This window comes from Chrysoperla carnea, chromosome 3 (genome assembly GCF_905475395.1).
Source record: "Chrysoperla carnea chromosome 3, inChrCarn1.1, whole genome shotgun sequence".
Classification (NCBI taxonomy): domain Eukaryota; kingdom Metazoa; phylum Arthropoda; class Insecta; order Neuroptera; family Chrysopidae; genus Chrysoperla; species Chrysoperla carnea.
The window spans coordinates 74,035,248-74,107,336 of record NC_058339.1 but is presented as its reverse complement, the minus strand read 5'-3'; the positions used below and the strand labels follow the sequence as shown (position 1 = coordinate 74,107,336).

At 29.4% G+C, this 72,089-nt stretch overlaps 9 protein-coding genes across 9 annotated transcripts; all 9 read right to left on the bottom strand.

Moving 5' to 3' along the window:
* Positions 1-20,014: 20,014 nt before the first annotated feature.
* LOC123296250 (facilitated trehalose transporter Tret1-like) lies at positions 20,015-22,415 on the bottom strand. The gene is made up of 2 exons (XM_044877712.1): positions 22,193-22,415; positions 20,015-21,345 (listed from the first exon to the last, which is right to left on the bottom strand). Exons 1-2 carry the CDS (start codon positions 22,323-22,325, stop codon positions 20,015-20,017), a joined length of 1,464 nt encoding a protein of 487 aa, XP_044733647.1. The 5' UTR covers positions 22,326-22,415.
* Positions 22,416-30,085: 7,670 nt separating this feature from the next.
* Positions 30,086-32,639, bottom strand: LOC123296249 (facilitated trehalose transporter Tret1-like). Its single transcript, XM_044877711.1, has 3 exons — positions 32,507-32,639; positions 30,751-31,960; positions 30,086-30,095 (listed from the first exon to the last, which is right to left on the bottom strand). Exons 1-3 carry the CDS (start codon positions 32,637-32,639, stop codon positions 30,086-30,088), a joined length of 1,353 nt encoding a protein of 450 aa, XP_044733646.1.
* A 790-nt stretch (positions 32,640-33,429) lies between these two features.
* LOC123296248 (facilitated trehalose transporter Tret1-2 homolog) lies at positions 33,430-37,566 on the bottom strand. Its single transcript, XM_044877710.1, has 3 exons — positions 37,434-37,566; positions 35,822-37,130; positions 33,430-33,448 (listed from the first exon to the last, which is right to left on the bottom strand). The coding sequence occupies exons 1-3, from the start codon at positions 37,564-37,566 to the stop codon at positions 33,430-33,432; spliced, it is 1,461 nt and encodes a 486-aa protein (XP_044733645.1).
* A 1,044-nt stretch (positions 37,567-38,610) lies between these two features.
* LOC123296247 (facilitated trehalose transporter Tret1-like) lies at positions 38,611-40,389 on the bottom strand. Its single transcript, XM_044877709.1, has 3 exons — positions 39,605-40,389; positions 39,191-39,529; positions 38,611-38,648 (listed from the first exon to the last, which is right to left on the bottom strand). The coding sequence occupies exons 1-3, from the start codon at positions 40,299-40,301 to the stop codon at positions 38,611-38,613; spliced, it is 1,074 nt and encodes a 357-aa protein (XP_044733644.1). The 5' UTR covers positions 40,302-40,389.
* Positions 40,390-43,326: 2,937 nt separating this feature from the next.
* Positions 43,327-45,633, bottom strand: LOC123295216 (facilitated trehalose transporter Tret1-like). Its single transcript, XM_044876468.1, has 2 exons — positions 45,446-45,633; positions 43,327-45,373 (listed from the first exon to the last, which is right to left on the bottom strand). The coding sequence occupies exons 1-2, from the start codon at positions 45,576-45,578 to the stop codon at positions 44,028-44,030; spliced, it is 1,479 nt and encodes a 492-aa protein (XP_044732403.1). The 5' UTR covers positions 45,579-45,633; the 3' UTR covers positions 43,327-44,027.
* Positions 45,634-48,616: 2,983 nt separating this feature from the next.
* Positions 48,617-50,356, bottom strand: LOC123296246 (facilitated trehalose transporter Tret1-like). Its single transcript, XM_044877707.1, has 2 exons — positions 50,224-50,356; positions 48,617-50,162 (listed from the first exon to the last, which is right to left on the bottom strand). Exons 1-2 carry the CDS (start codon positions 50,354-50,356, stop codon positions 48,838-48,840), a joined length of 1,458 nt encoding a protein of 485 aa, XP_044733642.1. The 3' UTR covers positions 48,617-48,837.
* A 3,058-nt stretch (positions 50,357-53,414) lies between these two features.
* On the bottom strand, positions 53,415-55,052 carry LOC123295799 (facilitated trehalose transporter Tret1-like). Its single transcript, XM_044877257.1, has 2 exons — positions 54,897-55,052; positions 53,415-54,836 (listed from the first exon to the last, which is right to left on the bottom strand). Exons 1-2 carry the CDS (start codon positions 55,030-55,032, stop codon positions 53,512-53,514), a joined length of 1,461 nt encoding a protein of 486 aa, XP_044733192.1. The 5' UTR covers positions 55,033-55,052; the 3' UTR covers positions 53,415-53,511.
* A 1,427-nt stretch (positions 55,053-56,479) lies between these two features.
* LOC123296245 (facilitated trehalose transporter Tret1-like) lies at positions 56,480-57,826 on the bottom strand. Its single transcript, XM_044877706.1, has one exon. The coding sequence runs from the start codon at positions 57,824-57,826 to the stop codon at positions 56,480-56,482; it is 1,347 nt and encodes a 448-aa protein (XP_044733641.1).
* Positions 57,827-59,944: 2,118 nt separating this feature from the next.
* Positions 59,945-62,013, bottom strand: LOC123295777 (facilitated trehalose transporter Tret1-2 homolog). The gene is made up of 2 exons (XM_044877224.1): positions 61,836-62,013; positions 59,945-61,773 (listed from the first exon to the last, which is right to left on the bottom strand). The coding sequence occupies exons 1-2, from the start codon at positions 61,969-61,971 to the stop codon at positions 60,401-60,403; spliced, it is 1,509 nt and encodes a 502-aa protein (XP_044733159.1). The 5' UTR covers positions 61,972-62,013; the 3' UTR covers positions 59,945-60,400.
* Between the last annotated feature and the right edge of the window lie 10,076 nt (positions 62,014-72,089).

Genomic DNA, 72,089 nt, shown 5'->3' with positions numbered 1-72,089 from the left:
GCCACCATTTCATTATAACGGTTTTTTAGGAGGGGGTAAAAATTCTAATTTGGTGGTCGGTTTGTCTTGGATGAAGCATATCGTGGTAATAATCCTTATAAGAATTATTAAATTTGTTTTTGTTGAAAGAAAAAATTTTCTTAGACGTTTGAGAACATTGTGTGCTTTTGTCTTTTTATTATTTATAATAGTTTTTGATACCCATCTTATGTAAAAAAAATTTAGCCCCGTAAGTTTTGACAGCTCGTTGCATTTATAGTCAAGAGTGCTTATACATGCATTCCATGTTTAGTAAGTATTGTTCGAAACATTCTTTCCCATACCTAGCTGGGTGTGACACCTTTTGTAAGAACCAAAATCATAAATAACAAGTGAAAACAAACAATTGAGTGTGTAAATTGTTAAAATGCCATGTATGTGTTGATTCCTCTATCACATTACACATATACCTATACATGTCAGACATACATAACTGATATTCCCATGTAATACATACCATACAATTTGCATTTAATGTGTGCCCTCGTGAGTAAACAGTGATGATATATACAATTAAACTTAGATCGAAAATGGACTAATTAGATGATTCAATGAACATCTATACCAATATTTTGTTCGTAGCATCAATATTTTTAAGAGTTACAAACTTGGGACTAAACTTAATATACTATGTATATTTCGTATATACATGGTATAACAATTGGATGAAACAGCCTTTGACATTGTGAGATAAAATTATTAATTTTAGGAGTCATAAAGCTTTGCTATTAAAGCCAAATGAGAATTTGTTGGATACACTTCAATGAGTAACTATAATCTATAAAGGTGTCTAGTCATCATTCATAGAATGTTCGACATATTTCTGTCAGCAAACTTAATAATAATTTCATTATCAAATTATAAAATCTGTTGCAGAAGTGCTTAGTCACCTTTCAGGAATTTTGACTGCTAGAAAATTTTAAATTCTGTTTGATTACAGTAGATTTTTTTTTTTCAAAATTGTTATCAAAAAAACTGAAATTGGTTGGCAGTAGCCAAAATTGAAATTTCTGGATGAGCGAACGCATTTGAGATATTTGAAGTCAAAGATGAAATAGACCATCTTTCACTGATGTTAAATTTTCTCTGACTAGACCAGTAAAGAGTTGTCTATTTAGATTCTCCCAGGAAGTGTAGTTACAGCAACAAATTGAAATTAGTATTAATTTGTGTGAAAGACATTTTATCTTTCATAAATATTAGGTGACTACCTCTGGCATTCCAGGGAATGTCTGACTGTTCCAGGATATATCTAGCATACCTTGCAAAAACTGTATAATTCTAGTTTGTAATATTCCGACAAGTTTCCAAAAAGCTTTCTTTCCACCTTTACATACGCACCCATATTATCTCTCTGTTCTTAAATGGTAGGTATATTTCATACCAGTAGCACATATTTGCTTCCTCATGGAAGAGTTTAAAAGCTATGAATAACACCAGTATTCAGTAAAACTGTTATCTCGTTTACGTTTTCAAGGCAACAACAAATTGAAATTAGTATTAATTTTTGTGAAAGACATTAATATTAGATTACTTCCTCTGGCATTTCCGGAAATGTCTGAATGTTCCAGGAAATATCTAGCATACCTTGCAAAAACTGTTTAATTCTAGTTTGTAATATTCCGGTAAGGTTCCAAAAAGCTTTCCTGCCTACATACGCACCCATATCATCTCATCTGCTCTTAAATGGTTTATTTCATACCAGTAGCACATATTTGCTTCCTCAGGGAAGAGTTTAAAAACTATGTAAACACCAGTATTCAGTAAAACTGTTATCTCGTTTAAATTTATAACGATTAAAGAGAAAATTTCAATGTATGTATGTAGAATATTTACACTGTACTGTAAACACATGACAACACAATATGTTTACAGTTCAGTGAGTTTAATAATCAAAATGAATTTATCTAGCTAAAGTAAGGTTAAATATTATCTGGGTTGGTTGAACTATCTACTAGAAGTTGGGTGTACGTTTTATTCTGTACTGTACTCTGATTTATAATTTGTAATAGATTGAGAGCCGACCGTAAATTTAGGTGAGTATAAATGACCCGCTTGGACAAAGAATCGATTGATGTCAATTTTCCCTGCGAACACCCGCACGTAAATACGGGAAAACGCGTTGAGGTGTGATAAATAGAGATACGTTTTCGGTTAAACGCGACCCAGTACTTGCCCAGTCAAAATAAGGTAAAAAAGACGCCAGCCCTTAAAATCTTTGACAATGATTGTTGACAGGAAGGCTGATTTTGGATCGTACATGATCTATTATGCATCAGCCGGTAATTGATAATATCGCTAACGTGTAGCAGTTTCGTTTATACTCACGTAGAGTAGTCGGTAATATCTCTCAAGTATAACGGCTATACTTAAACTATAATAGCGAAACACTTAAATATTTACTTAAAAATCGAAATACAAGGCTATAATTATTTGTTTTGCATTTCCCAAGAAATGAAAATATGATCATACCGGATACTGCAACGTAGAACATGCGCGATCCAAAATGGCCACCTTACTGTCAACAACGGTATTTATCAAACGTTAGTAAATACTTCAAGTACAATAAAAATTATATCCAACGCACATAGACAAATCTGCAAAAAGTGTCTCCTTTAACCACAATTCAATAATTTTTCCCGTATTTACGGGCGAATTTTCGCAAGACAAGTTAACATTAATTGATTCTTTGGTTATTCGTCTATTGTTTACATATATTTTTAAGCGAATCGGTTATATTCACCTACATTTACGGTCGGCTCTTGGACTATAATGTCACAATGACATTTTCATACAGAGATTATGTAAAATATTTATTGGGAAAATCACCAATGATATCAATCAGCCAATATGATGGTCATAAAAAGGCTTAAATCTTTTTAAAAAATCAACAGTGATAAATGGTATGAGTAAACCCTTAAAAAAGGGGCTATTTTTTATAAGGCAGTTGTAAATTACTATGAATTCTTAATATATTTATTCAACGTGTCTGCTGCAACACAGTTTGGGTCTGATATGGTAGTTATATTCTGGACTACCAGATGTCGCATGGTAAAATGATTTTCCCAATAGTTAAAATTTTCTTCTAGTCAGTACCCACCCTGTAAAAACTACCAATATATTGTTCGCAGGAGCCCTTTAAAATTGAATAAAACTTTCCTTACGAAAAACAATATTTTATGCTTATTTATAGCTATGAAGCTGCGACTCGATATTTGTACGTAAATAATGTGACCCAACAACTTTTTTTTCGTTACTTGTATCGATTTCATCATGATAATTTTAAAGCATCAAAAAAGAGGCCATCGAAAAAGTAGACATCTCTGTATTAAATATTGAAGCGTCACGACGCTACTCAGGAGATTCAATTATTATTGTTTATTTAATGCATTTGTGCTACTTCCGAATGCAAGGACGATGCTTTTCCTGAAATAGTACTGCCATTAAATTAGCATAATAGATGTGTGCATTATGTCGCTAACGGATTTCGGGTCATATTTTGTTCAAATATTATCTTTAAACTTGTATGATGGCAAACTGTAAAAAAAAATGGACCTTGCCCAGCTTAGAACACACTATCTAAAATGGTGAACGCTATTTTTATAATCATGCCAATCCTTTACGTTATCTATTTTTTCTAACAGCAGGAAAAAAAACAAGTGAAATTTTAAAAAAACTCTAAACTTGAAGCTGAAAAGTATCTAAGAACACACTCCATTAAATTAACTTTTGCCTTAGAGCCTTCTCCAAACTAAACCGATTTTGAGGATCATCGCCTAGTTTTTAGTTGATCCGGGTACGGAACCCTAAACTCGCACTTGAAACATATATAAGAATACTCCTCATGAAATAACATTCAAGCAAAACAAAAAATCAGATTTCAGAAATTCTCAAGTGTAGCTCGAGTGCAGGGTAAAGCTTATAATAAAAATACAACAACTTTTTACATAATCGAACAAATTGATAACTCCTTCTAATTACTAAAAATTCGAAATTTAATAAATTATATTCGGAAAAATGGCAAATTAAATGTTAGTTAATTATTGAGAGCCAACTGATGATGAAAATTTACTTTTTTACACTTGTCAAAACTTTTTTAATTTAGTTAAGAGAAAACTTAATAATGTTTATTTTATTACAACTAAAAGTAATTTATGTTGTTTATTTAAAAAATTTTCATAAAACAGGGCAGTATTTATAGAAAACAGTTTTCCTCTTTAGTGCAATCAAATGAGTTTTAAATTTTAAATAATTATCCCATCCGGTTTTTCAACGGGATAATTATGATAAAAATAGTAGTTTTTAAGAAAACATACTTTGGAAAAAAACGGAGTGTAGGAAAATGTTTAAAAACCATCGAAAAGCTACGAAAAACAGGTTTTTTTCAAATAAAAACCGAGAAAATGATTTGGATTCAATTGAACAAGTTCCTGCACTCCATTTTCATCATTATCAAAATTGGATATAATGGATGAACCAAAATTTTTGTTTAGAACAAAAAATATACAAAAATGGCGGTCATGTTACGACTTAGCAATTAGTTTCTAAGATATACCCCGAAATTCTATACAAAGGATAACTTTCAAAAAGAAAATAATTATCAACCAAAAAGAAAGTGGTTCAAAAGCATTCTTACAATAATAACTTTATTTTGTCAACAGGATTTAGAGCGACTGTGAGCATGAAATGATCGTTGCTCCGATTCTGCCTTCAACTGAATGTGTGTAGAAGGGGATTCTTTGATTCAAGGTAATGTAAACTTATACAATAATAGTTTAATACCCACCCGCTTCGCTAAAAAATGTGCAGTTTTCAATTTTTCAAATTGTAAAATAGTCATAATTCAGTGAGTATATCAGAAAGAGTGGCCATGAAAATTGTTTGAGATTAGCTATTTTAAATTTTTACAGAAAGCTTTCAAAGACATCTGTGATCATCATTTTGAACCATAAATTAAAAATTTCTGTAAAAATTTAAAATAGTAAATGTCAGAATTTAATTTTTTTATATTTTTTTTTTTAATATTACTTTAAATCATAGATATAAATCATTATCCCATGTGTTATTCTGATGTATGAGCTATATTATGCAGTACAGATTCATTAAAAACCATTCGATAGTTTTTGCGTGAAAACGTAACAAACAAACATCCTTACTTTCACATTTATAATATACAGAGAAGAGATTCTACGCCCCTGATACAACATCCATCATATTTTTTGTGTAACACTGATTGCATAAGACCATTCATTAAATTCCTTTTGTTTAAAAAAAAAATATTTTCAATTAAAATTTTTCCGTAAAATAAATATAAAAAAAAAAAACATTGTGCAACTTTTTAATTTGATTTTCCAAACGGTACTATAAAAAAAGAGCAGATATGCACACCACAATAATTCATTGTACGCCTGTTAGTTATTCACTGGAAAAAAATTTGGAAATAGCATAGACCAAGAAAAAATTGACCCGGAAATAATTACATTTTTGACGCCATTTTGTTGGTTAGACACCACTCCGGGAAAGTAAAAAATTTAAAAAAATACTTATTTTGATGTGAAAACAAAAACACCAAAGTTTTGCTGCCCGAACTTTTTTCTTTAATTTATTCCAGTAAACTGTCTGCTGTCAAATCGGTTTTCAAACAAAACAAAGATGTTTACCTCCAAAAAAGCACCCTTAACATTCTTAAGCGTGTGAAGCTACAGGTTTTTACAGCTCTAAATCAAAATTGCAACATTCTACGATTAATGGCTTTTGAGATACATACTCAAAATCAAAATGAATTCAGAAATGTTCTAAATGGATATTGCGATTACATTACATCCTTTACTTCGTAAAATAAATGTAAAAATTTATATCCTTATTATACACAAAAAGAGGCCATCAATTTTCTCCTTCCAATTTTTATTTAAAATGGAAAAAATTCAATTAGCTTTTAAAAACTTTTAAGTTTGTTTCGTTGTAATAATTATTTAAAATTGTTACAATATACCTTCGTTACATTCTAACAACCATTCTCCATTGAGTTAGGTAAATGTTTTCGATGCTAGGTTTGTTTCGAATAAAATGTATTTTCTATTTAATTATGCAGAAAAAGTCTTTTCAAGGTATAAAATAATTATTTCATAGCAAGAAATATATTCTTCCTGAGCTCATTGAAATATATATTTTGATGAATTATTTTTAGACGAAGGTAGAAATATATTGTTAAACGAGACAGAAAACTCGCTGGAAAATTTATTATTTACTATAGTGATACCCACCCGCTTCGCTGGGTTTAAAAGTAAAGATTGATAAAGACTCGAAATAATAGTAAGGATTTTTTTACACAGGTAAAATATATGTATGGTTTTCTATTTTTTTAAATGTGTAATACTCGTAATTATTCATTGAGTATATCAGAAAAGATGGCCGTGAAATATTTTATATTGACTAATTTTACAGAAATTTAAGGTAATGTCAAATTAAATAAATTTTTATTTTTTTTTTTATAAATATATCCTTATAAATTATATCTCATGTGTAATTCTAAAGTATGAGCTACATTGCTGTACGGTTCCATTCGCTAGTTTTAGCGTGAAAGCGTAACAAACAAACATGCTTACTTTCGCATTTATAATATATAGAAATTATTCTGAGTAGAAAAGTTAGGTTTGAAAAACAGTGGTTTATTTTGCAGTTTTAATAAAAATAAGGCAGCATTAGCGCATTAAATTTCTAATCGGAAGTAATAACATTTATTTTTTAGAATTTAGTATTACGAAAAAAACGTTCAGTTTTTTAAATATAAATTAACGGATATGACAAAGTATAAAAACGGAAATATAATAATTTTTACATAAAATAAAAATTTCAACGATATACATATATGTACAGAATGTAACAAAGCAATCTTTTAGAAACATAAGTTTCTAGTTTCAATTCATATATAAAATCGTTCAAAAGTTATTCTAATTTTTAACTGAATAGTCAATGAATAGTCAATAGTTTTTCACTTTTCTCTCTGCTCATGATTTATCTAGGTGGAAAACGAATTTGTAAAAATTTTTCTTTTGGGTTAAGTTAAGAATAGCTAGCCCTTATCCCATAAAAAAGCATGATTGCACTTTACCTCATGAATCTATTTTAAATTAATATCAAAACTATCCGGATACATTTAATGCATATTGTACGATGTCTCGAATGTGCACTATTTATAGCTCATAAGAAAATAAATCTTTTTTATTCTTAAAACCAAAATATAAATAACACATAAATTCGAAGTCAAAATCTTATATGGTATTACATCTATGTTTTTACGATTGTAGATACGCCCCTACTCAAAATTATTCGCTTTATAATTTCGAAAAAAATTTCGAAATTTTTACATGGTAAAGCAGAAAATTTGGCTTAAGAAAGGCGAATCAGAGCTAGAAAAAAACACTAAACAAACATTTGGACACGAAATTATACAGTTTTACTAGAATGTGCTCACTGAGTATGCTATTTAAATACTTTCCAAAGTATTTCAGATTTTATTGTTCCGAAGCCCTTATTAACGATAAATAAGTATACTGAGTGGGGCGTGGGACAGAAAGTGTACTTAGTTAAAAGATTCATACATACTTGAAATTTCGTTAGTGGTTTCCTTTTGGCGAGTCAATAAAACTTCTCCCTACGACTTTTTTCGAATGTACTGTGTTCTCAAATGAGCATTATAGCGACATGTTTAAGCTGTCAGTCTGAAAAACGCAGCATGGAATTTGTCGGACACTATGAGCAGATGATAACATTGATAATTATTAAACAATTCAGCAAAAGTTATCCATATATCTATTTAAAAATATAAATATTTAAATACAGCATCTTCAAGGTGGTAGACAAGTTCATCGCGGTGCAGTAGTTGTTTAATAATTATAAATGTTATCAAGTGGTCTTAGTATCCGACAAATTTCGCGCCGCGTTTTTTCAGATAGCTGAAATAAGCCTATATCATGTTGATATGAAAACGCAGCATGTTCGAGAAAAAAGTTTGATATACTCGCCAAAAGGGAATCACTCACAAAGTTTCAAGTATATATTAATCATTTCATAAAGCACTCTTTCTGTCCCACGGTCTATTAGGTGAGTAATTAGGTGGCATAGGTGCCCCTATGTGGTATTAGCTTCGGGTCCCACAAATCTTAGTTTTCCACTATGCTTCACCTAATATATTATTTATATTGCGTACTATTAAATATATACAATTGTCTTATTTATTATTATATTTTAGCAATAAATTTTTATTTTTTAAAATGTTTTCTAAATAATATAAATTGATATAGTTCATTTTATGACATAAGACATGGAGTGAGTTGGAGTTGGAGTTCAACTAGCTTGACCCGTGCGGTATTTCGATCTCGTACTTACCGTAACCCGTGGCTACTCTGTACTCGCGATTAAAAACAACAAACAACAAATTTCGTAGAAAAGTGGTGAAAGGAATCAAAATTTCTTAAATTAATATTAGAAGAACATGTATTAAAAAAAGTAATTATATGTCTAGAGTATTAGGAAAGCTTCTGTAAAAACTAACATGTTTCCCCAATAAACTTATTACTTAGTTAATTGAATTTATATTATTAGGTTTTTGGTAGTACATATTATATATATAAATAAATAATTTAAATAATAAAAAATGATTTATTAGTGTATAACTACATTCTCAACAGATTCCATTTAATTTATTCAAAATTTGTTTATTTGTTTATCATTTTGTTGTATTTATTATAAACAAATTTTGTATAAATTAAATTGAAACTCTTGAGAATGAACGCAAGTTCGGAAAATTAAAATAATAAAACTTGTAGTCATAAACTAAGAATAAAATTATTATTTTTTTATTATTTAAATTAATTATTTAATCTATAAGATATTTTCATTCAAATTATTTGTCTAGCGTGTTTTTCCTAAGCGGAAAATTTTTAGACTGTGAGTATATTTTTCGTCAAACCTAGACATAATAAGCTTGAAAATGAGGTGAATCATGAAATTTGATAAAGAAATAAGGAAGATAAGGGTAGGACAGAAAAAAACTTGCTAAAGTAATAATTTATAAGATAGGAAAAAAAGTAATTGTATGGAAAATAAAGGAAAGTAAATAACTCATCTATGTACATGAAGAAAATATTTTTATTATTTTGATTTTATACCTGTACGGAATACGAAATACAATTGAAACAAGTGAAAACAAACAATTGACTGAGTTAATCGTTGAAATACCATGTATGGATAGTGTTGATTACACTGTCACATTACGCAAACATACATGTCACACATAGGTACATAATTGATATTCTCATATAATATACACTATATAATTTGCGACTTATTTGCGCTCTGACGGGTAAACACTGATGTTTACAAAAAAAGTTTCAAACAAAAGTTGTTAATGTTTAATAAGGAACATTTTTTACACCTAAACTTTTGTTCTATCTCTTACGGTTTATAAGATGGATCTTACGGACCCAAGACCAATTGACCTATGTTGCTTTTTTACGACCTAACTTTTGACCTAACTTTTTACGTCCTCAGCACTCTATAAAAATTTCAGTTTGATATCTCTTTTCGTTTTTGAGTAATCGTGATGACAAACGGACAGACAGACAGATAAACCGGAATGGACTAATTAGGTGATTCTATGAACACCTATACCAAAATTTTGTTCGTAGCATCAATATTTTTAAGCGTTACAAACTTGGGACTAAACTTAATTTACTATGTATATTCCATATATACATGGTATAAAAGAATGTAGTAAAATTCAATTACTTTTGTTTATATTGTACGTAGTTACATATAACTATTATTATTAATATTATATAGGGTGGTTATTGTTTAATACGATTAACAATTTCATTAATCAAAAAACAAAGATAAAAAAATAATGCTGTATCATTTCCTATTTAATTTATTTAAAACTGATATGAAATTATAGATTTTTATTATCAAAATAAGTAATTTGTTTAAGTGCGAGTTGGACTCGCACGAAAGGGAGTCCGTACCATCATATCAGATATAACACTATACGACTTTAATGTGTTTCGATACCAAAACGAAAGTGTTACCAAAAAACTAAAATTTTATATGTCAACTTATGAGTATTTAATAAGCCTTCTGTATAAATTTCCAGTCAATTCTCTGTTTGTTTTACGAGACAGCCTTTTTACACGGTGATATATGAAGGAGTCGTAATAAATTATGGTATTTTAGACAATAAGTGTTTTTAAAAATGTCCATTGTATTTGTATTGTATTTGTATTTGCATAAAAAAACTTTTATCATTATTTCTCAAACCTTAAGCTTTCAAATAATACCAAAAGTAAGAACTGTGAATAAAAACTAATGACTTTTTTTGGTAACAGCGCTGACTTTAATAGTTAATTTCTCCTAAACGAGAATCGATATGAATTTTTCACATAAAAAAAATATAATAGAATTGATATAATTGACAAATAAAATATATAATTTCAAATCGTTGGTATTATTTTCAATTTACGGTATCGAAATACCTCAAAAGGTAAAAATGAAAATGATAACAAACATTGAAAACTTCATTTATCAATTAATAACTTTTGTAAGGGCTTTTGTGAAAAATTCGCCATTCGAAATCGAAGATTTTTTAGTTAATCATAATCTTGAAGATCCTGTTCAGAATAATTGGACAAACTTTTTAAATTATTGTATTGTCATCGGTCTTTGATAAGTATGCGTAGTTTAAATTCAATCCGACGTTTTCAAGTGGGTGAAAATCACTTTCAAAGATTCCGTTACATAGATAGGTACATGCAAATTGCTAATAAAAGCATGTTAAAAATGGGAGAATGTCCGTCCATTGGAAGTGGACCTTCATAAGGCCTTCTATGGTCATTTCAAGATCACATTTATATACTTACTAAATAGATTTTTTTGCAATCGTTGAAGCTTTTATTTGAAATATTATTCAAAAATTGTGCTTCATCGTGAATAATAAAACACTCTATATAATTTTTATGAAGACAATTACCTTGTAATATTATTATAATAATGTTTCATGTTTCATGTTTCATGTGGTTGTTATGTTAGTTAGAATGTTCTTACAAAACATTAATTCTTTTCTACATATACTATCAATTATTATTATTGTTTCTATTTTATTATAAATCGAGGTAACCTGTTGAAAATTCAATTGTAAACTTATATAATAAACTAAAACTTCATAAGTGTGGGGCTAGAAACTACGCAAATCGCATGGGAAATCAATTGTTTTGTAATAAAATCGTTTTATACAAAGAAATAAAGCACTATAAACGGGACATCTGTCGATTTTGTGAGCAGTAACATGGATCGGGATGCGGTTTATTACATTTAACTGGTTAGGAAGTCTACAAATTTTGTGAACAAAAATGACGAGGAAGAAATAAAAAGCTGGAAAATCTTTGAAAATAAATATCGATGGAAATGGGTTTAATTTTGATACTCGGGGATGTTTGTGGCCGCTGAGGTACCTGGTATCCGGGGCATAAACCAGGTACCTCGGTGGCCATTTCGTTCAAGTATTTGAGTTCAGAGGCCACAAAAATGCCCGAATAACTAATTAAGGCTCATTTCCATCGGTATTTAGTTTCCAATGATTCTAGGTTTTCATTTCTCCCTGATCAATTTTTTTCCAAAAGTTTGTATACGCTCTAACCGCATCCTAATCCGTCTTACTGCTCACAAAATCGATAGTTCATTGCTTTATTTCTTCGACTTTGTAATTAATGCCTAAAATAGAACAACGGCTGTAAAGAATGATTTTTTTGAGGACAGTTCGGGGTCCTCGTCAATCATGGGACCTTGAACACTTGCCTAAAGTATTCAGTGGAAAAGAGGGACCTTACGAAGAGAATTTTTTATCACTCTAGGATCGGTGGTAGATAATTCTCAAGACTCTTATAAAATATTTTTTTATATACACGAATGCGAAATGCATCAATGACAGTAAATTTGATGGAAAGTGTTTTATATTACATTGAGTAATGCATCGCACATCGAATTTTTAAGTAAAAAGTAACTTTAAAAAGCATACATCTATGCCTAGCATGGAATCTTAAAAATTTTTATTTCAAGTTAACGCATAGTCAGACATAATGGAGACATTTTGTTCTAGAAACGCATATAAATTATGTTTGACAACAAGGATTTTAATTTTAAATTGATTAATTACTTATTTTGGGCGGTATTAATTTGGAAAATTTATTTTTAAAAGGCGATATTAAGTTTGTAAAATAATATTTTAATAAATTTATTGATAATAAAAAATGAAAATTAAAAAACTTTTTTTAAATTATTAATTAAAATGTAAAAAAATACTTATAATTAAAATACCAATCAATAGACAGATAAACGTTGATTTTAAGAAATGTTTTATTTAATTTTTAATTTTTAATAGAAAATTATTGTTATTGCTACGAAAACTGGAACATTGTGGATATCTACGGTCTAATTGAGTAAAATACGTCAATATGTGCAGTTTTGTACAGCGAACAAGCAAAACTTTGGTCGATGATGAGGTTACGATTTCTCTTTATTTAAAGTCAAGTAAGATTTCAATAGAATGTTTTAAAGAAAATACAACATTTTGAATTTCTTGATTACTAATGAGAGAGCGTTCCTAAGCTACGTGAAACAAATAAGCCACTTTGCAACCTTCTTCTCCTACATGCTGCCTTTAATAATAACCCACTCCCACTGAGATGGACCGTATTTTTTTACCAAGTCAGGAAAAAAAATTGTTTTGCACGACTAATTAATGACCTATGAGCATAGTAGAGGAGACACAAATTAAAAAAAATATATATTTTCAATTTTGACAGTGAATTATTTTATAACTTGACAATATTAGACGAAAAGTAGAAATAAAAATTTTTCGATATCAGGAGTAATTTTCAAAACATCGTTCAAAATTTTATTTAATTATAAAGCTTACAATAATCCGAAAAAAAAGGCAGATATCGAAAATTTGTATTCTTATTTTTCGTCTACATTTATGAAATTTTAACATCATCATCAAAGTTGAAAATAAGGTACAAATAATTTCAACCCAAAGTCTAAAATTGCGTTGGCGCTCGTACTACCTTGAAACATTATTTATATAATCATAAAGCTATTGATCTGTCACTAAAGATCATACCACCAACGGCTTGTTTTATTTTTAATGTGATAGTACAGAATAAAAATTTAGTATTCCAATTTATTTTTATTATAATGTAAATAATGTCTCGACATCGAAAATACATATACTTTTTATGTCGACATATGATATCGAATTGGTTTTTTTTTCGATTACTAGCAGATTATATTCTAATAATTCATATTATCACAAAAAAGGGAAGGCAATGAACTCTCATATTTTGTTTTAATAAGAATTTCTCTCTAAAAGATTGGTACGAAATTAGGTTTAAATAATAATTTCTCGACGAAATTGAATTTGTTTCATAAAGATTGCACTAAAATGTTTTCATATTTTCCGTGTTTAAGAAACGAGTTTTAGAAAACATTCGACACTAAAGTGGTAAAGCCTGGATTTTATCGAATAATTGTAGGAAATTGTGTAAGTATGTAATAAAATTTATTTTCAGCCATAAATCTACTTGCGATGGTTTAATAATAATAATAATAGTAACAAGTGAAAACAAACAATTGACTGAATTAATTGTTGAAATACCATGCATAGTCAGTGTTGATTTCTTTATTACATAACACATACATACATGTGACACATACGTAACTGATATTCAAGTATGGTACATACTACAAAATTTCCGCCTAATTGGCGCCCTCACGGGTAAACAGTGATCTTTATGAAAAAATGTTTCAAGCAAAAGTTGTTTATTTTTTGATAAGGAACATTTTTTACATTTAAGCTTTTGTTCTATCTCTTACGGTTTACAAGATGGATCCTACGGACCCAAGACCCAATTGACCTATGATGCTCATTTACGAACTCGACCTCACTTTTTACGTCCTGAGTACGCAGTAAAAATTTCAGCTCGATATCTTTTTTCGTTTTTGAGTTATCGTGTCCACAGACGGACGGACAACCGGAAATGGACTAATTAGGTGATTCTATGAACACCTATAGCAAAATTTTGGGCGTGGCATCAATATTTTTAAGCGTTACAAACTTGGGACTAAACTTAGTATACCTTGCATATTACATATATGCATGGTATAAAAACTTATTAATCATTTCTATAGAAAAAGGCGTCGGCACATTCAAACCTCTCCTTTTTTATCTGAGACGTTTCAATACCAAAACGAAAGTGTTACCAAAAAACTGAAATTTCAATTGTCAATTAATGAGCATTTAATACGCCTTCTCTATAAATTTCAAATCAATTCTGTACAGTTTACGATAAATTAATTGTTAAAACGGTCCTTTTTGCATGATGGTATATGAAGAAGTCGTAATAAATGTTGGTTTTTTAGCCAAAAAGTGCTTTTAAAAATGTTTTACCATTGACATAAAAACGTTTATTAATATTCCTCAAGTTTTAAGCTTTAGAATCATACCAAAATTAAGAACTGTACATAAAAATGAATAACATTTTTTAGTAAAAGCACTAACTTTGGTATTTCTACTAAAAAGAATTAAACAAGGTAATACGGAAGAAAATGCCTAATATTTGTTTTTCCCATGCCTGTGTAATAATAATTAAGGTTAAAGGGTTTCGGTTTGAATAATTTTGGCACGTGTGGCAAATTGGTTGATACAATGTGACACAGTTCTTTCATATCAAATTAAAGATAGAAGAATATATTTTTATTCTCGGTTAATAATTAATCTTATATTTTCTGTAATATATTGTTTTATATAAACTTCAACAAAACACAATTATAATTTGATACTCTTTTGCTTATAGTGTTTCCAACTATCTCATAAGAAGTGCACACCATTGTTTCTTGTCATTCTTCCCATACAAACAATATTTCATACTTTCTTTAATCAGTCAGCACTCTCTTTATAAGCATTTTGCTCACACTCGTACCTACAGTTTTTATACCATGTATATATGAAATATACATAGTATATTAAGTTTAATCCCAAGTTTGTAACGCTTAAAAATATTGATGCTACCAACAAAATTTTGGTATAGGTGTTCATAGAATCATCTAATTAGTCCATTTTCGGTTTAAAAAAGAAAAAAGATATCAAGTTGAAATTTTTACAGCGCACTCAGGGCGTAAAAAGTGAGGTCGACTTCGTAAATGAGCAACATAGGTCAATTGGGACTTGTAAACCGTTAGAGATAGAACAAAAGTTTAAATATAAAAAATGTTTCTTATCAAAAAATAAACAACTTTTGTTTGAAACATTTTTTTGTAAAGGTTTAATGACGAGGGCACAAATGAAAATTTTATAGTATGTATTAATATGGGATTATCAGTTATGTATGTGTGACATGTATAGGTATATGTGTAATGAGATAGAGTAATCAAAACTGTTTATACATGGTATTTCAACAATTAACTCAGTCAATTTTTTGTCTTCGTTTTAAATAAATTTTTTTATACTCTTCAGAAATGAGAGAATTTCTCTCATCATGTCACTTTAGATGTGAGTAAAAAAATATTACCTTCAGAAATTTTCGGGCCTGTAAGTGTGTCTCATAAGATTACGAATATTTTGTTCTATATGATTAAATCGTTTCGAAACGTATTTGTTCAGAATAATAATATAGTAATGTTAAAATATTTAATTGTATAATAATTTTTGTGATAATATTTGCGATAAAAATTAATAATTATTGATTAAATTAAATAATAATTTTAAAAAATGTTATAATTTTTATTGAAAGTATTCTTATTGGTACATATCCTATAAATATATTTATTTTGTATGTAAAATCGTCATTTTTAATACGCAAAAAATTAATTCAAAAAATATGTACAGTATAATTCAATATACTCAGTCATAAAATATGCGAAATATTGACGCGCGAAATATTTGACGCTTGTGCAGAACGCGTGAGTAAATCTCTCATCACCGTACTAAAGAATATCGAAAGGTTGACGGGAGTGCTGACGGATTCTCTGTAAAATTTCACAGTTTAACCATGTTTAACCATTTTAACCACTTTTAATCACAAAACTTCTTCGTATGTGTGCCTTACACCTTATGACGAAAACTATTGAGTTGAAGAAGGGTAAGATAAATACATTAATACTAAAGATGGAGGAAGATAAATCCAAACATGGCGATTTAAACCAATATGTTCTTTATTTATTGATAAAATTGGTGTGCACCATAAGTGTCATCAATATGAAACGCCATAAAAAAATGTTTGATATTTATTTTTTAAGAATATTACTTTTCTGTGTATAAAAATATCTCAAGAGACATACAACATTTTCACTCACAGGAAAAATATGTCTCGTTTGTGATGTTTTGATTGTATAACTTGAAAGAACGTACGTTCCCACCATTATTCCACTTTACTCACAGATACAAACTGATTTAAAAAAAAGTTTCCACTCGAAAATAGAACTTATGGCATCATTTGGCCTTATACTTTTTTAGTAAGAGGTTGAAATTATAGTTTTTAGTCACCATGGCTTGGATCGTTACATCGAAAGCGACAGGCATACCACGTGACATCAATACCCCGTTGAAAACATCGATCAATTACTGACGTTCGACACCATTGGGCACAGTCAGTAATTCGGTAGTTGGATCAGAAACCGCTAGAGAATATTTTGTGCTGTTGCTTTTTTATTATTTAGAATTGTCTTTTATACCCATATTTGATGTATAAAAATTTAGTTTTCGTGTGTTTATAGACGCTAAAAGTAGTCGAAAGCCTGACTTAAAACATTGACAGGTCGTTGCATTTGTACCCAAGAGTGTTTATAGATACAGTTGCATCCCAAATAATTAAAAATAGCCGCAAAATCTTATGAAAGTCAAAAAAATTTCAAATGTGTTTCTAGGCAATTTTTACTTACTCCCCCTGACAAGATTAATCAGACAAAACCACAGCGAAACGAGGCCGGGCTTAGCTAGTATGTTAATAGTTTCAATTTTCAAATTATAAAATTTAATTTAAAATTCAAAAACAAAAAAACCGCAGTTATTTCAAAGTTTAAAGTTTTAACTTCTGTTAAACCTCAATTTTTGGGCACCTGATTTAAAGTATTTTCAGTTTGAAAAGTTTTTGACCCTGTTTGACCCTGAAGACAAACTAAATGCTTCGTAAAAGCAAAAACTAAATGCTTTATTGTTATTCCCACTTAAAATGACCTAAATATTTTCGGATTTTTCATTTTCGGAAAAGCAATTGTGAAAACTTTTTAAAAAATCACTCTGTATACGCCAGTATTCGTTTTTTTTTTATTATTTACTTCCTTTTTCGTGTATATCAAAAAACTCTTTATACTTCTCTTAACCCTACTATTTTTACCTCGTTGGATTAGCTCGTATCTTCTAAGGAAAATAAAAATTTTTTATTCTTTATTAAATAAAATAAAATAATATAATAAATAATTTTTTTTAAATTCGAAAAAAAAGGGTAATATTCATATTTTTTCTCACATTCTGTATTTCAATTTTTTCTCGAAGTGTAATCTCAAATCGAAGTTATATGTGAGGTTTAATTTAAAATTCATTCTTTTATATTTTTTAAGATTAAGGGTGATCATAAATTAAGCATTTAGCAACTTTTCTGTAATTATATTTGAAGAGCAGAATTTCAAAAGGTATTTCCACACTGCACTTAAAAATTGCTTGCCCGTTATTGGAATTTCTAGAGTGATTAGATCCAGGGACGGAATAAACAATTTTAAACCTTAGACTAACTCTCTGTAAAGGCCACGAAAAATAATTTTTTACGCCATTAAACACAAGTGATTAAAAACAAAATATTTTAGTACTAAATAAATTTTATTCAAAAATAATTTAACAATAATAATTAAATAGTTTTTAGAAATTTTTTTCTGCTTTTTTACACTTCCAAAGTTGGAATTATATCTACTCTACATTTAAATTTTTAGCGAGTTCACTGTTTATAACAAGTACAAACAAAAGTTTTTCATAGTGAAAACGATCTTTCATTCTAACAAGTCACCAAAAGCTCAAACAAACTCTTAAAAATATTTTTAAGGTAGTACGATCACCACGGCAATTTTAGATTTAAGGTTGAAATTCTTTGTAATTTACTTTCAACTTTGATTATACATTTTTTTACGCCTTCCTACATTTAGACGAAAAATTAGAATAAAACTTTTCGATATCTGCCTTGGTTTCCGAAATATCGAAAGGTAAACAATTAAACATAAATTTCAATTGTCGTTATTTTGAAAATTACTCCAGATATCGAATAATTTAAGTCTCATATTGTCAAGCTATAACATAATTCACCATTAAAATTGATAATATCTATTTTTTTAAATTTGTGTTCCCACTACCAAGCTCATACATGTATACCTATATCCTTAATAAGTCGGACACAAATAATTTAAATAGTTTTTTTTTTTTTTTTAATTTCCACCAACTAGTTTTGGAGAAATTTATGAAAACATATTCTCATAAGACCAATGTTAAATATTTCTACTTTTGAAGTCATTTATTTATTAAATTAATCGGGCAACACACCCTACAATTTTCAGAATTGAATTAGACATAGTTCAACTTCATATATCACAGTTTTTATTTAAAATTCCCTTGGTTCTCGTACTTCGTTAAGTAATTAAATAACATCTAAATATTTGTACAATAATTATGTAATTAATTTTTAATTTCTGTCTAAACAAATTTTGAGTAAACTGAAAAATTGCAGTGACGATCAACCTTATCAACTAAATTATAACTGAAACAAACACTGCATTTTAGAAAACATTTATCAAAACATATACAAATTATTATTCAAAAAGAAGAAATGTAGAATCCAGTTTTAAATTTTATCTATTTTTGAATTATAAATTTTTTAGATTTTTTCAATCTATTTATAGTTTTTTTTAATATTGAGGATTTTTAATATGATAATATTTTTCAGGGCCATCAGAAATAGTGAGAATTTCTTCCATCACTAGAGTAAAGGTGTGAGCAAAAAAAATATTTGTTTTGGAAATTTTTGAGTCTGTTTGTTAACTTTCGTTAGTTTTATATAAGCTATTTATCTAATATTTTCACTCTCAAACATCAATAAATTTATATAAAATTATGTAGACGTTGAGATTTACATAGTTAAAGAATATTTTAGGAATAAAATTGTTTTGTTAACAGTTTTATAAAAGATAACACAAAACTTAAAACTAAAACTCAACTATTTTTAAAACACAATTGTATAACACAAAATTTGGAACTTTTAATAGATCACATATTTAAAAAAATAACAAACTATAAAGTTCTGAAATTCAGCCGACCATTAACTTTAAAAACTTTTCAGAAATATTTAAGGCTATCCACAATCAACACACTTTTGAAAAACAAAAAATTTAAGAAATTTTAACACTTAATTATAACAGATTATAATTATAAATTTTAAAGGATTAACAAACTATAATTTATACATTTTAAGTAATCAACAATTCACAGATATGTTAAAAATAAACAATCAACAAATGAACTTTCTTCTATAACACTTAAAAGTTTATATGCTTTTATCAAAAAAAAAAAAAACAAAAAACAAAAAAACAAAACAAAAAAACGATACACTACGACTTTTAATGCCCTTTATACTATCGATAAATGACACAAAACTGATAAATAGCGTCATAACTTTTACATATTTGAGTATGAGACAGACTATTACTCAAAAGTTTGTGTATTTCGACCTGTTTTTAAATGATCGGAACTTTTTTGAATCGGTTTAAAATTCAAACTAAAACTAGCACAAATGCGATTGAAATTTGATATTCTTCAACTTCCAAAAAAAAAAATACAATTCAGAGTAAGAATATTCCGACAGTCTCCATAAAAATTTAAAAAAAAAAAACACTACTTTTTTTGTTTAGTTGATTTTCTCAAATTCATTTGAATTTCTTCTAAAGTTAATCCCTTAGTTTCTGGCACCATAAAATATATAAAAATTAGTGCTAATGTATCTAATACAACAAACATTCCAAAAGTTGGTGGATATCCAAATTCTGTTGAAACCGTTTGATACATTTTATTCGCTGCAACCCCCAAAAATGACATACATATCGTGATAAACGATCCTGCGTGAGCTTTTACACTTGTGGGAAATAGTTCGCCTAACAGTACGAAAGGAAGTGGTGAAATTCCCATGGCGAAGGCAATTTTAAAACTTACTAATGCAATTAATGGTGTTAGTCGTAAATATTCGATATATTCAACTTTGGCAACGTTTTGTAAATAAAAATAAATGGATAATGCAGACAAGGGAATTAACATACCGAAACAAGAAAAACAAAGTAATTTTCGTCGCCCAAGGCGATCTATTAAACTGCCACATATAATAACAGTAGTAAAATTAATGACAGATACAATAATTCCGCAAGATTCCACAGCTATACTTGAATTTCCATCTTTAAATATTACTTGAATATATGAGAGAAATGCTTTTCCGCCAGTCCATTGCTGAGCCAATACAAGTGTAAAAACAATAAGTAATGATTTTCGATTGTAATCGAACTTGAAAAGATCCCAAAACGATTGTTTTACTCGAGCAGTTTCCTCTTTGTATCCTTCAATTAAGCAATCGAGTTCATTTCGAACATTCGATTTTTTTCGCAAAAATTTTAGTGATTTTTCTGCCAATTCTAAATCTTGTTTTACTACATAATAATAAGGAGTTTCTGGTAAGAAAAACGAGAAAACGAACATTAAAATGGGAAAAATTGCACAAAAAATCCCATATTCAACAATTGGTAAATATGCTCCAGAAATATAAACTAAAATTACCGCAAATTTTAATGAAATATGGACTGATGTTGATAAAAGACCTCGAACTTCTGATGAAGAAATTTCACTCACATACATTGGTATCACAGAATACGTTCCACCAACACTCAAACCTGCCAGAAATCGGGCAAGATAATAATGCCAAACATTTTCAGCAAAAATGCTTATTATCGATGAAACAACATAAGGTATTGAAATCAGCACTATCGTTTTTTTTCGTCCACAGTAATTTGATAAAAAAGATGCAAGAATACTACCAGGAATAGCTCCAATTTGTAGCAGTGATATAACCCAAACAGATTGTTCCATTGTTATTTGTACTTTAAATGTACCCGATAAAAGGGTTGGTAAAATTGGTGCAATCCATGAAAAATGTAATCCAACCATAAACATTCCAAACGATGCTGCAAAGAAAATATTCCAATAAATAAAAATTTATCCAAATTTGGCCACGTTCATTATAGCTGGTTGGATTTAATATAAATCTGCCTATTTATGACGGTAGTTTAAGCAGAACTGGCCCACTAAACACCAAATTAACTTATTTTAAATTAATTTTTCGCTGAATATATTTAGTTCAACATTTTTAGTATAATTTTTTGTTAACGTTTTGTTTCGTAAAAGCCTTTTTGCGAGTAATAGCAGAGACTAAAGTTGCATGGGACACAATGTGCACTATTTAGTCTCAGAAACGAAGCAATAAAGTTCGAAAAATTTGAACAGTAAAGCAGATTTGAATGCGGTTTCCGTTATTCAATTCGTTAGAGCGTCAGGAAATTTTCGCAACAGAATGGGGCAGTCACCAGATGCTAGGAGTACCCATGGTACCCGAGGTACCCTTTTCGATATTCCTGCTCTACGACCCCAACTACCCCCGAGTAACAAGTTATAGGAGACCGATTATATAAAGAGTTTACCAAAAACGCCAGGAGGCGACGGGAATACCGTTTACCCTGGACAATACGTACCTCGGAGATTTACCAATTTTTCGTGTTCAGCGACCCGAAAAACCCCCGTGTAGCAAGTTGGGAATCATTGTCACAAAATTTCCTGACGCTCTAACGAATCGAATACCTAAAACCGCATTCCAATCCGACTGACTGTTCAAATTTTTCGAACTTTGACCATTTTGAGTGTTTCGTTTTGTTACAAAAAAAGAAAAAGAAAAGAAAAACAGTACAAAGTTGCTTAATTAAGCGACAATATCGTTAATTATACCGAATTTTATATAAAAAAAATTAATGTACTTACAAATAAATGTTGACAGATATTCTTGCATATAATTTGATTTTTCTTGCACAATTGTGGATTCATTTTCGTCTTTATTTTCTACGTCTGTATATTTGTAGTTCCAATTTTGAGAGTTTTCATTAGTCGACGTCATTCTGCATCACTTTGTGAATTGAAGACACTTAAAGGTTTAATAAACAATTAATTTTATTAACCTTTTTTGATAGATAGATAATTTCTGTATTTAAACCATAGTCGTCAATACAATGATTGGTACAATAATGAAATTAATGAATACTTAATTCTATAATTTCCAATATAATTATCTAAAATTTATTCAATTTATTTAATTATTATTTATTATTCTGATAAGTGTCTAAACGATTTTATAAAAACATAATTAAAAAATTCTTTTTTAATAAGACAAAATTAAAACCTGTTCCATTTCAAAATCAAGGGTGAATTATCATAGTCAACTTATTTTATTACCTTGAATCAATATGTACCTGAAATACAGATATTATTAGCTTTCTGCTAGAAATTATTTGTATTGAAGTGAGATTATTTTATTAGAACAGGTAGGCTGAAGACTAGTTATTTTATAAATCACGGTGAACGTAAATCATTGTTTTATTGGTGATTAAGTAAGTATAATACAGTTAAAGATGTTACAAATAGAGAAAAATGAATGAACCCGCTCGCTTTTTGCTAAAACCTCATGTGTATCTTGTGGTGTCAAATATCATTAGTAACGTATGAGTTAGTGGTGCAAATATTTGTATTTGCTAATAAACAATAAATTGTTAATAGCTTTGTGCACGATTACGCATTGGTCACACTAATCTCAGGCATTCGTTTATAATAAAGAAATTGATCGACCACACTGTCACACATGTCAAGTACCTTTAACAATCCCGCATATACCTACTACTGATAAGCTCCAAATACCACCATCAAAGACCAACAACATCTACCCATCGACATCTGATTCAATACAAAAACTTTACAAATACCTTAAAACCACACAACTCCTCACAAAAATATAAAACTATTTTAATATACTAATTATAATGTAGCCCATATTATATAAGACAAGCTGCACAAATGAAATTCCCTGGCTGTTAAAAAAAAGATCAATGTTAAAGTTGACTTACAAAATTAATAAATAGGCAATTTGAATTACATTTACGTTATAAATGTGTGTATAATAGTTTTTGATTATTTGACAAACGCTTAACATTGACGTCAAACAAATTGCCTAATAACTAATTTTTTGAGGGAACTTTAACATTGATTGTTTCGTTGCATTAAATATTTATTGGTTATTAACAAATAGCAACATTTGCGAACGGTTTCTTTCATTTTACTCTTTTAGCTGATTTTTGTAACATTTGTGTATTACATCATATTCCATTTATTTTTCAATATAACGTTAAATTTTTAGGTAAACTTTTAAATACGCTAGTTTTGTATCTTGAATCCAACAAAAGAACGTGCCCGTGATACATGGTAATATGTATTTAATGAATTTTACAATTACATTCTTACATCATGTACCATAGTTCACACATTTTTATTGATAGTTGTTTAATATTTGAAATTCTCAATAACAAAAATTTGTGTTGAGAAATAACAGTGCTGTTAACAGTGACAATTTCCATTGAGGTATTTTTAAGGAGTAAATTTTGATTCTAGGTACAACAACTTCTCCTGCGTTTATAATAATTCCGAGGTCATCAAATTGTAATTTGGAATTAATTATTAGATGGATAGACAAGAATTAATGAAACTTCATAGCCATTTCCTTAACTGATAAGAAAATACTCCCATGCAATAAGTTGCGAAATTTACTGTTTGTTTAAGTTATGGGTGCAGCAATGTATCCTATGCCAATTTTTATCTATTGACGTGTAGATTAAAAGTTTATTTTATATGCGCAAGTTTTTGAAATTTACTCGAAAACTATGAATTTTAGAGAAAAAATATGCCATTTCCATTAAGTTATTGGGCATAAAATTTTCTATCGATTTATATGAATATGATTTGTATAAACCTGTTCATATCTTCTAAAAAACCTACATCAATAAACAAATTGAACGAAAGGGAAATTGGACTAGGAATATCAAATCAGAACATTACAGTTGGACGTTTCGTCTCGTCAATGAGACTTCTTCAGCATGGGAATATTTAATTTTTTGTTCTCTAACGGTTTACAAGATGGGTCCTACGGACCCAAGACCCAATTGACCTATGATGCTCATTTACGAACTTGACCTCACTTTTTAAGTTCTGAGTACGCTGACGGCCAACCGGAAATGGACTAATTAGGTGATTTTATGAACACCTATGACAAAATTTTTTTCCTTGCATCATTATTTTTAAGCGTTACAAACTTGGGACTAAACTTAATATACAATGTATATTTTATATATACATGGTATAAAAACTTCGGTGATAACCAGTTTTCACGTCAACTTAAAAAAAAAAACGAATAATGTAAAAAATAAAAATTGACGACCACCTCTTTTTAGGTCTAAATCGAAAAATATCGATCTTAAGAAAAAATTGATCACGACCAAAATTGTAGGAAATTTAATTTCCAATAACTTTGGTTCCGACCATTTTTCGTGTAAAATTGAAAATAAACGAGTTATTCAATAAACAAAAATACAAACTATATAAAAACAGTGTTTGAAAATATGTAATTGTTACTAATTGACATCACAGCTAACTAGCCAATCAAAATCGTTTAAAATTATTTCAAATATCGTGACTTTTAAAAATTGTTTTCATGATGTTTTTATTGTTAAAAATGCGTAATTTTCGAGTTACAGGTTCTACTCGACCTATATTTTCATAAAAAAATAACAAAAAGCATTTCATGAAAAAGGGCTATTGGTATATATTTTTATATTATGTACACTGAGTTGTTATGACTGATTGATTGATTTGTTTTTTAAACTCTGTGGTCCATTAGCCCGGAGGTACTTGAATTAGATGGACCAGCTCCTAGGGATTCTAGTATAAATATTTTACTGGATTTTTTTGTGATTATTTTATATGGTTATGTAAGTACAAATAAACTTAATGAAAATTTTTTCTAAATTCCACACTAATTTCACGATGTAAAACTCAAAAAGTTTTTTTCGTCTACTTAAGTAAAGCCACAATTAACAATGACTGCAGCGCCTTTGTGACAGGCTAGCCATCACATGGTTCATGGTGGTTCATCTATCGGAACTTACCCTAATACTTTTATCTATGTCTGGCAGCCTGGCATGGAATCTTAAGAATTTTCCATTTCAAGTTTAATAAAACTGTAATTTACAACCATATCTCATTAACGTACTCACAATCAGACACAATGGAGACGTTTTAATCTCGAAACGCATATAAATTTCGTTTGACGTAGCATGCTAATGTTTCAAAAGATTAATAAAATAATAAATGTTATTGAGTTTGTAAAATAATATTTTAATTAATTTATTGATAATAAAAAATGAAAATTAAAAAACTTTTTTAAAATTATTATTAATTAAAATGTAAATAAATACTTATAATTAAAATACCAATCAATAGACTGATAAACGTTGAAAGTTTTAAGAAATGTTTGACTTAATTTTTAATAGAAAATTATTGTTATTGCTACGAAAACTGGAACATTGTGGATATCTACGGTCTATTTGAGTAAAATACGTCAATATGTGCAGTTTTGTACGGCGAACAAGCAAAAATTTGATCGATGATGAGGTTACGATTTCTCTTTATTTTAAGTCAAGTAATACACAACACAACATTTTGAATTTCTTGATTACTAATAAGAGAGCGCTCCTAAGCTACGTGAAACAAATTAGCAACTTTGTAACCTTCTTCCCTCCCCATGTAACCTTTACTAATATCCCACTCTCACTGGGATGGAACGTATTGTTTTATCAAGTCAATTAAGGATGTATGAGCTTAGTAGTGGAGACACAAATTTAAAAAAATATGTATTTTCAATTTTGACAGCGGATTATTTTATAACTTGACAGTATTAGACGAAAAGTAAAATACAAATTTATCGATATCAGGAGTAATTTTCAAAATATCGTTTAAAGTTTTGTTTAATTATAAAGCTTTCAATATTTCGAAAACCAAGGCAGATATCGAAAAATTTTATTCTTATTTTTCGTAGTTTTAACAAAATTCACAATCAAAGTTGAAAATAAGGTACAAATAAAATTGCCTTGGCGCTCGTACTACCTTAAAACATTATTTATTTAATCATAAAGCTATTGGTCTGTCTCTAAAGATCATACCACCAACGGCTTGTTTTATTTTTTTATGTGATTGTACAGAATATAAATTTAGTATTCCACTTTAAACGGTTAACGGGTGTGTTGGCGGGTTAAGGGCGTACTAAATCCAAACATGGCGATTTTAAACAATATACCCTTTATTTATTGATGAAATTGGTGTGCACTAAAAGTGTATAAAAATGTCTCAAGAGACACACAACATTTTCACTCACAGGAAAAATATGTCTCGTTTGTGATATTTTGATTGTATAACTTGAAAAAACGTACGTTCTCACCATTATTCCACTTTACCCACAGATACAGACTGATTTAAAAAAAGTTTCCACTCGAAAATAGAACTTATGGCATCATTTGGCTTTATAGGTAATTTTTTAGTAGGAGGTTGAAATTATAGTTTAGTGGTCACCATGGCTTGGATCGTTTCATCGGAAGCGACATGCATACCACGTGACACCCATACCCCGCATTTATACCCAAGAGTGTTTATAGACACTTTGCATCCCGATTAATTAAAAAAAACTGCAAAATGGTATGAAAGTCATGTAATTTTCAAATGTGTTTCTAGACTTTTTTTACTTACTCCCCCTGACAAGATAAATCAAAGAAAGCCACAGCGAAACGTGGACGGGCATAGCTAGTATGTTAATAGTTTCCATTTTCCAATTATAAAATTTAATTAAAAAATTCAACAACAAAAAACCGCAGTTATTCCAAAGTTTTAAGTTTTCACTTCTGTCTCAAACCTCAATTTTTGGCACCGGATTTAAAAAATTTTCAGGTTGAAAGGTTTTTGACCCTGTTTGAACGTGGTTGACCGTAAAAAACTAATGCTTTTAGTTAAGCTTATAACTGTTTTCAGATTTATATCATTACGTTTTCGAAAAACAAGAGGTGTGAAAACTTTTTAAAAATCAACCTGTATACGCCACTATTTATTTTTTCTTTTTATTATTTACTTCCCTTTTCGTGTATGTCAAAAAATTCTTTATACTTTTCTTACCCCTACTATTTTTACCTCGTTGGAGTAGCTCCTATCTTCTAAGAAAAATAAAAAATTTTTATTCTTTATTAAATAAAATAAAATAATATAATAAAAAATTTATGTTAAATTTAAAAAAAAAAAAAAGTTTAATATTCATATTTTTTTTCAAAGTGTAATCTCAAATCGAAGTTGGGAGGAAGTATGTGAGGGTTTAAATTAAAATTTAACTTTTTTTATTTTTTAAGATTAGGGGTGATCATAAATTAAGCATTTAGCAACTTTTTTGTAATTATTTTTGAAGAGTAGAATTTCAAAAGGTAATTCCACCCACATACAAATTTTTTACTATCTAGTGGCGAATTAAACAATTTTATGCCTTAGGGCAACTCTCTGTAAAAGCCGAGAAAAATGACTTTTTACGCCATTAAACACAAGTGATTGAAAACATAAATATTTTCGTAATAAATTTTATTCAAAAATAATTAAACAAAAATAATTAAATAGTTTTTAGAAATTTATTTTTTTGCTTTTTATACTAACAATATCGTGAATTATATCTCTTCGACATTTAAATTTTTAGCGAGTTCACTGTTTATAACAAGTACCGATAAAGCAGTTATATTGTGATAAATTTGATCGTAATACACTATTCATTCTTTTTAACAGTGAAAAACGATCTTTCATTCGAACAAGTCACCGTTAAGCTCAAACAAACTGTATTTTTTAAGGAAGTTTAAATATTTTTAAGGAAGTACGAGCACCAAGGCAATTTTAGATTTAGGGTTGAAATTCTTTGAAACTTATTTTCAACTTTGACTATGCATTTTTTATGACTTCCTGAATGTAGACGATAAATAAGAATAAAACTTTTCCATATCAGCCTTGGTTTTAGAAATATCGAAAGGTAAACAACTAAACAAAATTTTCAATTCTCGTTATTTTGAAAATTACTCCAGATATCGAATAATTTTACTTTTAGTCTCATATCGTCAAGCTATAACATAATTCACCATCAAAATTGATAATTTCTTTTTTTTGTGTGTGTCCTCGCTACCAAGCTCATATATCTTTACTTAGTCGGGCACAACGGGTTTTTTATTTTACTTCATTAATTTATTAAGATTTTAACTAATTTAAATAGTTTTTTTTTTTTCCACTAACTAGTTTTGGAGAAATTTATGAAAACATTCCCTTAAAATCAATTAAAATATTTTTGAAGTCATTTATTTATTAAATTAATCGGGCAACCCACCCTACAATTTTCAGAATTGAATTAGACTTAGTTCAAGTTCATATATCACGGTTTTTATTTAAAATTGCCTTGGTTATCGTACTTCATTAAGTAATTAAATAATTTCTAAATAATTGTACAATAATTATGTAATTAATTTTGATTTCTGTCTAAGCAAATTTTTGAGTAATGTGAAAAATTGCAGTGACGATCAACCTTATCAACTAAATTATAACTGAAACAAACACTGCATTTTAGAAAACATTTATCAAAACATATACAAATTATTATTCAAAAAGAAGAAATGTAGAATCCAGTTTTAAATGTTTTATTTAGTATGTAAATGATTTAGATGGAACACTTTAAGGATAAAACTGGATCAAAAATTATATGCTACTGTTAATGCTATATGCAGAAAGGAATATATGAAAGTTTTATGTATTTATGTAAAATTATGTATTTTCATATTTTAATATTCAACTATTTGGTAAGTGGTAAAATATATTATTCCTTTGAATTGTTCATAAAAGTTATAGACCAGTTCCTAACTTCGAAAATGGGTCAGACCATCAATAATTATTGACCATCAAAAATACCACTTGTTAACGCCCTTCCAAAAAACATTAATAGTTTGCTCCGATAATTCTCAATCCCGTTTTCTTTGAATAATTACGATTTCACGATTTTTTTTTATATTTTTTTTTTCTTTGCCACTATAAACCTTGTAAAGAACAGTTTGTAAACAATTGTCACTCACAATTCTTAGCCCGTCCGCACTTGCGTTTTGAGAATTTGGTCACGCTTGATTTCCAAAATAAATAAGTTTTATCTTTCAAGTGGTATATGTCGTTGAATCTTTTTCTATCTTCAATCTATCTATAGTGTGAGAATTTCACCCATCACTAGAGTAAAGGTGTAAGCAAAAAAATATTCACTTTGGAAATTATCGAGTCTTAGTCTGTTTGTTAAGTTTCGTTTGTTTAATATTAGTTATATTCAGTAAATTTAAAAAACTTGTGATAGAAAGATGGTGAAATTTGTTAAAATGAATTTAATTATTTAGATTATTTCTCCGCCCTAATCTAAGATTTTCACTCTCAAACATCAATAAATTTATATAAAATTATGTAGAGGTTATGATTTACAAAGTAAACGAATATATAAAGCGCAAAATATGTGACACATGTGCTGAACGCGTGAGAAAATCTCTCATCACCCGAATAAAGATTACCGAACGGTTAACGCGAGTGCTGATGCGATAAAATTGTTTTGTTAACAGTTTTATAAATGATAATACAAAATTTAAAACTAGAAATTAACTATTTTTAAGCCATATCAAATCACAGTTGTAAAACAGCAAATTTGAAACTTTTAAGAGATCACATATTTAAAAAAATAACAAACTATAAAGTTCTGAAATTCAGCCGACCATTAAATTTAAAAACTTTTCAGAAATATTTAAGGCTATCCACAATCAATACACTTTTAAAAAACAAAAACTTTAAGAAATTTTAACACTTAACAGATTATTAATAAAGGATTAACAAACTATAATTTATACAGTGTAAGCAATCAACAAATGAACTTTCTTCTATAACACTTAAAAGTTTATATGCTTTTATAAAAAACAAACAAAAACAAAAACAAAACAAAACAAAAAAAAACGATACACTACGACTTTTAATGCCCTTTATACTATCGATAAATGACACAAAACTGATAAATAGCGTCAGAATTTTGACATATTTAAGAGTGAGACAGACTATTAATCAAAAGTTTGTGTATTTCGAAAAAATTTTAAAAGATCGAAATTTTTTTGAATCAGATTACATTCCAACTAAAACTAACACAAATGCGATTGAAATTTCTTCAACTTCCAAAAAGAAAAATACCATTCAAAGTAAGAATATTCTGAGAATCTGCATAAAATTTAACAAAAAAAAAACACTACTTTTTTTGTTTAATCGAATTTCTCAAATTAATTTGAATTTCTTCTAAAGTTAATCCCTTAGTTTCTGGCACCATAAAATATATAAAAATTAGTGCTAATATATCTAATACAACAAACATTCCAAAAGTTGGTGGATATCCAAATTCTGTTGAAACCGTTTGATACATTTTATTCGCTGCAACCCCCAAAAATGACATACATATCGTGATAAACGATCCTGCATGAGCTTTTACACTTGTGGGAAATAATTCGCCTAACAGTACGAAAGGAAGTGGTGCAATTCCTATCACGAAGGCAATTTTAAAACTTACTAATGCAATTAAAGGTGTTAATCGTAAATATTCGATGTATTCGACTTTGACAACGTTTTGTAAATAAAAATAAATGGCTAAGGCAGACAAGGGAAGTAACATACCGAAACAAGAAATACAAAGTAATTTTCGCCGCCCAAGGCGATCTATTAAACTGCCACATATAATAACAGTGATAAAATTAATGACAGATACAATAATCCCACAAGATTCGACAGCTATACTTGAATTTCCATCTTTAAATATTACTTGAATATATGAGTCAAATGCTTTTCCGCCAGCCAATTGTTGAGCCGATACAAGTATAAAAACAATAAGTAACGATTTTCGATTGTAATCAAACTTGAAAAGATCCCAAAACGATTGTTTTACTCGAGCAGTTTCCTCTTTGTATCCTTCAATTAAGCAATCGAGTTCATTTCGAACATTCGATTTTTTTCGCAAAAATTTTAATGATTTTTCTGCCAATTCTAAATCTTGTTTTACCACATAATAATAAGGAGTTTCTGGTAAGAAAAACGAGAAAACGAACATTAAAATGGGAAAAATTGCACAGAAAATCCCATATTCAACAATTGGTAAATATGCTCCAGAAATATAAACTAAAATAACCGCAAATTTTAATGAAATATTAACTGCTGTTGATAAAAGACCTCGAACTTCTGATGAAGAAATTTCACTTACATACATTGGTATCACAGAAAACGTCCCACCAACACTCAAGCCTGCTAGAAATCGGGCAAGATAATAATGCCAAACATTTTCAGCAAAAATACTTATTATCGATGAAACAACATATGGTATTGAAATAAGCACTATCGTTTTTTTTCGTCCACAGTGATTTGATAAAAATGATGCAAGAATACTACCAGGAACAGCTCCAATTTGTAGCAGGGATATAACCCAAACAGATTGTGCCATTGTTATTTGTACTTTAAATGTACCCGATAAAAGGGTTGGTAAAATTGGTGCAATCCATGAAAAATGTAATCCAACCATAAATATTCCAAACGATGCTGTAAAGAAAATAAACCAATAAATAAAAAATATACAAATTTTGAAGTTATATTCTGCTGAATTTTTCGTATATTTGTAAGAGCTTTTATTTGGAACTTTTTTTCTCAAATTCAATACTAAGTTTAAAAAGGAAGTATCGGTGAGATTGAGATGTAAACCAAGAACGCTTTGGCCACGTTCATTATAGCTGGTTGGATTTAGTATAAATCTGCCTATTTATGACGGTAGTTTAAGCAGAACTGGCCCACTAAACACCAAATTAACTAATTTTAAATTAATTTTTCGCTGAATATATTCAGTTCAACATTTTTAGTATAATTTTTTGTTAACTTTTTGTTTCGGAAAATCCTTTTTGCGATTTACAGCTGGTAAACCATGGTACCCGAGGTACTCAGGAAACCAAGTACCTTGGAGATTAATTCTGTTGCGATATTCGTGCTCTACGACCCCAAATACCCCCTAGTAACAAGTACAAAGTTGCTTAATTAAGCGACAAACATCGTTAATTATACCGAATTTTATATAAAAAAAATTAATGTACTTACAAATAAATGTTGACAGATATTCTTGCATATAATTTGATTTTTCTTGCACAATTGTGGATTCATTTTCGTCTTTATTTTCTATGTCTGTATATTTGTAGTTCCAATTTTGAGAGTTTTTATTAGTCGACGTCATTCTGCATCACTGTGTGAATCGAAAGAATCGAAAACACTTAAAGGTTTAATAAACACAGACCTTACTTTAGAGAATTAATTTTATTAACCTTTTTTGGTAGATAATTTCTGTATTTAAACCGTAGTCGTCAATACAATGATTGGTACAATAATAAAATTAATGAATACTTAATTCTAGAATTTCCAATATAAATCTCTAATATTTATTTAATTTATTTCATTATTATTTTTATTATTCTGATAAGTGTCTAAACGATTTTATAAAAACATAATTAAAAAATTATTTTATAATAAGACAAAATTCAAACTTGTTCCATTTTAAAATCAAGGGTGAATTATTATAGTCAACTTATATTATTACCTTTAAATACAGATATTATTAGCTTTCTGCTAGAAATTATTTGTATTGAAATGAGATTATTTTATTAGAACAGGTAGGCTGAAGACTGGTTATTTTATAAATCATGGTGATTGAAAATCATTTGTTATTGGTGAGTTATTATAGTACAGTTAAAGATGTTACAAATCAAGGAAAATGAAAGAAACCGCTCGCATTTTGCTGAAACCTCATGGAATGTGTTTCTTAGAATTGATCAATGTTAATAAAGTTGGCATACAAAAATTATAAATAGGCAACTTGGATGACATATACCTAACAAATGTATAGTTTTCGATTATTTGATAAACATTTAACATTTACGTCATACAAGTTGATTAACTACTATTTTTAATGTACTTTCACCGTTATTATTATTATTAACCGTTCCATTGAATTAACAAATTATTGTTTATTAACCAGATATTTGACACCTAAGAATTACATTCCATGAGATTTTAGCAAAAGACGAGCAGTTTTTTTTTCATTTTCGTTTATTAGCCGATTTTCGTTAACATCTTTTACTGTAATTTTTCAATATAACGTTGAATTATGAGGTAAACTTTTAAATACGCTAGCTTTGTATCTTGACATCGCATTAAGTATTTAATTATATTCTTACATCATGTACCATGGTTCACACGTGTTAATCGACATTTGTTTAATATTTGAAATTCTCAATAACAAAAATTAGTGTTGAAGAGTAACAGTGCTGTTAACAGTGACAATTTCCATTTATTTATTCCAATGCATGAAAATACACCTTAATGTAAATTTTGATTCTAGGTACAACAACTTCTCCTACGTTTATAAAAATTCCGAGGTCATTAAATTGTAATTTGGAATTAATTATTCGATGGATCGACAAGAATTCATGAAACTGATAAGAAAATGAATAACTTTACTATTTGCTTAAGTTATGGGTGCGACAATGTATTTTATGCCAATTTTTACGTGTAGATTAAAAGTTTTTTTTTTTATATGCGCAGGAAAAAAAAAGGTTCATTTTGGTAAAAATTACGATGTTCAATGTTTTTTCACAAGTTTTTTGAAATTTACTCGAAAACTATGAATTTTAGAGAAAAAATATGTCATTACCATTAAGTTATTGGGCATAAAATTTTCTATCGGTTTATATGTATAAACCTGTTCATATCTTCTAAAAAACCTACATCAATAAACAAATTGAACGAAAGGGAAATTGGACTAGGAATATCAAATCAGAACATTACAGTTGGACGTTTCGTCTCGCCAATGAGACTTCTTCAGCAACTACAACTTATAGTTATAAAAATTACGTTCTTTTATGAACTTTTTTGGAGAGGCCATTCATTCTACATAAATAAATAAACGGCCCGTAACATCGGACAAGACTTTATTATATTATAAAATTGATATATTATTCTGGTAGTATTTTTATTGAAAGCAGCCAATTGTAAGAATTATTTATAAACAAGTAATGAGGAACAGGTTTAGGTATTTATTGGATTTAATATAATATTTAGAAGGATGTAGTTTGGTAAGGGTGAGGTTAAGCAAAGATTACCAAGTTACAAAAGTTACTTAAAAAGACATTTTAAATAATATTTGATAAATTTTGGGCAGGGTTGATTTGACCACTTTTGACGATTTTATCCCCTCCAGCTCCACGGCTCCAGGGGAATTGGAGTTATATCAAACCTAGGACCTTGTTGATAAAAACCCTGTTTTCAACTATTTGGAAAAGTTTTCCCTAGGGTATGGGCCTTCTCGAATTTTCCCAGATACGTGGCTTCTACCAATCCTAGGAACACCTTGAGGTCTAGCCTTGTGCCAACTTTAATGAAAATCTATAGAGCGGTTTTTGAGAAAACCTCAAAAATTGAAATGGATAACATCAATATGCTGTGGGGTGATTTTAGTGCGATTCTTGAGGTTCCTACAAATAACTTTCCAGTTTAATAAAAATATCAAAAATGTTTATTATTCCATTTTTGAACGCATGCTCTAAAAACTTCAAAACCCAAGTGTTCATAAAATCTCCTAATTCGTTCATTTCCGGTTATCTGTCCGTCCGTCCGCCCGTCTGTCGATAACTCAAAAACGAAAAGAGATATCAAGCTGAAATTTTTAAAGCGTGCTCAGGCATAAAAAGTGAGTTTGAGTTCGTAACTGAATAGCATAGGTCAATTGGGTCTTGAGTTCGTAGAACCATCTTGAAAACCGTAAGAGATAGAATAAAACTTCAAATATCAAAAATGTTCCTTATCAAAAAATAAACAAGTTTTGCTTGATAGAATTTTTTTAACCCGTGAGGTCGCAAATTAAGACAAAACTTTGAGTCTACCTCTAGAAAATAATAATAATAATAATAATGGGGTTTAACCTCCGTTTTTGTGACGCATGCCTAATCACAGAGGCCACCCACATCATTATTTGTTAATCTTTATTTAATCAATTACAAACATATACAATTACATTTTTGATGTGGGTGGAGTCGGTTACTTCGTTCTTATCCAAGCGACGACAATGTGATCAAATCTGCACTCTCATTAATTATAAATTGTTCACACTGCCGCTGCCTGGTTTCGAACCCGCAACCTAAGTCTAAATAATCCTACGTTCTAAAACTAGCGCTTTAAACCGCACGGCCATTTAGACTCTTACCTCTAGAAAATACTTTTTCGAAAAAAAATAAATGGCGGCCGATAGATCGCCATAATTGTGTTGGTCGTTTAAACTCAAATACAGTAGAATCTCGATAACTTAAACCTCGGTAACATAAAAACCTCTGTTACTTCAAAAAATACTTTTTTTATTTAGTCGATTTTCTCAAATTAATTTGAATTTCTTCTAAAGTTAATCCCTTAGTTTCTGGCACCATAAAATATATAAAAATGATGGCTAAAATATCAAATACAATAAACATACCAAACGTTGGTGGATATCCAAATTCTGTTAAAGACGTTTGATACATTTTATTCGCTGCAACCCCCAACAATGATCCACATATCGTGATAAACGATCCTGCTTGAGCTTTTACACTTGTGGGAAATAATTCACCTAACAGCAGGTATGGAATGGGTGAAATTCCAATGGCGTAAGCAAATTTAAAAACTACTAAGGCAATTAATGGTGTTAATCGTAAATATTCGATATATTCAACTTTAGCAACGTTTTGTAAATAAAAATAAATGGCTAAGGCAGATAAAGGAAGTAATTGGCTATAACAAGAGATATAAAGTAATTTACGTCGCCCAAGACGATCTATTAATCCTCCAGATAAAACAACAGTGCTAAAATTAATAATAGCTACAAATATTCCACAAGATTCCACGGCTATACTTGAATTTCCATCTTTAAATATTACTTGAATATATGAGAGAAATGCTGTTCCGCCAGCCAATTGTTGAGCCATTAATAGTACAAAAATAATTACCAATGATTTCCGATTGTAATCGAACTTGAAAAGATCACAGAATGATTGTTTTTCTCGAGCAGTTTCCTCCTGATATCCTTCAATTAATCGGTTAAGCTCTTTTCGAACGTTCGATTTTTTTCGCAAAAATTTTAATGACTTTTCTGCCGATTCTAAATCTTGTTTTACCACATAATAATAGGGACTTTCCGGTAAGAAAAGCGAGAAAACGAGCATTAAAATGGGAAAAATTGCACAGAAGATCTCATATTTTACAATTGGTAAATATGCTCCAGAAATATAAATTAAAATAACCGCAAATTTTGATGACATATGAACTGATGTTGATAAAAGACCCCGAACTTCTGGTGAAGAAATTTCACTCACATACATTGGTATCACAGAAAACGTTCCACCAACACTTAAACCTGCCAAAAATCTTGCAAGATAATAATGCCAAACATTTTCAGCAAAAATGCTTATTATCGATGAGACAACATAAGGTATTGAAATAAGCACTATCGTTTTTTTTCGTCCATAGTGATTTGATATTAAAGATGCAAGAATACTGCCAGGAATGGCTCCAATTTGAACCAAGGATATAACCCAAACAGATTGTTCCATTGTAATGTGTATTTTAAATGTACCCGATAATAGGTTAGGTAAAATAGGTGCAATCCATGTAAAATGTATTCCAACCAAAAACATTCCAAACGTTGCTGTAAATAAAATACACAACAAAAAAAATAATCTAATTTAAGCAACTAATTCAAGAAACTTTTCGACATAAAAAAAACTTTTGATATTATTCGGTGTATTCAAAAAAGAGCAAAAGGAGTTACCGTTAACAAGTCCTACCGCTTCTATTAACTATTTTTATACTTTATACATAGTAATATATGAAAGTATTATAAATTTAAACAAACTGTTCTTTACAAAGGTTTATAGTGGTGACATAGATCGAGCGTAAGCAAAATTCTCATAACGCGAGTGCTGATTGGTTAAAAAACTGGTGTACTTACAAATAGCTGTTGACAGATATTCTTGAGTATAATTTGATTTTTTGAGCACAAAGGTAGATTCATCTTTATCTTCAATTTTTATGCCGGTATATTTGTAGCTTCGACTTTGAGATGTTTCGTTAGTCGACGTCATTCCTCACTGTGTATCCAGAACTCTTTAAGGCCTAGATTAATCAAAGGCTTTCGTTAGAGAATTGACATTAACCTTTTTTTTTATAAGTTATATTCTCCAATCATAGGTATATAAGCGTTTGTTCAACTTTTTGCACGTGTAGATTTGTAATAATAAAAAAATCACAGAATACTTTGTTGCTGTTAACAAATGTAGGTGATTTTTTTAATCAGTAGGGTAAGACATAGTACCCAGGTTCAAAAGTCGCAAGTAGGCTGAAGACTGGTTATCAGTGTGGTTTTGTTGCCCAATAAAATAAAAATATTTTTTTCAACTGTCCTTGTACAAGCTGAACATTGCATATTCTTTTATAAATCATAGTAAAGGTAATAATTGATTATTTCTAAGTAAGTCTTGTTATACCATATTCCAGTTTTCACCCGTCAGCACTCGAGTTCAAACATAAATAACTTTTATTTTTCAAATGATATATGTAATTGAAACTTTTTCTATCTTTTATCTATTTTCGAATTATGAATTTTTCAGAATTTTTCAACCTCTTTGCAGTTTTCAAAAAAATTTTTTTTTTTTAAGTTTGTCAGAATTTTTTTCACGAGAGTAAAGGTATAAGCAAAAAAATATTAACTTGGGAAATTTTCGGATCTACTCGTATTATTTCGTTGGTTAATTATAGGTCGTACTCAGTAAATTAAAAATATGGTCCAACTAGTTCAAATGAATTTAATTATTTAGATTATTTCTCTGCTCTAATATTTTCACTCTCAAGCATCATTCAATAATCAAGTAATCAAAATATTTTTAATTACCTACTGCATTAAAAAATAAATTTATATAAAATTATGTAGAGGTTATGATTTACAAAGTTAAAGAACATCTAACACGCGAAATATTTGACGCATGTGCAAGACACGTGAGAAAATCTCTCATTACGCGACTAAAGATTACCGAGCGATTAACGCTAGTGCTAACGGACTAAGCATATCGTTAAATTTTTAGAAAGTGAAGTATCAAGAACGCGTTAAATTTTATGATTAAATTCTTACATCATGAACCATGATTCACACGTTTTTTGTCGATAGTTGCTTAATATTAAAATTCCCAAAAATAAAATGAAATTGTGTTGGGGAATAACAGTTCTATTAAAAAACCAATTTCCATGAGAATATTTTAATGTGTGCCTTTAAAAATTCCTACATTAAAATTTTGATTCTATAGGTACTACCTCTTTCCCTATAGTGAAAAATATTTCGAGGTCATAGAATGTTTTTGTAACAGAAATTCAATTTTATTGATAATTTGGTGCATCGATAGTGGAGTTGTAAATTTCTAAAACTAACATAACTTTTAAGGTCATTTAAAAATTAAAATCATATTCTTAACTGATAAGCGAGAAAAATTTCTATTATTCATATTATTTTGGTAAATTGAGAATCAAATGCAAAAATTTATCAGTTCTGTTTTGATATTCGATTCGTATGAAATTAAAGAAACTTTTCTGAATATTTTTATTTTTTATTTGATTTTCTTAATTTGATTTGAATTTCTTCCAAAGTTAATCCTTTAGTTTCTGGTACCATAAAATAGGTAAATATTATTACCAGAACAAGCAAAATTATAAACATACCAAAAGCACCAGGATAATTAAATTCTTTAAGAACAACTTGATAGACTTTATTCGCTAAAACGCCGAATACGGCTAAACAAATTGCATTTAAAGATGAAGCATACGATTTAACACTCGTTGGAAATAATTCTACGGCAAGTATATATGGTATTGCGTTTAAACCAATTCCAAAAGAAAATTTAAAAAGTGCAATTGAAATTAACGGTATCAGTCGTAGATGTTCGATATACACAAAATGAATATTGTCTTGTAAATAAAAGTAGACACCCAGCATTGTCAACGGGATAAGAGTGATGATTCCAGAAGTCATAAGTATAATTCGTCGTCCAAATCGCTCGACTACAAATAAAAAAAGAAATGTTACAACAAAATTCATCACGGCTAAAAATATTCCACATGATTCGGCTGAAATACTTGAATGGCCATCTTCAAAAATAACTTGTGAATATCCATTAATTGCAGTAAAACCCGTAAAAACTTGAGCCGCACGAAGTACAGTAATTATAAATACTGACTGAAGATTAGTTCTATCTCTGAACAGATCCCAAAATAATTGCTTCTTTTTCGACGTTTCCTCTTCATAACCTTCAATTAAGCGATTTAATTCATCCCGGACATTAGATTTTTTTCGAAGAAATCTTAATGTTTTTTCTGCTCCATTATAATCTTGTTTCATCACTTGAAAATATGGTGTTTCTGGCAGATAAAATGTGAAAATTAGCTGTATAATTGGAAAAATGATCAACACCGAGCAATAAGTAACAATTGATAAATATGCACCCAAAACAAAAGCAAACAATATTCCAACACTCAAGGCCAAATGAATCGATGTAGATAAAATTCCACTAATTTTTGGCGAAGAGATTTCACTGATATACACTGAAACCACTACACTATTAGCACCAAGGCCAAAACCGCCTAAAAATCGCGCAATATAATAGTGAATCACTGACTCAGCGTAGATACTAATTAAAGAGGAAAGAATGAACGGTATGGATGTCATCAAAATGGTTTTTTTCCTTCCATAATGATCTGTTATCATTGATGCCACAATAGATCCTGGTAGGAAACCACATTGTAAGAATCCAATAACCCAAACGGATTCTTCCATGGTTATTTGTATCTTGAAGCTTCCAGACAACAATTGTGGTAATATTGGACCAATCCATGTGAATTGTATTCCACAAACAACAATACCAAGTGTTGCTATGAAAAATCAAATTAATTATTTGGAAAATTTTTTTTTTAATCTAAAATACATACAAATTATTGTGGTAATATATTCTTGCGTATAATTTTGCTTTCGCTCACAATTACCCAATTCTTCCTAGTGTACTTCATCATATTTGTAATCTCTTTTTGGAGAGTTTTCATGCTGTTCCAAAATCATTTTGAAAAATTAATTTTTATGCGGTAATTAAAACGAATTTACAAAATTGGTGAGATTTTATAAATTTAAAATGCCGTAATTAATGCGAAAGCAATTCTCGCTGCATGTCTGTCTGTCTCCTTGCCTTCACGACTAGGCCAACTGGTTATGTTGAAATTTGGTATGGAGATACTTTAAGCTCTGAGGATTATTAAAATAGTAAACATGAAGGATTACTATTTTCTTTGGAATATTGAAGACTTTTAGAACTATGTTCTTTATCGCGTGTTTGGCGGATGGGAATTTAGCAATAGATGTGTCCAGCCGACACTTCTTTTACAGTTTTGTCACTTAAATTATCTTGTGGTTCAGTAATAGTGGATCTCGATGCTCAAGTGCAAGGTCGTCAGGTCAAAACTCATCTACATCTATAGATGACACAATAGACTTATTTAATTCTACTTTGTTAAATATCTTCTGATTCTGATCTTTGATAACTTCTGATTACCGTTCATAGATGGCCTTTGACTTTATATTAATATTTTTTCAAAAAAAATACACCAGTACTATGTTGCGATCGAAACGTGGTCTAAGACAAAAATTTATCTACACTACCTTGAGATTTAAGAAGTAGATTTGGTGTGTTAAACACTTAAACATACTACAATAGACTGCATCTAAAGAGGGGGAGCGGTTCCAAAGAACGAAAGTTGAGCTTCGTAGTTTATGGATGCTTCCTTGATGTTAAACAGGAATCACTACACAGTTCCTCAAAAATCAAGAAGGGATATTGGTGTGTCAACGAGGAGGAATAAGGAGTGCAAGAGGATATCAAAGAGGTTACCAGGCAATTATTGTGTGTTATATATAGAAGATTTTCGAGGGTAGAAGAAAAAAAAGTTGAAAAGAAAGAGAGTGTGATTATTGAAATATTTTTACACCTATTTTTAACACTAATTTGGATTATTATTTTTGAAGTAAGTTAAAATTGTCCATTAAGGCTTGTAAGTAACGGCTAGTTTAAAATAAACATGTTGATAATTTATGCCGATTTTATTCTCATAACTAATCCAATGTCAAAATTTTTTTGAACGTAACGTAGATTTTTTTAATTTATGATCTGTTTATCTCTTAGTATTCGGGAAATGGTAGTTGAGTTCATTTGAGTTCATTGGAAAATTTTCTATTATCTTATAATAGAGTAAATCTTTGTGATTTTATGAACATACACCTATACTAAAATTTAGTTTATATCTTCAATATTTCTAAGCGTTACTAACTTGGGACTAATATAAATATACCTTGATATATATGTACCTACAGGGTAAGTGTTTGCATTATTTTAAATAAATTAGAAAAGTTCAAAAAACCAACAAATTGTTCTGGTCTTCAAAATTATTGAAAATGTGTTGAAGTATTTTCTAAAAAACTTTTGGGTTTTTTTTTTTATAAGGCTTACTTATTGAAACAACCAACAAATTTTCATCAGTGTACCTTTTCTAGAAAATTGATACCATAGTTTTGTTCTAATTTGCTCCCTCACGGGTAAACAATGATGTTTACGAAAAAATGTTAAATCAAACAAAAGTTGTTTAATTTTTTTATGGAACTTTTTTTACATTTAAACTTCTATTCTATCTCTAACAGTTTGCTAGATGGGTCAAAGGTCATAGGTCAAAATACGATACCTATAAATGCAAGGATTTAAGATCAGGATTTTTTTACGTAGATAATACGAAGGAAGTATTTCCTTTATTTTTATACCATGTAAATTATTTTTATACATTTTTAAACCATTTGAACCTGAACAATTTAATTATTTTGTATGAAAATCAATGCAAAAGATATATATATATATCCTTCCTTCCACCTTCTGCTTGAGGGTACACATACCTTATTGTAATTTTATTTTTGGCAGGAAATAAACTGAGCAATTGTTTTGTTCATAAAATCAGTATCAACTACTGTCTACTCTAATTATACCATCTATATGAAATATACATATTAAACCACATATATGAAATATACATAGTATATTAAGTTTAGTGCAAAGTTTGTAACGCTTTAAAATATTGATGCTACGAACAAAACTTTGATATAGGTGTTCATAGAATCACCTAATGAGTCCATTTCCGGCTGTCTGCCTGTCCGTCTGTCCGTCCATGTACACGATAATTCAAAAACGAAAAAAGAAGCCGAAATATCTATATCGTGCTCAGGACGTAAAAAGTGAGGTCAAGTTCGTAAATGAGCAACATAGGTCAATTGAGTGTTGGGTCCGTAGGTCCCATCTTATAGACCGTTAGAGCTAGAACAAAAGTTTACATGCAAAAAATGTTCCTTATAAAAAAATAAACAACTTTTGTTTGAAACATTTTTTCGTTAACATCACTATTTACCCGTGAGAGCGCAAATTATGCGCAAATTTTATAGTATGTATTATATGGGAATATCAGTTATATGTGTGTGACATGTATGTTTGTATAATGAGACAGTGTAATCAACCCTGTCTATACATGATATTTCAACAATAATTGTTTGTTTTCACTTATGTTATTACTCAAAATGGAATTTAATTTTAATTGAAAGAAGGTAGCATTGCTTTAAATAATTAGAATAATTAAATTTTTATTTATTTGATTAAAATTAAAAACAATTTTTATTAAATAAAAAAATACATAAGTAGGTAGATATTTTAATGTTTTCCGTGAAAGATGCGATAATAATAATTATGAATAGAATATTTTAATCACATATAATTCCAACACAGCAAATAAACAATTATTTAAAAAACAATAAACACAATGACGAGACATGGAAATACTTCTTGGCTTTGTTTACAAAGTGATTGTTTTGTTAAAAGAGATCAAAATATTAGATCAAATTCTATTTTTATGCGATGATGTACTTTCCAACATTTACATTTTTTTTAATAGATTCTTGATGTTTTGAAATTATGAATATGGATCCCTAGAGTAGACCTCTCACATTAAATGTAAGAATCCCTTTAAACAGTAGGTATACCTAGCCAATTTCGATAATTTTCATTTAACGATTAGTGGTAATCGTACTCGGAGTATTGTTGTAATTACGAGTTGGTTGGATTTAGTTTAGATTTAGTAGCCTTTGTGTTCAAAAATGGGACACGATTGAAGCAATTTTTTCTAATTTGACCATCAATAGTTTATTTTACATAAACTTTTGATTAATAATCTATTTAGTCCCAAAGTTTTCGGATATGAAAATGAGTAATGAATTGGTGTGAAATGCGGCCACAAAAGGGTTACAATCGATTTTTCGGGTATGAGACTAATCTATAATAGAACAGAAGGTCAAGAAATCTCATGGCTGATCCATGATTTTAAGACACTCGGTATATATAACAAAGCAAAAACAATTTCGGAAATCATTTTCAGCAATATACGAACACGACTCATATATCATAAATTCAGGATTTGATTTGATTATTCAATTTGAGATCTTCCGTATTTTATTTTTATTCGATTTTCTTAATTTAACTTGAATTTCTTCCAATGTTAATCCCTTAGTTTCTGGTACCATAAAATATATAAAAATTATTGCCAGAACAAGCAAAATGAAAAACATTGCAAAAACACCTGGATAATTATATTCTTTAAAAGCAATCTCATACATATTATTTGCTACAATTCCAATTGCAGTCATCGTGATCGAATTCAGAGATGATGCATAAGCTTTAACAGTTGTTGGAAATAATTCCCCTGAAAGAACATACGGAATTCCACTTAAACCGACCCCGTAAGAAAATTTAAAAAATACAATTCCAATTAAAGGTACTAATCGAAAATGTTCGATATACTTGAAATCTGTAAAGTCTTGTAAATAAAAGTAGACACCTAGCATTGTCAACGGGATGAGGGTAACAATTCCTGAAACCATTAACAAAACACGTCGTCCAAAACGATCTATTACCGCTCCAAGAAGAAATACAACAGCAAAATTCATCAGAGCTAGAAGTATTCCACATGATTCGGCTGAAATACTTGAATGACCATCCACAAAAATAACTTGCGAATAACCATAAATCGCTGTAGCACCCGTCCATTGTTGGGCCATGGTGAGTACAGTAATTATAATTATTGACTTAAGATTTGTTCGGTCTCGGAACAGATCCAAAAATGTTTGATCCTTTTCTGAAACTTCCTCTTTATAGCCTTCAATTAAGCGATTTAATTCATCTTGAACATTAGATTTTTTTCGAATATATCTTAGCGTTTTTTCAGCTCCTTTATAATCTTGTTTCATCACTTGAAAGTATGGCGTTTCGGGTAGATAAAATGTGAAAATTAACTGAATAATTGGAAAAATTGCCAAAACGTAGTAATAGGTAATAATCGGTAAACATGCGCCCAAAACAAAAACAAATAGTATTCCAACACTAACTGAAAAATGAATGAAAGTGGACAAAATACCACGGATTTCTGGCGAAGAAATTTCACTTATATACATTGATACCACTGCAAAACTGGCACCAACACTAAAACCTCCTATAAATTGTGCTATATAATAATGCAACACTGTTTCAGCGTAAATACGAATAATAGATGAAATTATAAACGGAATTGTGGTCCAAACAATTGTTCTTTTTCTTCCAAAATGGTTTGTTATCATTGATGCAACAATAGATCCTATAAGACCTCCAACGTGTAATAGATTAAAAACCCATACAGATTCTGCCATGGTTATTTGTATCTTGAAGCTTCCAGACAGCATTTGCGGTAATATTGGACCCATCCATGTGAATTGTATTCCACAAACAATTGTACCAAGTGTTGCTGTTAAAAATCAAAATAATATAGTTTAAAAGTTTTTGAAAATATTTCCAAAAAAAAAAAAAAAATACATACCAATTATTGTGGTAATATATTCTCTAGAATAATTCTTTTTTGGATCACAATGACCCAGTTCTTTATCTTCATTTTGCACTTCAGCATATTTGTAATCTCGAATTGGAGACTTTTCATTTTGTTCTAAAGGCATTTTCAATACTAAATTATTTATTCAATTCAATTTTTTATTAAATCATTTTGCAAAATTAGACGAGACTTTTAAATCTTATCTGTTCATAACAAGTATATTGATAATTTATAGCGGCGTTAATCCTTTAGTTATTTTCTTGTCAAAATGTTTGTTTATTATGAACTTGAATTTATTTATTTATGATTTAATTTTTTTCATGGGGTTTTACCTCTGTTTTTCATATGCTATTTTCATATGCTCACATAATTGCTTTTTTTTGCAAATTCTATTCAAATTAAATTCATTGAGTGATTGGGTGAAGAATAGGAACTATTAGGAATCAGTACTCAGGTTTTTCATTGGAGTAATCTCGGAACTTATCTTAGGTTCGTGAAGGGAGGATTCGTGAAGATTCTAATCCGGAATATCCCCGTTCCGATTTAGCAAACTTTAAGACGTGAACTATGACACTTTTTTATTTTATCCAAAATTTTTGAGTTCGCAGTTTTTCATATTAGGTTTATCTAACAAACTGTTTGCACTGATACATCGTTCAATTTTCTTAAACTCTCAAAAACATTCGGAGGTAGGAAACTAATATTTTAGCCAGTAGTTAACGGCTCCTTGATGCAAATACAAGCCTACTAGGATCACTGTTGAGTCTATATCTCATGTGTGGCAGATTATTGGCTACCGTTTGGAAAGTCGTATAATAAAATCAAATCTGGAATGTATTCATTTTTGAGAAAATTGACGATATTTTTTAATGTTGTCCATATCTTTCTTTGTCCATAGATTGAAATCCTAATTAGGGTGTAGTCCTTTCACTGGCTGGAAGTAAATTGTGCATTTTTTTAATTAACATAGGCGTCAAAAGGACCTCCTTAATTAAATAAAATAACTAATTAACATCATAAAAATTTAAGTATAGCAAGAAAATATTGCCTCATATCAAAGTATTTACTTGCTGCTTTAATAACAAATTATCCTGCTAGGATTGTTTTTTCCGTTTATTATTTATTTCTCAGTAAATTTCCCGGTAAATTAGATATTTTAGTGTAAAAACAGAAACCTAAATACTTCGAAAAACTAATTATCACTTTTTTTTTTGATTGAATTGAATGGATAACTGGTAGTATAAGTTGGTAGAATCTTACTTTGTCGTAAAACTGTCAACAAATGTAAACATTTGTTTTTAAATTTTCACAAAAGCTTACAAGGTAAAGTATGATTGAAACTTCGCTATACGATAGATAAAGACTTAAACTATTATAAAAAAAAATAATTTTTTCTTGCAATCTAGTATTTAACTTCCCAGAGGAAGTCAATGTAACGGGGCCGATTTTTAAAATCTCCAGTCTTACATATTTCTGCGGTTTCAAGGGCGCAAATAACCGAATTAAATCTTTTCAATGTGATATCTGTGTGTGCGTGTGTGCGTATGTGCATATGCTATTGACATACGACTAAGTGCATTCGACGCGTAATCGCACAGTTGACAACTGAAGATGTTTTCAACAGAATTGGTTTAGCGGTTTTTTAATAGAAATAAAAAAGACAAAAAAAAACTACGAAAAACAAAACCAACAAAATTGAAAATTGGATCAAATTCGACATCTATAAATATATAGGAGACTTTCTATAGATATAGATAGTCACTCATCACGATATCTCTGGAACTATAAGACCTAGAGACTTGAAATTTGGCAGGAATATTCCTTTTGCCAAGTAGAGGTCAGCTAAGAACGTATTTTACGAAATTCCACCCACAAGGGGGGTTGCGGGGGTGTTTGCCAAAAATTCATTTATGATAACTACTTACGTAGTTAGATAACAAAATTAATATTTTTCGCGCCTGGCGTATATTTTACGCCACGCGAAGCGGGCGGGTAACAGCTAGTTATGTATAAAATTTATGATCATTTCAGCATAAATTGTAAGACATGTTCGAAACATTATCTATAAATGTTAACAAGACCTTTTTATAACTTTTTATTATACGGGGATGTTTTTCGTGTGGTTCTGGAGGGTCGCACCAGACTCAATTTATTTTAAATTAACATTAGCGGCGAAAGGACCCCTAAATAAATTTTTGAATCCAATCATAGTTTAGTAGTCACTGCTCTAATTTGTAATCTCCTTGACTTGAGATACAACTTAATCAATTATTACCTGATAATCAACGATGTCTCACGATATATTTCCGTAATAAATTTCGTAAATAATTTGTTTATATGTATACAGACAAAGAATTTTATATTATCTAGGCCCAATTTTTTTAAAATTATCTATAAATAGTATCTTTAATTTTATTATCTAAATAAATGCAATTTAATTTCAATTAAAAGTCGACTACAATTGTAATTGTGTAAAATAATGAATTTATATTTATTCATTCGATAGTTATTAACAATTGTTTTAAATATAATAATTAAAATTAATTATGATATATAATGAGTGATAAAAATCTTAATTGTAACTGAAGGATGCACCTACGAGCGACAAAGCAATTTTAAATAAAAAGCTTGATTTTTTTTATATGAAGTTTGACTTATCAATCAATTCTGGAAATTTTAGGGGGAGTTGCCTGATTATTTAAATAAATAAATGACTTCAAAAGTAGGCATAGTTAACATTAGTTTTATGGTAAAACGGTAGATGGATGATATGTTTTAATAGATTTCTCCAAAACTAGTCGATGAAAATTGAAAAAAAAATTTTAATTAACGTTAAAACCTTAATAAATTATTGAAAACCAAAAAAAATCGTTGTGCCCGACTAATTAAGGATGTATGTGCACGGTAGTGGGAACACAAATTTAAAAAAATTAATTTTTTTCAATTTTGTTGGTGAATTATGTTATAACTTATCAATATGAAACGAAAAGTGCGAGTAAAATTTTTCGATAATGGAGTAATTTTTAAAATACAGAAAATTGATAATTTTGTTAAATTATTTAACTTTTAATATTTCGAAAACCAAAGCAGATATCGAAAAATTGTTTTCTTATTTTTCGTCTACATTCATGAAGTTATAACAAAATTCATCATCAAAGTTGAAAATAAGGTACCTATAAAATTTTAACCCTAAATCTAAAACTTCCTTGGTGCTCGCACTCCCTTACTCACGTAGTAAAATATCGTAAATAATTTAACATAAAAATGCCAAAAATTGATTCTAAGAAAACGTGATTTTTTGAGAACCTTCTCAAACAAAGTATCTGAAACGACATTCAAAAGATGCTGACATTTTTTTCATTATCTACATATAAATGATGTTTTTATTTTTTATTTGGTTTTCTTAATTTAACTTGAATCTCTTCCAAAGATAATCCTTTAGTTTCTGGTACCATAAAATAGATAAATATTATCGCTAGAAGAAGCCACATCATAAACATTCCAAATGCACCTGGATAATCAAATTCTTTAAGAGCAACTTGATACATTTTATTTGCTAGAACACCAACTGCAGTCATGACGATTGAATTTAGAGAGGATGCATAAGCTTTAACCTTTGTTGGAAATAATTCTCCTGAAAGTATATAAGGTATTCCGCCTAGGCCAATCCCATAAGCAAATTTAAACGATAAAATTCCAATTAAAGGTATTAATCGAAAGTGTTCGATATACTTGAAATCTGTGTAGTTTTGTAAATAAAAGTATACAGCCATCATTGCCAACGGTATAAGAGTCATTATTGCAGAAATCAAAAGTAAAACACGCCGTCCAAATCGATCTATTACCGATGCAAGAACAAACGCACAAACAAAATTCAGAATTGCTTTTAATATTCCACATGTTTGAGCTGAAATACTTGAATGGCCATCTTCAAAAATTACTTGTGAATATGAAAAAATTGCTGTAGAACCAGTCCATTGTTGGGCCATGGTGAGTACAGCAATTATTAACAGTGATTTAAGATTGGTTCTATCCCTGAACAGATCCCAAAATGATTGCTTTTGTTCCGCCATTTCCTCCTTATAGCCTTCAATTAAGCGATTTAATTCGTCTTGAACATTTGATTTTTTTCGCAGAAATTTTAAAGTTTTTTCTGCTCCTTTATAATCTTGTTTCATCACTTGAAAATACGGCGTTTCGGGTAAATATAAAGTGAAAATTAACTGAACAATTGGGAAAATTGCCAAGACGTAGTAATAAGTAACTATCGGTAAATACGCACCCAAAACAAAAACAAATAATACCCCAACACTAATTGAAAAATGAATAAAAATGGATAAAACTCCACGGATTTCTGGCGAGGAAATTTCACTGATATACATTGATGCCACTGCAAAACTGGCACCAACACTAAAACCTCCTATAAATTGTGCAATATAATAATGCAACACTGTTTCAGCGTAAATACGAATAATAGATGAGATTATAAACGGAATTGCGGTCAAAACAATTGTTTTTTTCCTTCCAATATAATTCGATATCATTGATACCGTTATAGATCCTGGAAGACCACCAATTTGTAATAGACCAAAAACCCATACAGATTCTGCCATAGTTATTTGTATCTTGAAGTTTCCAGACAATAATTGTGGTAATATTGGACTAATCCATGTGAATTGTATTCCACAAACAATGGTACCAAGTGTTGCTGTTAAAAATCAGTAAAATATTATTCGTATAATTTTTTGAAATTTATCAAAAATACGTACAAATTATTGCTATAATGTATTCTCGAGTATAATTCTTTTTTGGTTCACAATGACCCAATTCTTTATCTTCATTTTGCACTTCAACATATTTGTAATCTCTATTTGGAGATTTTTCAATTTGTTCTAAAGTCATTTTTAACACTGAACTTTAATGAAATAATTAAAAGAATTTTGCAAGTTTAACTGAGAGATTGAGTCTTATCTACTTCAGTTAATCTCTAAATTATTCTAATGTAAAGAATTTCAATGAAACAAAATTTATTACCCACATTTCTATTCATTTTTGATCTCAATTTAAATATTGAATATCTAATTTTAAAAATTGGTCATTTAATACATCGTTACTCAGCCTTTGGTAAAGAATAAACCGTGGCTTTTTTGGCACAATAAGGGTTTTATGAGCTATACGGGAAATATTTTAGCCATTGACCCAAAACATTCGAATTTAAATATTTTTTTTAAGCTTTAAACACAGGGCTTGTCCTCTTTAAAGCAGGAATCATCAAAAGTTTAACGAATTGGATCGAACTAAAACTTTCCAAAATCATTAAGATGTCGAGCATTTTTCATGAAATCCAATTAGGCTTTTTAATCTGAAGATTAAAAAAAGATTCTCTAGATGGCAACACTAAGGGGGGGGGGGGTACCAATATATCCTGCCATCCAGAGGATCTTTTTTTAATCTTTAGAGGAAGAAGGCTAATTGGAATATTGATGGTCTCCTTAATTTCAGCCTAGTCTATGATCTTCTCGATTCGAACCTTTAAAGTAGAATAAAGTCCCGTCAGCTAAAAAATTTGACATTTCTCCCGTCACGTCACATTTCCGAAAAAATATCTGGTAAATAAAACTTTCTGTTTATATACGGCAAAGTGCTATATGTAATGATCCCTCATAGTAAAATGATCCCTCGTTGTTTTAAAGCCATCTGGTATTTTATCGATAGATGGCTTCCTCGTAATAAAATTAATCGTTCAACCAAAGAATTATGATGATGTATAAGCTATTTTGGGTTTCGTAGCAAAAATATTATTTTTATTGCTTATGATAAGACAAGTTTCAGCGTAAAATTACTTTTTTGTGATAGTTTTCGCCAAAGGTTGTTTTACTGTTGGCTTCTGTTGACTTTTAATAATATTATAACACATTTTGATTGGTGTATAATAAATTTTAAGGTCAGATTTTATGAAGATATTCAAATATGTCGTTACGGGTAAAATGACCCACTTTATATACGTTAAAATGATCCCTATTTTGTGTCTTAAATTATAGAATAGCTAAAATGATCCCCATCATGAATGTGTTGATTTAGACGATTGCACAAGTGATTTTTGTTTTCATACTAATCATTGATACAATGTAAAAGGACAATTAATATTTTATGTGAACTGTTTGGCAAAAAAATGCAATGGAATCGTTTTACCCACCTATTCTTACAAGGTCAATTAAACGATCTTTTTTGAGAAATATTAAATAATTCAATGACAATATTGCAACACTTGAATAAAGAAACCAATAATTACATTTTTTCTTAGGGGGATCATTAAATGTCACCTTCCCCCTACTCGAAAAAAAATACTGTTAAATTTAGCTCCAAATTTTATTAAAAATAGGTAAATCTACAAATATTATCTCTATTATTTGGGCTATAAAAAACTTACTCAAGAAACAAAAGTTCTTTGGAGGATATATTAACTTTCTGGTTAATATTATGCTTTTTTGTCGACGAGAAGAAAAATTTTACAGGCCTCAGTTTTCCACTCCTATTTTTTTTTTTTAGAATTGAAATTTCTAAGAATCATAGGAAATATAAAAAACTAGAAAAAAAAACAACACATTAATAGAATGGTTGCTAAATTCTTGGAACTTTTGGCATTTTTTCATAATTAAAAGTGGAAATGATGTAAATTATTTAAAATATTTATGTATTTCTAAGATAATTATAAACAATTTTTATTCATATAATAATTACCAAATAATTATGTATTTCCCTGAAAAATGGAAACAATGAGCAATAAAATGTTTAAAAGTAACTTAATCACATGATACAACATTACAAATAAAATCAAATTGGAAATTACGCAACATTCAATCTTTTTCTCATGGTTTAATAACAAACAATCTAGAGTTCTTAACAATTTTTCGATTTTGATGAATTTTCGATCGAAGAGATGAGTGTTTTTGCGCACAAAATACAAAAAAAACTCGATTTACAACTGTGCAAAGTATAAAGAATTCCCTAATGAGGCTAACGTGAGTCTTGCATCGCATTAAATCGGGTAATTCACACTAGCTGTCCTACCCTTAGGTATTTTATAAACCGGATGCGGTCGCATACAAAAATGCATTTTTTATTCCTTTTTTTAGCCCCCGAACTGTAATTTGACCGCTATGTGTGTGTGTGTCTGTCTGTCTGTCTATGGCATCGTAGCACCTAAACAGATGAACCGATTTTGGTTTTTTTTGTTACATTTGAAAGGTAATTTAATGGAGAGTGTTCATAGATATGTTTCAAGTGTGAGTTTACGGTTCCGTACCCGAAAAATTCGTCGGGTATTTTCTAAATTTTGAAAATTTCACTTATTTATGAGTTTGATCACTATTAACCCCAAATTTTTTTCAAAAATCGAAAAGTATAAGGCTAGCAAAAAATATTTCTATTAAAATTTGAAAAGTCTAAAAGTTTCATACAAGTCCAATTTAAAATGGAAAAAATTACGGACAAATTTTTGGTTGTAAAAGTTTCATATTTTTTCATTTTGTATTCGGACGTACGGTAAAAAGTACTATTTTAAAGTGGTACGGCTGCTTGAGCATGCACGATGAATGTTTTTTTGCGATAAATGGTAGTTCAAAGTATCTTGATCACAATAAATACAGTTTTGGTATCACAAAAAATTTTTAACATAGTACCTTATGGAAGAAAGCTAACAATAATGTTAATTGTACAAAAATTAATCGGTAAATCAGCTTCTAAAAGCTTCTAGTTTTCATCATGAAGAAAATTTATCACAGATTCTGTTTATGCAAAAAAAACATTACCTTACAGCTCTTTCCAAAAATAAAACATAAAAGTTTTTGACGAATTTTCGATATTTTTAGAGCATTTTTGACATTTACGTCATACAAGTTGCCTAGTTTACGACATTTTTAGAGCATTTTCTTACTTTTACGTCATATAAATTGCCTAGTTGACTAGTTGAATAATCACGTGACAGCCAAACCACTTTAAAAATGTACATCTTGTCTGAATCGCCTATTTTCAACCGCCCCTGGTCAATTTTATTTTTACTTTTTATTCAATTTTCTTAATTTCACTTGAATTTCCTCCAATGTTAATCCTTTAGTTTCTGGTACAACAAAATAAGCAAATATTAATACTAAAATTAACCACATTATAAACATCACAAAAACACCTGGATAATCGAATTTAGTAAGAACAACTTGATACATTTTATTAGCTGCCACTGCGATAGCTGATCCAATTATTGAAATCACAGATGTTGCATAAGCTTTAACACTTGTTGGAAATAATTCCCCCGTGAGTACGTATGCCATTCCATGTAGACCAATTCCAAATGAAAATTTGAAAAATACAATTCCAATTAACGGTATTAATCGAAGTTTTTCCATATGCTCAAAATTTGTATAGTCTTGTAAATAAAAATAGCCACCTAGCACAGCTAAGGGTAAAAACGTAATTATACCAGAAGCCATTATGAGCTTACGTCGTCCAAATCGATCAACTAACCATCCAGAGAGAAAAATTACAGCGAAATTCATCACAGCCACAATTATGCCACATTTTTCGGCAGAAATACTTGAATGTCCATCTTCAAAAAGCACTTGTGAATATTCAAAAATTGCTCTGGCTCCAGTCCACATTTGCCCCATTAGAAGTACAGTAACTATAAATACTGACTTAAGATTTGTACTATCTGTAAACAGATCCCAAACTGAAGGTTTCCCTTCCGCAGTTTGATCTTTATAACCTTCAATTAAGCGATTTAATTCATCTTGAACGTTAGATTTTTTTCTAAGAAATTTTAAAGCATTTTCTGCTTCATTATAATTGTTTTTAATCATATGAAAGTATGGAGTTTCTGACAAGTAAAATGTGAAAACTAACTGAATTATGGGAAAAATTGTCAAAACAGCGCAATACGTAACAATTGGTAAATACGCACCGAAAACAAAAACAAATAAAGTTCCCATACTCATGGCCATATAAATTGAAACAGATAAAATTCCACGAATATTTGGGGAAGAAATTTCACTAATGTACATTGGCACCACTGCAAAACTAACACCAATACCGTAACCTCCCATAAATCGCGCTATATAATAATGTAGCACTGACTCAGCGAAAATATCAATTAATGCTGAGATAATAAATGGTATTGCTGACATAATAATTGCCTTTTTTCTGCCATATTTATTTGATACCATTGAAGCCACCAAACACCCTGGAATAGCTCCAATATTTACTAAACCAATGATCCAAACGGACTGTTCCATTGTTATTTGTATTTTAAAATTTCCAGACAATAATTGTGGTAAAATTGGACCAATCCATGTGAAATTAATTCCAGAATTAATCATTACAAGTCCAACTGTTAAAAATAAAATTAGTTACATGGAAATTCAAGAAAATTTAAAATAAAAAAACGTACCAATCAGTGTCGAAATGAATTCTTGGGTGTAATTTGGTTTTGGATCGCTTTTATCCAATTCTTCGTCTTTATTTTGTACTTCCACATATTTGTAATCCCAATTAGCCGCGGTTTTTTTATTTTGTTCTAAAGTCATTTTAAAAATAATTTAAGTGTGAGTTTTCACTGGGTTTTCTTCTTCGAAAACTGTATTAAATACTGCATTTGAATAATTAAAACTATTTTGCAAATTGAGATTTGTATCTTATCTGTTCAGAATAAATATTGGGAAAATTTATGATAGTGTTAATCTTTCAACTATTTTTGTTTCAATTTTTTTTTTTTTTTTTGAATAAAAGTGCAATCTGCAATTTATTAATTTATTATTATATATAATTTATTTATTAATGATGCAAATTTGGATTTTTTATTTCATTTATTTAAGAGTCTCTCAACCAGATATGGTGATAATTGTCCAATAGAGGACATTGAATGATCAATTTCTGCTCCATTTGAACTTACACTGGTAGCTCCTTTATTGAAACACACAGTACTTACGAAAAATATAAGTGTTAACAGACAAAAGAAAGAAAAATTTTTTTAACACAAATTTTACCATTTATCAATATAAGTCTTATAATATGATTTTTGATAACACCTTTTTTTTATAACAATCGCGGTCAGGCGTAAAAACACCTTAAGTATGAAAAAATTCTATTTTTTATATTTAAAAAAAAAAAACGCTAAATGGGATAGTGATAAAAGTTTTTACAAATCATTATGCGAGGGCTAAAACAAAAGCAGTTTAAGTTTTCGAACGATATTAAAAAAATTTCAGTGCGATGATTATTTCAAAAGATACAGCTGATTTCATACCCAGAAGTGCCAATTTTGCTTGGAAAGCGAATATTTTGGTCCTTAAGCTCGTACGGAACTTATTTATACCTCTTTTTCAAGAAAAATAAACAAGCTTTCGAGTGGTCTTAAGAAATTTGTTGAAAAATAATTTTTAAAATTTTAATATTCTTCTTAAATTTATATAAAATTTAGGGATAACCTTTCTCATCCTTTCAATTCTCCGGGCAAAGAGGCAAAGGATTTTAGAGCAATAGATTGCAAAACTAGAAGGAATAAGTTTTCAAACGACCTATTCCGATTCGAATTTCGGTGATTTTTTGTAGAGATACAGCTGTTTGAAATTATAATAAAATTATGTGTTAAACAAATTTATACCCATGTTACCCTAGCCCCCCCCCCACCATCGCAAACCAAATTGGCTCAACCCAAAAAATTTTGTGCTATTTATATGCTAATTAGTTGCTCCATTCCTGATTTTGTTGCTCCAGCCGTTAAGCAGGAATCAATTATTAAAGGTGGGGGGGGGGGGCTAGGTTGACGTTACGCTAGCCCCATAACACTTAATTTATAAAAATAATGTTCGAATGTACAGACGAACGGAATAATAAAAAATAGTCCACCGACCCCATTAAAGGTCTATATACTCCGTATATACAAGTGCAGTTTTTATTTAAATTAAAGCGTGCTTATGAATGCCATATTCACGTCTTGACATTTGTTATTGATTATCCCAAAACATGATGATTTTATTTTGTATTCGATTTTCTTAATTTAACTTGAATTTCTTCTAGCGTCAAACCTTTAGTTTCTGGTACCATAAAATAAATAAATACTAATGCTAAAATCATCCACATGATAAATATTCCAAATGTAACAGGGTAATCAAATTCTTCAAGAAAAACTTGATACATTTTATTACCCGCAGCACCGAACGCAGATCCACATATTGACATTACCGACGCAGCATGCGCTTTAACACTTGTTGGAAATAATTCTCCCAAAATTAAATACGGTAATGCATTTACACCAATACCAAGTGAAACTTTGAAAATTACCGTTGCAATTAATGGTATTAATCGAAGTTGTTCGATATATTCAAATTTCGTATAATCTTGTAAATAAAAATATCCGCCCAATAAAGCCAACGGCAAAATTGAAATTGATCCAGAAATCATAAGTAGAATACGTCGTCCTAATCGATCAACTAATACTCCACAAAGAAATACAACAGCAAAATTCATAAACGAAAAAAATATTCCACATGTTTCAGCGGAAATACTTGAATGACCATCTACAAAAATTACTTGTGAATATGAAAAAATTGCAACTGCGCCCGTCCATTGTTGAGCCATTAAAAGCGCGGTAATTGTAATTACTGATTTCCGATTTGTGCTGTCCCTGAACAGATCCCACAATGATTGCTTTTCAGTCGTGTATGCTTTATATCCTTCAATTAATCGTTTTAATTCCTCTTCAACATAAATTTTTTTTCTTAGAAATTTCAATATATTTTCTGCTTTCTCAAAATCCTGTTTAATCACTTGAAAATATGGCGTTTCCGGTAAATAAAATGTGAAACATAACATAATAATTGGGAAAATTGCACAAACTGCGGAATATGTAACAATCGGTAAATATGCACCCAAAACAAAACAAATAAATTGACCGAAACTGAATGACAACGGGATCGAAGTTGCCAAAATTCCACGAATTTCTGCTGATGAAATTTCACTTATATACATTGGAATTACCGTATATGCGATACCAACTCCAAATCCACCAATAAATCGTGCCATATAAAATTGTAAAATTGTTTCGGCGAAAATGGTAATTATTGCTGAGATGATAAATGGTATTGTTGCGAATAAAATAGCTTTTTTCCGTCCATAATTATTTGAGATAATTGATGCCACAATACATCCTGGAATTGCACCAACTTGAACAAGGCCAACAACCCATACAGATTGTTCCATGGTTATTTGTATTTTAAAGCTTCCCGACAATAATTGTGGTAATATTGGACCAGCCCATGTGAATTGTATTCCACAAACAATTATACCAAGTGTTGCTGTTAAAAAAATTTTAATAACCATTTTGAATTTTTGAATGATTTGTCAAAAATACGTACAAATTATTGTCGTAATATATTCTCGAGTGTAATTTGCGGTTTTTTCATTTTGTTCTGAAGTCATCTTATTTTGCTGAATCTTATTCGGAAACTGTATTAAATACTACCTTTGAATAAAATAATTAAAACTGTTGCAAAATGAGATTTTATACCTTATCTGTTTAGTGTTGAGTTTATGACCGATTTAATTTTCCAACTAATCTTGCAAATAAGTGCAATCTGCATTTTATTCATTTATGATCCAAATTTAGATATCGGGTTACTTTAATCTCTGAATTTGAAAAACGTCTTTTTAAAAAAAAACTTAAAACGCGTGTTTCCGAAACAAGAGTCTGTAGCGCTAAAGATCTTTTTTTATGATAGAAGATTTCAACTTACCGCATCAACCTGTTATTCCATCTCTGACGCTAGGCTTAATATTCACACACAAATAGGGCTGATTCCCAATCGGCCCTTTTTGTGGATTGGTAGTTGGCTGAGTTTAAAGTTCAGATTTTGGTTAATTTTTTTAAAAAATGTGACCCATCACCGTGTATATGACTGTGCACAATTTCAAATCGATATTCCCATAAATAACGAAAAAGTGAGGAGGTCTGCATCTTAAATGCGACACACTGCATATAATAATTAAAAGTAAAAACTTTTTTGGGCCTAGTTGGTTATGGAGCCAGTTGGTTAAGGCGCTTGGCATGAATGCTTGAACTTTTAATGGCTCAATTCTTGATATGTGTATTTTTTTTCAATCCTCTCTAAGGTAGTCCAGCAAGTACGGTGAATGTTCATTGTTTTTTTGAGGTAAATGAGAGTTCAAAGTTCCTTGATCACAATAAACACAGTTTTCGAGCCTCCTGCGGGAAAAATTTTGAATCCTTTCATTTTAAAATTGTAATTTTTAAGACAATACCTTATGGAAGAAGTATCAATAATGTTGATTGTACAAAAATTAATCGGTGACTGATTTTCAAAAAAGTTTTCATTATGAAGAAAATTTATCACGGTTTCTATTTATCCAAAAAAAAAACTTGAACTTACGGCGCTTTCCTTTTTATTACTTTTACGACATAAAAATTGCCTAGTTTACGATTTTTTTAGAGCATTTTATTGCATTTACGACATACAAATTGCCTAGTGTACTAGTCACGTGACGATCGGACTACTATAATTAGTTAGTACTCGATAAGTTATAACCATGTCTTTTTATTTATTTATTTATTTATTTATTTAAGCCTCTTTAATTCCTTAGTTTAATTCCTTTAATTCCTAATCTGCCTTTAAGATTAAAAAAATCCTAGACTCATGTCTTTTACCTTGCCTCCCAAATGCAAATCAAACTTGGATCTATAATTCGCATACGAAGGAAAAAATTGAAAAAAATGCCAAAGAGCCATGGAGAAGAGCATTCTTAACTTGAAACTCAGAGACAGAAAACGACACAGAGAAATAAGAGAAAGGACAAAAGTTATTGATGCGTTAACACACTGCAAGAAACTTAAATGGAAGTGAGCGGGCCACATTGCACGTCATGTTAAAGAGAGATTTACTAGAAAAATCACTACATGGTCTGAAACCAACTTACCCCCCCCCCGCGGAAAAAGGAAAAGAGGTCGTCTCCGGGAAAGGTGGGAAGTCGAACATATAAAATTCACAAACAACAAATTGATGAGAACAGCCCGAGATAGGAAAAAGTGGAGTGAAATGGAGGAGGCCAATCTTTATATTATAAACATTAACTAATAAACCATTGTATCATGTCATTGTAGGCAAAATTTAATAAACAAACAAAACTAATAAATTAATTAATTTTTAGGGACTTCATAAATACCATAAAATAATATGAGACAGTTTCCAGAGACCAGTACTATACCTGCCCTTTTTTTAAATAACTAAATCTAAAGATTTTATGTTGCAAGTATCTTAAATGTAATTTAATTAATTTCGTCAACAATAATAAAGGAAATAATAGATATAAAATTATTTACAAAATTGATAGTAAAAAAATGCTTAAATGTTACTTAATCACATACACACATACACACACCTTAACAAAAATATAAAAATAGTAAACAAATGTTGTCCATAGCATTTGTACCTAATGAAAAAAAAGACCTTTTTGGAAAAACTTTTACACCTTCAATGATAATTGAAATATGTAATTTTTCGGTGATTTTCTATAAGGTATCCGGTATTACGAAATATTATTCGATAGTTTTATTCTTAAAATTTTGATTCAGTGCCATATCATCATAAAATTGCCATATTTTAAGGCAATCTTAACAGAACCTCAACCCTTTGTATGTGAAACCAAACTAATGTTAAACCCCATTGATATTGGAAAAAATACTTTCGTCATGCGACAAACGGTAGCTTAAAATAGAATCGCAGTTCTAGGGCTCAAAGAAGAGTTTAGCAGACGTTAAATAAATTGATATTAAGAAGGCATAGTTATTTATAACAATTCAAATGTATAGACAAACTATCTATTAAAAAATAGTACGCTCTTTTGATGGTCTAGTTATTCCATATAGACCAGAACCGATTTTTATTGACCGCATGACGTCGTTAGTGATTTTCCCAAAACAACTTGATTTTGTTTTTTATTCGATTTTCTTAATTTAACTTGAATTTCTTCCAACGTCAAACCTTTAGTTTCTGGTACCATAAAATAAACAAATATTAATGCTAAAATCATCCACATGATAAATATAACAAATGTGGCAGAATAACCAAATTCTTGAAGAAAAACTTGATACATTTTATTTCCTGCAACACCGACCACAGATCCACTTATTGAAATTACCGACGCAGCATGCGCTTTAACACTTGTTGGAAATAATTCTCCCAAAATTAAATACGGTAATGAACTCACACCAATCCCAATTGAAAATTTAAAAAATACAATTGCAATTAACGGAATTAATCGAAGGTTTTCAATATATACGAAATTCGTATGATCTTGTAAATAAAAATAACCACTCAATATAACCAACGGTAAAATTGTAATTGATCCAGAAATCATGAGTAAAATACGTCGTCCTAATCGATCAACTAATGCTCCACAAAGAAACACAACGGCAAAATTCATAAACGATAAAAATATTCCACATGTTTCAGCGGAAATACTTGAATGACCATCTACAAAAATTACTTGTGAATATGAAAAAATTGCTATACCTCCTGTCCATTGTTGAGCCATTAAAAGCGCGGTAATTATAATTACTGATTTCCGATTTGTGTTGTCCCTGAATAGATCCAACCATGATTGCTTCTTTTCAGCTGTTTCTGCTTTATAACCTTCAATCAAACGCTTTAATTCATCTCTGACATAAATTTTTTTCCGAAGGAATTTTAGTATATTTTCTGCTTCCTCATAATCATGTTTAACCACTCGAAAATATGGTGTTTCCGGTAAATAAAATGTGAAACATAACATAATAATTGGGAAAATTGCACAAACTGCGGAATATGTAACAATCGGTAAATATGCACCCAAAACAAAACAAATAAATGCTCCCACACTCAATGACAAGTGAATCGAAGTTCCCAAAATTCCACGAATTTCTGCTGAAGAAATTTCACTTATATACATTGGAATTACCGAATATGCAATACCAACTCCAAATCCACCAATAAATCGTGCAATATAATAATGTAAAACTGTCTCGGCGAAAGTAGTTATTATTGCTGAAATGATAAATGGTATTGTTGCGAATAAAATAGCTTTTTTCCTCCCATAAACATTTGCGACAATTGATGCTATAATACAACCTGGAATTGCACCTACTTGCACTAAACCAATAACCCATACAGATTGTTCCATGGTTATTTGTATTTTAAAGTTACCCGACAATAATTGTGGTAGTATTGGACCAATCCAAGTGAAATGTATTCCACAAATAAGCATACCAAATCCAGCTGTTAAAAAAAATTAAATAATAATATCGAATTTTATTTAGAAATTTCTTCAAAATACGTACAAATTGCTGTCGTTATATATTCTTGTATGTAATTTCGTTTTGATTCGCTTTTACCCAATTCTTCATCATTATTTTGTACTTCAACATATTTGTAATCCCAATTCGAGGAGGATTTTCCATCGTGTTCTAATAACATTTTGTAAAATGAATTTTGGCGGTGATACTAATTCAAGAAATTTCGTTTCAGAAATTGCAATGAACATCTATTAAATGTTGGTAAATAAGTTGCAACTATTTTATAACAAAATTACTGTGATTTTTAACATATTATCACTACAAAGTAAATAGCTTAATTTATGGTGGCGTTAATCTCTCAATTAATTGTTTATTTTGTAACGAGGTATTAAATTTGAAAAACTGATTTTCATTCAGCTACGGACTATCACAATGTTCTCAATTTGCTCATTCCGTTTAAAATCACTATTTGCCCCGATTTTCCACAGATAAAGTTATTTTATAAACTAAAAATAAAACTTGATACGTAAAATCAAGTCACAAAGGTTCGACATCTATGTAGAAGTAAAGGCTGCTCGTGTTAGTAATTGGCCACGATTATCCGTGATCCACATCACGGATAATCAAGATGTGGCTCTCAGCCACATCTGAAAGCCGAATCAAAAAGCTGAATTTTTTCGTGCGCTAGAATATTTGTGCAAGAAAAATTTAAGCAATTTTTGTATTATAGACGCATTTTATTTGGGTCGTAATAAAATCTTATTGGATCGTGCCGGAACTGTGAAACGGAGTATTAATTTTAAAAATTATCGAAAGAATTTTCAAAATAAGTTAAATTTGGAGTATAGTTTAATAAAAAATTATGCTTAAGTCGCAAATGCGGAAAATGAAAGTTTCCGCGAAAAACAGGAATGTAGGTGGTGTTAACCTGCAGTTAACGAAAAAATTCTGCATCGTTATCGGCAGAGGCTTAGTTCAGAAGGTAATAGTTATTACGTTATTACCGAAGAACGATTCCCCAATTTTTTCGTACATTAATGCATTTCCCTATAGAATATATTTTATTGTGTAATTTAAACCGGCTTTAGGCATTGCAAATTTTTAGTAAAACAATTAATTAATAATAGTTTTATAAATATTTACTTAAAACGTACTTTATAATGCTTATTGTGACTTTATTTATTTGGTAATGTCAACTTTAATAAATACATAAAGAGTGGCCCAAAATTAAAGTAAGAGTAGTTTTGATAATAAAAAATAAATTTTTGCATAATTCATTTCAAGTTTGCAGTGTAGGGTTATATACGGATACATTTATACCATATCAAGTAAAATTTCAAGATCTTGACAGCACATGAATTGTTGTCAGAAACCTGAGACCTCAAGCAACTCCATGGAAAAAAATTCAATAATGTATAGCTCCATGATTTGGACGGTCTAACATGATCTAAACTCTCTTAATTTTTTTAAATTTCTCTTTTCAAATTTCATTTGCTAAATCCCTTTTTCAACGATAGTTTATACGAAAATCGCCAGCAGTAGCTGGTTAAATTTTATTATTTTCAAAACCTTGTCCAACAGTGAAAACGCGTTCTTTTTTCGTCGAGTCTTCAATTTAAAAAAATCCTGAACAGCCAGCTGGATGCTGGACTGTCTTTGCTTTTTCATTGTCAACACTTTACCACGCTAATGGACAAAAATTCAAATCTAATTTTTGTGACACCCTTTATATATATATAAATCTGGATGCATGAATTACTTTGTAGCATTCAATTAGAATGAATAATTTAAGCAATAGTCACCACTATGCCATCACATTCTATTCTAAATATTACAGTAACTTTATACATTACAGTCTGGATCAAAGTAGTTCTGATTTTTCGCAGACTTGTTTATGATGTTATTCCAAGGAAAAATCCAAGTTTGTGACCTAGAGCATCGAACACAACTTTGTCAAAAATCGAGAAATCCGTGAAAATTTTGTACTTTAGCGATTATAACTCTAAAGTACTAGATTGATGGAGCCTTTTTAGAACGTTTTTAAAATAGGCTAAATTTGCTACAATATGAGATCAGAATGAATTCTGCAGACTCAATACTTTCCGAGAAGTACTTTTTCAAGTTGTTTTTGATATAGACTTTTGCTACAATATGAGTCAAATATTGTCTCTTTAGGCCCAATAGTTTCCGAGGAACAGCTATTCAAAATTCATCATTTATTCTAATTCAGACATCATTCGAACTAATCTAGCTAGAGGTAGTTAAACTTGCCACTGACGGAGTGTGCTAGCTGTGTTGCTCTGGGTCAAAATTATTTCAAAACGACATAATATTGCAAAAACTGCGAAGTTTGAAAAAATGATAAATTTTGAAAGGATTGATCTCGGAAACTATTGAGTCCACAGAGACAATTCTAGTCAAAGTTACGTTCGAGGTCACAAACTTGGATTATTCATTGGGATAACATCATATATAAATCTGCTAAAAATCAGAACTACCGGACTTGACGTAAGCTCTGATGTATAAAGTTACGTCGATAAATTTTGAAATGCTTTATCTCGGAAAGTATTTGGTCTACAGAGTCCATTCTCGTCGAATATTATAGAAAATTTAGTCTACTTTAAAAACGTTCTGAAAAATTGCATAAAAAACTAGTCCTTTAGGGTTTTAATCGCCAAAATCTAAAATTTTCACGAATTTTTCGATTTTTGACAAAGTTGCGTTCAGCGATCGAGGTCACAAACTTGGATTATTCATTAGACCAACATCATAAGCAAGTCTGCAAAAAATCGGAACTACCGGATTTAATGCAGACTACCCCCTACTTTCAAATGACAAGGTTACTGTATTAAAATTGAATAGAGAATTTTCACCTGTGAACTAAATCAAGTTAGGTGGAATTTACAAGGTGAAGTTTTGGGTACAGCAATGCCACCTTTGCCAATTTTTTGCTTTTTATCTGTAGAGTAAAAATGTTCATTTTAGCAGAGAAAAAAGGAAGATTTCGGAAAATCTACGATTTTCCACTTTTTTTCTACAATTTTTTGAATCTTTTGCATCTGCGGAAAAATCGATATTTAAAACAAATTTTCCGCGTAGTTTGAGGATGAAAAATATTATAATCGATTCAGATATATACTGACAACTTAAAGGAATAGCAACTTAAAAAAAGCCCAATTAAAAATTTTAAACATAATATTCTTAACAGATAAATAAACAACTTAACAGATAACAAACAATGGCCGTTTCCTAAAATTAGTTCGGCTAATTCTCTCATTTTTTTCAAAAAAAATCGTAGTTCGGATGCGGTGCCCTTTGTCACTTTCTCTATGGTAACTATATATATATATATTATTATTATTATTTTTTTTTTTTTTTGAGGGTTAAAATACACAAAAAATGAATGATTTTTTGGACATAGTTCTTAGTCTTAAACTTTAGATTTTCAACAGATAAACAAGCGAGAAATTATAGTTATTCATCAAGTTATGAAAAAAAATTAGTTAGATTAATTCTCTCAGTTTTTCTTTTTTTAAATATCGCAGTTTAAATGCGGCGTTTATTGTCGTTTTCTCGATGATTTATTATTATTATTATTATTATTATTATTATTATTATTTTATTTTTTCTTTTTGTTTGAGGTCTAAAACACACAAAAAATTAATGATTCCTTTGGATATGTTTAAAAATGTACTTTATAAAGACAGGTTTTGTTAAAATTGAATCCGTTATTATCCGGTCGAAGAATTTAACATTTATTTAGGAACAATTATATAGATCCCTGACATAAAATAAGGAAAATTTTAATCCATTATCTACTTTGAAAATAAACTGCGTCAAAGGTACCTAGATACCTACAATGACAATGTAAGTAATTTATCTCAAATGTATCTCTTACTCATACATCTGCATCATCATCGTCATACAAACCATTTGAACCTGAACAATTTAATTCTTTTGTATGAAAATAAATGCAAAAGATACCTTCCTCCCACCTTCTGCTTGAGGGTACACATACCTTGTTGTAATTTTATTTTTGGCAGGAAATAAACTGAGCAATTTTTTTGTTCATAAAATCAGTATCAACTACTGTCTACTCTAATTATATATGAAATATACATAGTATATTAAGTTTAGTACAAAGTTTGTAACGCTTAAAAATATTGATGCCACGAACAAAATTTTGGTATAGGTGTTCATAAAATCACCTAATTAGTCCATTTCCGGTTGTCTGTCTGTCTGTCTGTCTGTCGTCTGTCCGTCTGTCATCACGATTACTCTAAAACGAAAAGAGATATCAAGCAGAAATTTTTATAGCGTGCTTAGGACGTAAAAAGTGAGGTCAAGTTCGTAAATGAGCAACATAGGTCAATTGGGTCTTGAGTTCGTAGGACCCATCTTGTAAACCGTTAGAGATTTTTTTCAAAAATTTAAATGTAAAAAATGTTCCTTATAAATAAATAAACAACTTTTTTTTGAAACATTTTTTCGTAAACATCACTGTTTACCCCTGAGAGTGCAAATTAGGCGCAAATTGTATAGTTTACGTACCATATGGGAATATCAGTTAAACATGTGTGACATGTATGTATGTGTGATGTGACAGAGTAATCAACACTGTCTATACATGGTATTTCAACAGTTAACTCTGTCAATTGTTTGTTTTCACTTGTTTTTCCTTTACAGTGTACACTATGAATCATTTGGATATCCTTGGTCAGCGACTAAAATAAATTAAAGTTTAAAATATGAAATTCGAATTTTCGACTAAAACAAATTATGGTTAAAAAACACAATTTATTTCACTAAAATTGGATAATAATTTTAATTGTTATGTAAAATTCAAGGCATGGGATGCATTCATTCCTTAAATTAGCCGATTTGACTGATATATCAGACAGCGACAGATAAACAAGGGAGGTTTTTGAAAAATAAAAAATATTTTTGTATTTTTTGATCAGTTTTAAGCAAGAAAGTACTGTTGTGATTTTTTCTCTAGACGCTTAGTTTTCGAAATAAGAATTTTTGAAAAATAAATGCAATATTCGATATTGAGAAAATTGTGTTATTTTTTTCAATCGCTGAGGGAATTCGTTTAGCTAACGCAGCTAATGTGTTACGAATTCTTATTTATTTTTTATATTTATAGAATAGTTGTTGATAAATATATTTGGTTATGAATATATTTAGAAATATAGATTGCACCAAACTTGCAATCTATGCAATCTATTAATGCATCTTTATGTTAAACATTAAAGTATTCCAAAGTTTTCGAAGATTTCACCTAGTGTTGTTTTATTTTATTGACGCTACGTGGGGTATCTGCTATCAAAGCTGCCCTATTTACCTCCATACTTACCTTCTGCTTTAAGGGTACCTATCTACTATTCGTTCATAATTTTATTTTTATAGGTATAGAAGTTTTTTGTCATATTATGTGTTCGTAGCGCTTCGCAAGTCTTCTACGTATACTAAGTCTACATAATCTCATTCTTTTATACAACATCATATTAATTTGTATGTGAAAATATTTTATAGCTGAGAGCTACGTAAACCTTTTTTATATAGCTGTAACTACTTTTGTTTTTAGAGTACTTTTAATAAGATGGGGGCAAAAATGCAATGAAAAATTTTATTAAACAATCTTCGTCTAACTTTAATTTTAAAATATTTGAAATAAACTTCGTAGGCTTTCACATATTTAGTAAAAAAAGACAAGCCGCACTTGTATGTGACTTTTAAGTCAAGAACATTCTGATCAAGGGAATAATTAAATTCATTTAAATCTGGTATTCGATAAAAAAGTCTTTCATGCGAAATATCAATTCTTTTAGATTTAGACTTGCTGGATTCGAATTTGACCTTTGAATTGGTCCAACACATTGAAAAACCTTTATTTGTGAAAAATTGAAAAACCTTCATTTGTGTGAGAGGACGAAAAAAATAAATTGAAGTTTTTCAATTAATATTAATAAATCAGAAATTTTGATAGTAAAGTAATAAAGTTATAAATCAATTAATTGATAATTAACATGTTCATTTTTTGAAAAACTAATATTTCTGTAAAACTAATGTTTACAAAAGCAGCTTCGAAAAAAAATTGCTAAAAAATTGTGCAACTTTGATAATTTTTGGACATTTTTATACCTGTAATATTTGAAATATATATCAAGGTATACTAAGTTTAGTCCCAAATTTGTAACACTTGAAAATATTGAAGCTACGAAAAAAATTTTAATATAGGTTCATAAAATCACCCAATTAGTCCATTTTCGGTTGTTTGTCCGTCTGTGGGCGCGATAACTCAAAAAGGAATAAATATATCAAGCTGAAATTTTTATAGCATGCTTAGGACGTAAAAAAAGAGGTCGAGTTCGTGTTCGTAAATTAGCAACATAGGTCAACTAGGTCTCTTTTAAACCGTTAGAGATAGAACAAAAGTTTCAATGTAAAAAATGTTTATTATAAAAAAATAAACAACTTTTGTTTGAAGCTTTTTTTTGAAAACATCCATGCTTACTCGTGGGGGAGCAAATTAGGACAAAACTTTGTTATCCATTTTCTACAAAACTGAGTTGAAAATTTGCATGTGGCTTCAACTAGTGGTCGTGTAAAACATTTCCGAAAAATCAAAACAATTATAGAAAATATTTTCGAAAATTTCGAAAACTGAAAAATAATTTGAAAATAAATTTTGTTGGTTTGTATATCTCTTCTAATCGATAAAAAATTATGCAAACATTGACTTTCTATACAAGGTATTTCAACAATTAACTCACTCAATGGTTTGTTTTCACTTTTTATACTGTATTTAACATATTTGTGTAAAAAAATTAAAAAACTTTTTTGATTATAAAACTCCTCTGTAATACAAAATTTATAGGCTCTGTTAATTGTTTTATGGCATTTTTATACCATGTATATATGAAATATGCATAGTATATTAAGTTTAGTCCAAAGTTTGTAACGCCTAAAAATATTCATGCTACGAAAAAAATTTTGGTATAGGTGTTCATAGAATCACCTAATTAGTCCATTTCCGGTTGTCCGTCCGTCTGTGGACACGATAACTCAAAAACGAAAAGAGATATCAAGATGAAATTTTTATAGCGTACTCAGGACCTAAAAACTGAGGTTAAGTTCGTAAATGAGCAATATGGGTCAATTGGGTCTTGGTCCATAGGACCCATCTTGTAAACCGTTAGAGATAGAACAAAAGTTTAAATGTAAAAAATGTTCTTTATAAAAAAATAAACAACTTTTGTTTGAAACATTTTTTTGCAAACATTTACCCACGAGGGCGCTTATTAGGTGCAAATTTTATAGTATGCATTAATATGGGAATATCAGTGTGTGTGTAGCTATTTAAAAGTGGATATATTTTTTTATTGACGTCAAAAAACAAACGATTGCTTCATCAACACTGTCTATACATGGTATTTCAACAATTAACTCAGTCAATTGTTTGTTTTCACTTGTTTGTAAACGATATTTAAGATATAACTTTGTTGCAGAATTGCAGTAAAATGTCTTATTTGCTTATGAGTATCTTTGTTATCACCGGTTAATTTTCGTTTGAAAATTTGATTGAGAAACATATTCACGTTTCTTAAGTGCTTTCTATATAATTAACACTCTAAATTAATGCATACAAGTAGAAAGTTTATTTAGTAATTAAATACATGTTTTTAATGACTTAAATTTTTCTACGAAACGATATTTAATACCGAATGTTAATTGATTTTATCTAGAATTTGTCACGTCAGCAAAGCATGGTAATTAATTTCTATAATATATAAATTAATTTCTTAAGTAAATAAACTGAAAATTTATTTATCTATATGAAATAATGATATCATATTTAGAAAATATGAAAGTTAATATAGACTTGGAGACACCAAATTTTAAAGCATTTTGACAGCCCGCGGGCTTTGTCCTGATGTCGATTTCAATCTAGGTATCTTTCGTTAAAATTTGAAAATATGCGAGAATAGATGACAAAGATCTGAAATCAAAATTAAAATTTTTGATATATAGTCTTTATGGCAATTGCAGGTTATGATGTCACCAAGTGCTATTTTCCTTTCTTTCTATTTGTACATTTAAGTCCTTCATATTTTTGTAGTTATTGATGTCATCCATAAATTGATTTCACGCGATGTTTTGGCTCGATAACGAACGAATTTTGAAGCATTAACAAAATTTTAGGACAAAGACCCATTCTGCTCTAGTTCTTAATTAATTACAAGTTTCATTTTTAACACGCTTTTATAAGCTTCATACCTATGTTAGTATGTTTGTATGTTAGAATGTAACGGAAACTTTGAACATGATTTTGACCCCCTTCAAAACGTCGGATTAACTCGAAATTTGGCATACTTATCAAGGACCGATGACAATACAATAATTTATTAAGTTTATTTGTTTATACTGATAAGGATTTTCAGGAATAACGATTTCCATATCTGAAAATATATACATTTATTTGCGTTCCCACCATATTTATAGTGAATTTTTGATAAATATCAAAAATTCTAAAAGAACTAAAAAACTAAAAATACAAAATAAATAATAGTTATATAAAATAATAAACTTTTGTAACAAGCTGAACTAAAAGGTAGAAAATAATTTCTTTAAATTCAAAAAAATCATTTGAGTGCTTTTTAAGATATTATATAATGACTTTACTTTTTCCAATATATGTCTATAAAATATTTACAATAATTGAAATCTTGCAACTCACGCTTTTTGACGATAAAATGATACTTTGAATTTAAAGAAATTATTTTCTACCTTTTAGTTCAGCTAGTTACAAGAGCATGTTTTTTACTTTTTTTAAACTATTATTTATATTTGTTAGGTACGTGTTAATTTTTTTTAATTAATCATTTTTCTTCCGTCATTTATTGGAAATGTTTCTTCATGAATGACATAAAGATCTTTGGACCTATAATAATGATTCATCATAGTGTACCAAGTTTTTATCAGTGTCCCCAAGTTTATAATGAAAATATGATAGTTATAATACTGTAATTAAAACTGCCTATTGTGTGATAGATAATTAATACTTATTATCTCAAATAATAAATAATATTTACAAATAGATAATTTTTAATTCATATTAAATTAAATACCTACGTAAGTTTTAATTATAATTAAGGTCAGCTACAATAATTATGCAAAACTGAGCTGTTTCTCTCAAAAAATTTATAGCAATAGATAAAAAATTTCATTTTTATATCCTTAGCTGAGAAATTTTTACATTAAAATTAGCATTTTCAATTAACCGCACATGGTGCCTAAGAAGTGGAACTCATAACTGAGCTGTTTCAAATATATTATACAAAAATAAAAATATTTTATTTCTATTTTAAATATCATTATTCTAATAGTTAGGTTGACTAAATTTTGTTTATCACTTCAGGTGAAGAATTCTCTCTGCACGGGCAGAAAAGTGAAGTTAGTTTTTGAAAATCAACGCAAACAGTACGAAAAATATAAACGCCTTAAAGTGCTATCTAAGCAAAGAGGAAGATATAAGTTTGTGACATCATTGTCCAATATCACCATAGAGATACATATAAAGTACATTTAAAACTTGGGTTTGCTAAAAGGAGATGGACAACAATCTTTGAGTGCTTTTAACTTCTTCGTTTTTTAATCAATTTTAAATCCACTTTCAAATTTTGTCATGGTGTCAAGTCTAGTTTTACATTTTTGTATGCGTAATGTGGCAAAATCAACATCAGGCATCTACCGTATTGATTGATTAAAATTCAATCATTCCAAAATTATGCATTTTCCTATTGAGTATCGTCATAGGTATACAAAATCAATAGCTATATTTTCTAAAAGAAAATTTGGTAAAAGCACTTATGCTAGTCAAATAGTAGGTAAATCCTAAATAACATGTACCTACTCGAAAACTTCATACATTATATGTATAGAAATATCTAAAGGTATTCGAAATGCATAAGTAAATACCTCATATTTTTCTTCATTTCTAGGGTTCCGTAATCGAAGGGTATAGCTTACGGAATCCTGTTAGATTCCAATGTCCGTCCATCCGTCCGCCTGTCAGCAGGCTGTATCTTCTATAGATCACAATATCTTTACCTTACAGGGCGAATTCCAAAATGGCCGCCACGCTAATTTAAAAAGAAATTTCTTAACCATGTTCATTTTGTTAGGCATTTTAAGAACTATAATTTCTCACAGTTTCATTATAATTGATAAAATTTAATTTTTTGTACAGTACATTGAAATTTGGAGTTAAGAAAAAATTAATTAATAATAATT

Coding starts and splice junctions, on each gene's coding strand:
- LOC123296250 (XM_044877712.1), bottom strand. CDS start 22,325: ATGACGTCGACTAATGAAAACTCTCAAAATTGGAACTACAAATATACA. Junction 21,346..22,192: donor ATATCTGTCAACATTTATTT/GTAAGTACATTA, acceptor TTTTCTTTGCAG/CATCGTTTGGAATGTTTATG.
- LOC123296249 (XM_044877711.1), bottom strand. CDS start 32,639: ATGACGTCGACTAATAAAAACTCTCAAAATTGGAACTACAAATATACA. Junction 31,961..32,506: donor ATATCTGTCAACATTTATTT/GTAAGTACATTA, acceptor TTTTCTTTACAG/CATCGTTTGGAATATTTATG.
- LOC123296248 (XM_044877710.1), bottom strand. CDS start 37,566: ATGACGTCGACTAACGAAACATCTCAAAGTCGAAGCTACAAATATACC. Junction 37,131..37,433: donor ATATCTGTCAACAGCTATTT/GTAAGTACACCA, acceptor TTTTATTTACAG/CAACGTTTGGAATGTTTTTG.
- LOC123296247 (XM_044877709.1), bottom strand. CDS start 40,301: ATGGAAGAATCCGTTTGGGTTATTGGATTCTTACAATGTGGTTTCCTA. Junction 39,530..39,604: donor TTTTGAAGATGGCCATTCAA/GTATTTCAGCCG, acceptor TTTTATTTGTAG/TCGAGCGATTTGGACGACGA. Junction 38,649..39,190: donor TAATTATCCTGGTGCTTTTG/GTATGTTTATAA, acceptor TTTAATATTAAG/CAACTATCGACAAAAAACGT.
- LOC123295216 (XM_044876468.1), bottom strand. CDS start 45,578: ATGCCTTTAGAACAAAATGAAAAGTCTCCAATTCGAGATTACAAATAT. Junction 45,374..45,445: donor ATATATTACCACAATAATTG/GTATGTATTTTT, acceptor GATTTTTAACAG/CAACACTTGGTACAATTGTT.
- LOC123296246 (XM_044877707.1), bottom strand. CDS start 50,356: ATGACTTTAGAACAAATTGAAAAATCTCCAAATAGAGATTACAAATAT. Junction 50,163..50,223: donor ATACATTATAGCAATAATTT/GTACGTATTTTT, acceptor GATTTTTAACAG/CAACACTTGGTACCATTGTT.
- LOC123295799 (XM_044877257.1), bottom strand. CDS start 55,032: ATGACTTTAGAACAAAATAAAAAAACCGCGGCTAATTGGGATTACAAA. Junction 54,837..54,896: donor ATTCATTTCGACACTGATTG/GTACGTTTTTTT, acceptor TATTTTTAACAG/TTGGACTTGTAATGATTAAT.
- LOC123296245 (XM_044877706.1), bottom strand. CDS start 57,826: ATGGTTATTAAAATTTTTTTAACAGCAACACTTGGTATAATTGTTTGT.
- LOC123295777 (XM_044877224.1), bottom strand. CDS start 61,971: ATGTTATTAGAACACGATGGAAAATCCTCCTCGAATTGGGATTACAAA. Junction 61,774..61,835: donor ATATATAACGACAGCAATTT/GTACGTATTTTG, acceptor TTTTTTTAACAG/CTGGATTTGGTATGCTTATT.